This window comes from Orcinus orca, chromosome 2 (assembly GCF_937001465.1).
Source record: "Orcinus orca chromosome 2, mOrcOrc1.1, whole genome shotgun sequence".
Lineage (NCBI taxonomy): Eukaryota > Metazoa > Chordata > Mammalia > Artiodactyla > Delphinidae > Orcinus > Orcinus orca.
In genome coordinates this window covers 1,661,822-1,733,910 of record NC_064560.1, presented here as the reverse complement: position 1 = coordinate 1,733,910, position 72,089 = coordinate 1,661,822, and the positions used below count along the sequence as shown (strand labels likewise).

General features: G+C 44.4%; 1 protein-coding gene across 1 annotated transcript; it reads right to left on the bottom strand.

Annotated features, from left to right (window-relative positions):
* Positions 1-39,234: 39,234 nt before the first annotated feature.
* LOC101269824 (lysozyme-like protein 1) lies at positions 39,235-48,567 on the bottom strand. Its single transcript, XM_004278641.2, has 4 exons — positions 48,427-48,567; positions 47,774-47,932; positions 40,159-40,237; positions 39,235-39,371 (listed from the first exon to the last, which is right to left on the bottom strand). The coding sequence occupies exons 1-4, from the start codon at positions 48,563-48,565 to the stop codon at positions 39,302-39,304; spliced, it is 447 nt and encodes a 148-aa protein (XP_004278689.1). The 5' UTR covers positions 48,566-48,567; the 3' UTR covers positions 39,235-39,301.
* Between the last annotated feature and the right edge of the window lie 23,522 nt (positions 48,568-72,089).

Here is a 72,089-nt window from a genome sequence, read left to right as displayed (position 1 = left end):
CTGCAGATGGCATTATTTCTTTTTTTTTATGGATGAGTAATATTCCATTGTATATATGTACCACATCTTTATCCACTCATCTGCTGATGGACATCTAGGTTGTTTCCATGTCCTGGCTGTTGTGAAGAGTGCTGCTGTGAACATTGGGGTGTGTGTATCTTTTTGAATTATAGTTTTGTCCGGATATATGCCCAGGAGTGGGATTGCTGTATCATATGGTAGCTCTATTTTTAGTTTTTTAAGGAACCTCCATACCATTCTCCATAGTGGTTGCAACAACTTACATTCCCACCCACAGCGTAGGAGGGTCCCCTTTTCTCCACACGCTTTCCGGCATTTATTGTTTGTAGACTTTTTGATGCCCTGTTGTTTCCTGACCACTCCTCCCTTGTCCCTGCATCCCCTCCCTTCCCTGAGAAGCAGCTGTTTGGACCTGCACTTTGGAGCTCAGGGAAGGTCAAGGAGGCTGAATGAAGCCTAGTTCTCACAAACAAGAAACGGAGGCGGTGTGGAAAAGATTTGTACTCGGGCCCCCAGAGTCCCCCCTGTTTCACCCTGGCCCACACCAGCCTCAGCGCTGCCTGGCTCACTGCAGTGCTTCCACCTGGACTCCTGCTGCACTCTTGTTTCTCCCGAGGGTTTGTTTCCAAACTGCAGCCAGAATGATTCCTTAAAAACGCCTCAGGTTGTGCCCCCTCTCTGCTCCAGACACCGCAACTGCCACCTCTTCATCTGATGCAAGACAATCTCTTCCCCTGGGGCGTTAGTCTGTCCCCTGAGATGCAGGCACCAAGGTGGCATTAAATGAGGGAGGATTTTACTAGAAGACCTGCCCATAAGGAAAAATCGGGAAAGAGAGCACGCTGCAGGGAGAGCCGTCAGGCTGCAAGGTGCGTCAGCCCCCAGGTGAAGAGAGACGGAGGAAAGGTGGGTGGAAGGTGCCAGGCCGGGCGTGGGCTCCTGATGGCTGGGCACGCCTCTGGCATCCCCAGCAGAGGAGTCCGTATTTCCCAGACAAGCGTGTGATCAGAGCCCTGCTTTGCTCCGGCGTTGGTTGGGAGCAGCCTTGGGAAGCGTGGCCCCGGCGCAGACACGGCCTGGGCTTCCTATCCCCGCAGCTTGGTCGGTTTCGCTTCCTGTATTGGGGGGTGTGTAAGCCCCCACCCAAACCAAGGCCCCACGTGATCTCGTCCCTCCCCCGGGCTTTCTCTCTTTGACTTTCAGCTCTACGGTGGCGGTGGCGTCTTCCAGCCGCAGGTGAGGTGTGCTCTCGCCTTAGGGCCTGCACCTGACTCCGCCTCTGCCTGGGGACTGGCTTGGCCCGCGTCCCCCATCCCCTTCTCATCCCCGTCTCTGGGAGGCTGACGCGACCCCATATCTCATACTTCTATCTGCATCTCCCACGCCTACCCTCCCGATGCCACTCCACCTGTGCTCCCTTCCCTGCTTGTCACAGGCTGTGGAACCTACTGACTATTATGTCTGTTTTAATGGCCCGCGTTCCTCCCTGGGATGTCAGCTGCATGAGTGCAGTGATCTTGGCTTTGTGTATTAATATAATCCAAGTAACCAGAACAGTGTCTGGCGCATGGGAGGCTCTGTGAACACGGGCAGAATGCGTGAAAGTGGCTCTTACTTGCCTCTTTTTGTATACATGTTTTCCTTTATCACTTCCCTCTCTCTCCTGTTAGTTGAGGTCATCACTCATCCCCAGGGCCCCCTTCAGCGGGCGTGGCATCCCCACGGCCCTGCCCCCCGGGCTTTGTGCGTTTGTAGTCGCCCCACTCAGGGTGGGTCTGTGTGGCCAGCAGGACGCAGCAGAAGGGATGGCAGGCTATTCCCGAGGCTATGCCAGAGACACGGGGGCTTCTCCTCACCTCCTTTGGATCCCTAACTCTGGGGGACACTAGCTGCCATGTCGTGAAGACACTCACGTGGCCCGGAGAGGCCCATGAGGGGAGGAGCTGAGGCCTCAGGCGCACGGCCATGTGGGGAGCCTCATGCAGGGAGGTGGACCCCCAGCCCCAGACGAGGCTCCAGAGGACGGGGCTCCAACCGTCACCTGCCCCACGGGAGGCCCCTAACCTGTGCATCCCCGCTGAGCTGCTCTCACTGCCTGACCCTCAGAAAGTGTGTGACGTTGTACATGTCTGCCGTTCTCAGCTGCTGAGTTTTGGGTAATTTGTTGGGCAGCAGTAGGTAACAAATACAGTGGGTATTGTTATTATTGTTCTTATTCACTCGATCTTAGAGATAATGAACCGGACATTCCCAGAAGCTGACCTGCCTGAGTTCCCGCACCTACGAGGGAGCAGGCGGGACCTGGCTCAGCAGAGAGGCCAGAGTCCACTCGGCCACACACGCCCCTCTCAGTTCTGCGTTTTACACGTCCGAGGTGAAAGCTCATGGCAGAGGAGGACTGTGTATGCTTTGCTAATTTAATCGGGAAGATGCGGCACATCTACAAACAGCGGAGACTGAGCCGCTAGGTCACAGACCTCCAGGACAGCTGAAACAGAACCACACGCCCGGTCTGGTCGGCAGCCACACCCTCTGGCTCGGAGTGTCCAGCCCCGCGTCTCTGGAAAACGACATCAGGCCAGAGGAATGCAAAAGCTGTCTGCCCACGAGCCCACACCTCTCCCCGTTTGTACTAGAGCCAGTCTCGCGTCCATTTCAACTTGGACGGGCTTTCCGTCCAGGTTCGCGGCTGTGTTTGCTTGCAGTAACCAAGGATTTAACATCACGGTGATGCAGTCTTTCCCGTTGCACCTCTCATTTTCAAAAATGCGTGTATGTGGCAAAGCAATTAAGTCATTTTGTTTCAGCTCCCGACTTGACTTCTCTGCCCCCCAGCTCTTTTGCAACACTCGTTCCATCGACTTAAAGAGAAACCTCGTCGGAATCGCCTTTTTCATAAAACGGTCACCAGCTCCCCTTTGCTGTGCCTTAGCTGCACAGTGCGCGCCAGGGTTTCACGGCTGATCAGTGTGAGCTGACGTGCATCCCCCGGGCCCTCCCTCCCTCCCTCCCTCCCTCCCTCCCTCCCTCCCTCCCTCCCCTCCCCTGGGCAGCCTGGGCTCAGCTGGGGGCCACTGGGCTGGGTGACTCCCCAGTGACGCTCTCTAGTGAGTGACGGCCGAGGCTTTATGGGGTGTTTGTGGCCCAGCAGGGGCTGGGAGCGGGGCGCTTCCTATCTCCTCTGCCCAGCAGCTCCTGCTTCACCAGGGAGGATCGCAAGAGCATCTGATGGCAGTTCTTGGAGCAGCAACCAGTTAATTAAAACCGCTGAGTGTTTGAACACATGGAAGGTGAGGGGCACATCAATGCCAGCACGCTGGTGTCAGACAGACAGACAGACAGCGGCCCTCGGGGGAGCAGGGGGGTGCAGGACACAGACACACGGCAGCGTCTTCTCCTGGACAAACGGCCCTGCTCTCCTGCCAGCAAATCTCCCAACCTGAGAACCGATCCTGGAAACAAAGTGACCAGTTTGATTTCCTGTGTGTCCCCTCTCCATGGGGCTGCCTTGTGGTGGGAAAAGCAGGGGTCCTGAATGACCTCTGAACTCGGCCATTATCGCGGCTAATCAAGAAACTTTAATGTTGTCCCCAAAGGCACGCGTGTTAATCATGCTGGAGATGGAGAAACAGGGTCACCGAATTGTGTCTTTTTGAGAGACTCCTGTGTCTGGAGGCCGGGCTCCGTGTTGTGGGCTGACCCCTGTGTATTGTCAGGTCTGGAAGGAGTCAGGAAGGGCCAGCGCCCTGGCGAGTTGTTAGGTCACAGAAGGTAACGGAGTTTGTCCTCTGCTTGTTTGTGTCACTTAGTTCAAAGCTGTCTATTGAGTGGCCGTGGGACCTGCCATCAGCTAATCTAGATGCAGAGCATGCGGGCTCCTGGGAACGCCTAGAAAGACGTTCAGGATGTCTGTGCATCAAGGCAATGAAGTTACCGCTTCCCTTCCATGGCTGGGGCCCAAACCACGCCTGCCAAGGGCTTCATGGCCACGAGTTTTATGAAATTCATGAACAAGACAATTGTGGCTTTCTGTGGAGTGCTAGAGTATCTTGTGAGGATACTAGTCAAAACATTCCGTATTAAAATGGGCCTATTTGTTAAACATGGTCTGGGCCTTAATGGAAGTAATCTGAAATGTTTCCTGCAATTTGCAAGGTGTATATACAGACTGTTGAATTTTCTCTGTGCCTGCATATCCTCACGTGCATATGTACAAATTCTCTGTTGTGATTAACCAGGAAGTCGAATTACAAATGATTTATAAATCCAAGTGTTAACCCCATGTTTGCAACAGGGCTGTACCAGGATCACATCACCCAGTGTTCAAACATGGAAATGTAAACAGTCTCCGTCGGAAGACTCGACTGGGCCATGAGGGGTGAGTCCATGGGGCCCTAATTCAAGTGCGGAGAGACGCATGTCATCTACAAATCAGCCGCCCCAGCGAATGACTATTTTGAACGGGCTGCTTCGCGTTTGATCGAACGCATTCATTTGCTGATGTCAGATTGTAAGGTTGGTTTCCATTTCAAAGAAAGTTACCTGAACACACTTAACCTGTACAGTTCTTCCCTTTACGGTCCAGATGGCTAAAAGGCTGGAACTGGGGCACGGAGAAGCCTTATACACAGCTCTCCCTTTTACTCGGTATATTGTACTTTATAGGTGAGAAGTGTGAGGGTGAGTGGCAGCAGGAGGTCGTCCCGGGCACCCGGCTTTTCTGAGATGAAGGGGACGGGCAGGCCCACCTTCCCCACCTGGGCTGCAGTCAGCCTGTCCCTCCCCACCGGCTGCTTCCCTCCACCCATAAACACCATCAGATCTCTTTCTTCCAACTTAAAAAAAAAAAAACAAACAAAACCCCCCCAAAAATGAAAACCCCGAGCCCTCCTCCCACAGGTAACACTCAGGGCCCTGGTAGGACCTCCACCTCTCTCCGCTTCTTCTCACGCACACACCTTTGGAGGATGCCTGTGCCGGGCTGTCTCTACTTACCGTCTCCCATCCGTCCCGTCCCCAGGCAACTGGCCAGGGGCTTCGTCCTGTTCCAAATCCAGGAGGCGTCCTTCTGTCTTCCTGGTGACTTTCTTGCTTTGTCCATTCATGCTTCTGGCTTCTGGACACTCCCCTGTCCGGCTTCTGACCGTGGTCCCCTGGGCCATCCTTCTGACTCCGAGACCCTCTGCTCTTGCTGGACACCCACCCGGTCCCCCACTCACAGCTCTTCTCACTTGATGCCCCGTCCTGGGCCGTGCGCTCTCCGCTCGTGATCTACTACCACCCAGGGCGATGCCTCCCCAGTTACGATCTACGCTCTGGACGTCACTCCTGAGCTTCCAACTCCACCTGGAAGCACCGTAGGAACCTCAAATCAATGAGCTCAAGGTGGAGTTGATGATCAGGGCAGGGGCTGTGTCCCATTCATCTCTGCATCACCAGCACTGAGAATGCAGCAGGCACTCAGTAATTGTCGGCTGAGTGAGGATCCCACTCAGAAGACAGGGTCGAGCAAAAATGTTTGAGAACCTCAAGAGCAGGTGACACTTCCAAAGGGATTCAGGGAACGTGGCCTGGAGCGTCTATCAGAACTGCCCGTCCTGATGCTGTCTGCAGCCCAGGCCCCTGAAGAGGACCTCCTCGCCGTGAGGCAGTGTTTCCTAGCACCACCCAGTGGATATCCTGGGTTGGCCAGTGCCCTCGTCTTTTAATTAAAAATGACAACGCAGTTAAAGATTTGCACTGTCATAGCACCTGCCAAACATTTCTCATAAACGGACTCATTTAATCTCAGCAGCGAGGTAGCTACCATCGTCTCCGTTTTACAGGCTAGCAAACTAAACCTTAGAAAGTTTAAGGAACTTGCCTGCATTTGCAGCTGTGTCCGACACTAGCCTTCACCACGCATCTGCCGCCACTTGTACCTTTGTTCTATTTGTTTTACGTAGTTGTTGTTATTTTAGCTCATCTGGTAAAGAACATGAGCAGGCAATGTATGCGTCTCCTAGACTATGTCAGAGACATTCTAGCAGTAAAAATTAGTAATGCCAACAGGGCTAATAACAACAAACACAGACACATGCTAGGAACACGCGCTGTGTGGTATGTCCTGTGTATCATCTCACTTAATCCCTGAAGCCACCTCAAGAAGAAGAACTCTTGTCAGCCCTATTTCACGTTCCCAAGGACACCAGCTTGTAGTGATGGAGCCTAAATTCAACCAGGTGGTCTGGCTCCAGAGTCAAGCTGTTAACCCCGTCAGAACGAACAACATTGAGAAGACGCTCCAAAGGTCAAAGGTACTTCGATGTAAGTTCCATGATCAAGGAGCCTTACAGGTTTGGTCCACATCCAATCCATCCTGTCAGTGCCCAGCGTGGGACCTTCCCAACAGTAGACTTTCAGATACCATTTACTGAATGAATGACCTATATAAAGGTGATATTGGGTGATGATGCCTTAATGCATCCATTACCCACATAGTTTCTTCTCCCTTTATTAAGAACCTTCAGGAGACAGACTGCCTTAATCCAGAGAAATTGTTCCCAGTCGTGATGGGCTGGGAGAAGGTGCTTTTCAGTAGATGGAGCTGTTCTCACCCCTGCCCATGGTGACCCGCTTTTAATATTTATGTTGAATGTGGCCACAGGGCCACCTCCCCCCATAGTCTCAGCCACTGCGCTTAGTTTCGGGTAGCCCACGGACCCAGTCTTTCTGCTGAATTATTTGGTACATGACCGGATGGCCCTGATTGGACAGCCATGCCATTTATACCTAAGGTTTGGGTTTTGTGCAGACAGGTTGCTCTCCTCCGGAGAGCACACAGCTACAAGCTGGGTGATACTTCCCTAGCAACCTCTGTCATCCTTAGACTTGCTTTCATGTTATAGATATCAAGCAAAGCAGTTTCAGACAGCACGTCTGCTTTTTAAAAACTCTATAAGGAAGGAAAACCAGAAAAAAAGTATCTTTAGTGGAAATTGGCCTTTATAACAGGGTCAGTTGTGAAAGATCTTAAAGGAAGGAGACTCCCCGAGATATTTGGTCCACATGTGATGCAGTGAAACAAAACTTGGGGTGTAAATTTTAACTTTCGGACTGAAAACTTTAAAAAAGCACGTGCTTCCCAAATCAATGCTTCCATTCATATACTGGCGAACTTAGCATTTTTCAAGGTCTTTCCCCTCACCCCCTAGTAATCAAGGCTTCTACGATACATCTTTTGTATTTTTCCCATTAGTCATCCCCGGACCCTGACCCTGAAATGTAATTTCCAGGGACCCCATATTTATACATAATTTAAATTTGTCTACTCTGATTAATTGACATTTTTAAAATGGAATCATTTTACCTTCTTCCATCCATCTCACTTTCTGACAGCGGCAGGATTCCACAAGCTTCCAGTTCAGGCACCATACCTGAACTGCCCATGTACCTCTGGTTCCCTGAGGTACCTCTCAGGGACATGCGTCCCTGCTTAGCTTTTCACTGGAAAGAGCACCTGCGGAAACACAAAAATGGTTTTAGATTTGACTTGCCTAACTAGGTGAAGAGCTGCCTTTTTGGGGTAATTATCTTCAGGAGGCCAGGTCTGAATGGGGAAGACAGAAATACTTAGAGGGCGAGGAGCTTAAAAGGGGTGTGGGTTTTCAAGAGTAAATAGCTTTTCTCATAAGTGTTAGAAAAGAGAAGAGTATTGCCATGACCTGGATTGTTCCCCTCCTGCCACTAACTTCATATGTTGGAAACCTTAACCCCTGATGTGACTGTGCTTGGAGACGGGGCCTTTGGAAGGTAATTAGAAGGCTTTATAAGAAGAGGAAGAGGACGAGATTGCTCTCTCCCTGCTGTGTGAGGACCCAGCAAGGAGGCGACCCTCTGAAAGCCAGGAAGACGGTCCTCACCAGGAACCCCATCACCTGGCACTTTGATCTTGGACTTCCGGCTCCCAGACGTGTGAGAAACAAATGTCTGCTGTTGAAGCTGCCCAGTACATGGTATTTAAAATTGAAGTATAGTTGATTTACAGTGTTGTGCTAATTTCTGCTGTGCAGCAAAGTGATTGAGTTATATATATGCACATATGTTTTCAGGTTCTTTTCCATTATAGGTTACTACAAGATATTGAATATAGTTCCCTGTGCTATACAGTAGGACCTTGTTGTTTATCTATTCTATATATAATAGTTTGCATCAGTGAACTCCGAACTCCCAATCCATCCCTCCGCCACCATCCCTCTCCCTGGGCGACCACAAGTCTGTTCTCTGTATCTGAGTCTGTTTTGTAGATAAGTTCATTTGTGTCATATTTTAGGTTCCACATATCAGTGGTATCATAAGGTTATAATTACATTTTGAAGAGAATCTGTCTGCTGAGTGGATTTTAGAGTGAAGATCAGTTACTTTCTTCCTGATCCAAATGTAGGGAAGAAGAAAATGAAGTTGTACTCATTATTTTTTTCCAGTCAGTGGCTTTCAATACACTTGTGAAACTGCCTATTGTGAAAGCAGTATTTTCTTTTCCAGACAGGGGCGATTAACTGGAAGCATTGCAGTCTAGGCTCTGAATACTCTCACCAACCTGAGGTTTTCATTTTAGCTTTTAAGAGGAAGGTTATAAATATTAGAGTTAAGCTTTAGCTTCCCTAATGGAAAGTACCTTAGCATAAATTTTTATGTGCACGAATTACCAAGCCATTTGCTGTATCTAAGCCTGATTTTACTACAGGGTTTTAAAACCACTTTATGCCTTTTGTCCTGAATGGAAGGGAATGCGTCAAATTCAGGAAACTCGGCTACACGTGGACTCTTACTCCTGAATCATTATTGTCTGTTTACACATATTCAATGGGCATCTCTCCTCAGCTTCAAATCATAGTAACCTGCCCTGTTCACTCCTGTTTCTTACGTTAAGAGCATCTCACTCTTATAACCTTTTACGTCCTGTTACTGTTTTGGGCCTCAAGTTACCCACTCAGCTCAACATATGATGTAATCTGCTTTTCTCTCCTTCTTTCCTTCTGCCCCATCCCCTAACTGTCTTGAACAGTAGTCTTCTAGCTTTTTGTTCAATTCTCCCTAAAATGATTTAGAAAAATTATATATCTGCTGGCCCATTTTAGGTTGACACCTAAAATTTTTCATCATAAATTTAAATAATTATAAAAGTTATAAATCTCTAGTCTAGTACAAATATTGACATTGAGAAATAAACCTGTTATAGTTCTCTTTAAATATATCTAGTAGAATCTGAATATTAGTTATTTGATACCTATTACCGTTCATTAAAAATCATGAATAAGTTCTTTAAGAATTGGAAATTTCATTTGAAATCATATTTTTATCCCATTTTCTCTCCCAAATATCATGTTAGTATACTTTTATTAGAAAATTTCATATTGGTAACTCTCCTGCTTCTCTGAAGCAAACATAAGATTATAAAATCAAAGCTTAAAACTTCTTTTATTTCTTTTCTTCAATAGCTGTCAATACAGCTGTTATTAGCATGGTCTATGAAATTAACAAATACCTTACATACTTTTATAATTATTAAACTTACAAGTAAAAGTGTATTGGAACCACATCTCTTAATGCGATGGATGGGAAGGGAATGGATTTTGGGTCTTAACACGAGGCCTCACCTACCCCAATATTTTATTTTGTTTGATTTTAATTTTTTTTATTGAAGTGATTTTTTTTATTGAATTTTTTTTATTGAAGTGATTTTATTGAGTGATTTACAATGTTGTGTTAATTTCTGCTGCACAGCAAAGTGATTCCGTTATAAGCATTTATACAGTCTTTGTATGTTGTTTACCCCTATATTTTAAATGATCCTGTGTTTGGCGCACATTTTTCACCTTAGGGCAAAATGCACAGCTCCTAAGATGTGAAGTGGGAAAAAGCAAGCGCTACCTTAGTAAAATGAGAGAAAGTGACTGCGAAAGGGGAGGTGGAAGGGAGAACCAGAACGTGCAGGTGTGCGCTCGGGCAGTTGCAGGGAAGAATACATTGTGGAAATTGAGAATCTGGAAATGGAGCCCCTTTACCTGTCCTCCTGTGCCCCAAGGGCTGCACAGATACAGTTCTGGGATTGTCTTAAGTACTATCGTACTGCAGCCAGTAGGTGGCGTCTCTTCTGCTTTTATTCTTCCAAGGAAAACTTTTTTGAAAGATGGAGTTCCAAACATCTTGAATGTATTGAACATCCAGGTTTGATGGGCATGGGAAATTCTCTTTCCTGAAAATTTATTTACAAATACATTTTCTATTGAACTCTCATATTTACACAATGACTCTCTATCACTGTTTGTTGAATGAATATGTATTTTGCATCTGTTACCCCAGCTGAGCTCTGCATTCAGCACCAGTGCAGGTGCTGGTTTGGTCCATGACCCAGGGCTGAAGGCAGGTCCCTGGGGATTCCATTCCCTCACTCCGGTCTCTGTGCCACAAAAGTATTTGCTAGATGCATTGACCTGGACAGTTAGACAAGTTTAACCTGGTATATTTCAAATATGTGTTAATTTATGCCAATTTACCACCATTTCATTTCAGAGGAGAGGAAAAAAACAGGCAGAAAAATAAATGCAAAATTGTTAATAAAATATTGCCATAAGCTTTTATCTAAGATTACTGGCTCAGAGACAAATAATCATTTTGGATTATAAGTTATGATGAATCATGAAAATATTAGGTAGATGCTGTATACATTGGATATATGAGCAGCTTTTAAATGCTACCTTGTCGGTTCTTTTCCAATCTGTTACGATTTTTCAAACTGCCCTTCCCTCCCTTTGTAATTAGTATTTTTTTTTATCCTGAGAATCTCATTGGTCTTCAGAAGGATTAATATTGACTATTTGTTTGCCAAATAATGAGTAATAAGCCATTTGAATTTGCCACCAGAGCACTAAAAAGTTGGGATCTATTATCCAAAATGCATTTTTGTCTAGACTAAGAGTCATTATGATTTTACTTTAAATCTATGATCCATCTGGAATTCACTTTTTGTGTATAGTATGATGTCAAGATACATATTTTTCCTAAAGGAATATCCATTGATCCAGCACCATTTATTCAAAAGAGGAGCTTTTTCCAATGAAATGGTGTTTTCCCTTTGTCACAAATCAGGTCTTCATATTAGGAACCGTCGTATCTCTGGACTCCATATTTGGCAATTGGTCAGTTTGTCTGCCCTGGTGCCAACACCACATGGTCATAGTTACCGTCTCTTTAGAGCAATGTTTGTTGTCTGGTGGTGCAAATGCTTCAGGTATTTTCTCCTTCAAGATGTGGGTATTTTTTTTTTTTAACAAAGAGACAATGTTTGGCCTTCATGGGGTCTACTAAGTGCCCACTGTTACTGTGTAACAGCTAAACGGGTGGGGAGGGTCAGATTGAGTGTGGATGCAACTGGGTGTGGGGTGCGGTGGGCAGCTGGCGCACTCGACTTTGTTACCAACGCTTCCCCCGCGGCGCTCTTACACGTGGCCACTGCATTTACGCCTCATCAAAATCACCCAGCTCTCCTGCCCCAGACCTTAGGGACTGCTCGTGGGGAGTGTGTGTAGCCATCATGTCTGCAGGTGCGGGATTTGTACCTGGAAGAGAACCAGGCTGGTGGCGATGCCACCACCAGAGGTAATGAGGTGTCGACCTCATCATACCGCAGACCCTACAGCAAGCAGTGACTCTCGCCCTCTTCCGACTGGCTGTGGGCGGAGCCTGTAAACGCCCTGAAGAGGCAGAAAAGGAAGGTCAGCTTCTACCGGAGGCCATGCAGAACCACCAGTGTGGCCGGGGGCCGGTGGTGGAGGGCGAGAAGCCCGCTGGTAAAGACATCCAGGTACAGACCGAGCAGGCCTGGGCTTACTCTCCACTCTTCTCTGTGCAAGTTTCCATCTAGAAACCTCCTGTGGTGAGGGCAGCCTTGGTTTGGCATAAGTAGATGCCTCAAACATAAATAATTCCCTGGCTGGAAAGAAGTCACTTAGTGGGGCTGCGAGCAGGGCCCTGGATACGCCTCAGCGCAGAGCCGCTCTAAAGGAACAGTGATGACCTACTGATGAGACCATGTCTCCTTCCTTGTCTCTCAAGGAATCACACGCTGGCGCTGGACTCCCAGCCTGAACAGGGCCCTGCTTTTCCCTACACCTTATCCGCTTTGTGCTTAAGGGGATATATTTTTTCCTGGGGTCAATTAAATTACTTTCTCTTCATCTTGCAGTAAACCCCCAAAAGCTTCCTTGTAACTAGTTTTTGGTTTGTTGCCTGGTTACTGACTGAATGCAATTCCATGAGGTCAGGGAACTTATGTCACTATTACTCTGTCACTATTCCATAAAGACTGTTATGGAATGAATGAATGAACCCTATGCTAGACTAATGAGCAGATAAGGGGGAGCATTGCTGTGGGGAATAACCACGCAACAAAGAAATAAAGAAGGATACTGAAGCTATGATGGAAATTTTCCTGTAACTAAAGAATCCAAAGGGCTTATCTCAGCTGAGAAAAGCCTACAAAGAAATGATAAATGTAAGCAAAAGTTTCGTGAAAATGGGACCCAGGTGGTCAACTCCTTTAACTGTCACAGTAATCTCATACTCCAGGGGGTGTTGGATGCTAGGAGAACAGGCAAGACGTTTGGAGAGGTTGGATAGCATATTTTTTTCCTTAGTTTTAACCTGTCCATAATGCTTACCTCGACCATTCTCTCAGAAATCTCCCAGAAGTCTGTATCATAGCATTCCCAACCTAAGAAGCACAGTGTTAAATGAGGAACCAAACTTGATATTGTAAGATGACCAAAATTCAGGAAAAATATTTATTTTGAGCTCTTCTCCCAAAAATGAACCAAAAAAACCCCTTAGTATGTTAGTGACTAGATCAAAAGTTAATTATTAAAATGAAGATCTTTTGTTTTATGGTTCAGCTTCCCATTTAGAAAGAACACATCTTGGAAATTCAGTTTCCTGTGGAAAATTCTTTTTTAAAAAAGAAAAGCAAAATGGCTTTTCACAGGCCCAATCTTGAAGTTAAAAATACATATATGTATACACACATATAGATATATATGTATGTATATGTGTGTGTGTGTGTGTGTGTGTGTGTGTGTATTTAGTATATATACACAGTATATTTGTTTGGGATAGTTGTCCTGGCCAGTATTCCCAGTCCCAAGAGTAGAGATTTCAGGGAGAGTCCTGGCACACCAGCCTCAACTGTCCTGTTGAATTCCCTTTCAACTGGGTGAAAGAGGCGGCCAGCCAACATAACCCCAAGCTCTACTTCTTTGCGCATCCTAAGTGAAGATGGAGTTTGTATTTGAAAAGCTACTTGAGGAGTCTGCAGGAACAGTCTAGAATCCTACCTCCTTTGTCTGCCAGCCCTTTCCCCCAGAGATCCTGCCTTCACATTTATCCTAATTCGAATCACTTTCTGTGGACTTATGGGCGGGGGCGGGGGGATGCACATCTTTCTTTTAACCCTCTTCTAAGTTAAATCCACTCTGACTTCTTCCCTTTAGTATCTGTTTATTCAGGAGCACTTGCCACGTTCCCACTGTGTCCCAGGCATGAGTAAGATACTGGGGAACCCCAAATGCTGAGGATGTGGCCTCTGCCCCCAGCACCCTCGCCCTATGCAGTGTAAACACCATGTGGTTGGTTACAACAGAGCCCCTCACCAGGAGATCTGGAGGAGGGATTCCCCTCCCTTATCTTCTTTTGTTTTGCAAACAAAGTTGGTTTTCCTTTGTTTCACTCCCCATCTTCCCACATCCCTCGGTTTCAACTTTTTCTGTTTGATTTCACCCTTAGGAAGGGGAGGCATGCAATTTACCAGCAGGCTGCAGTGATGTGCTCCCTTCCTTCTGCAGTAAAGGAAGCGGGCCCCAGAGCATCCCTCCCTCCCTGGGCTGTCAGAGGAACAAACGAGATAAGCTGCAGGGGCCACTTTCTGGAGCGTGTGTAGACCCTTCGTGTTCAAAGTCAATCCCAGGTTTCCACCGTGAAACTCCATCTTGGCGAGTGTGTCACCTCCTGGCAGGAGGCTTTGGGAAATCCCACCAAAGACGCAGGCACCTGCCTTTTGGGAATGTGGGCGCGTGGGCCTGGGGAGGCCAAAGGCCTTGGGGAGATACCCTCTCAGATTCACTTCCTTATCTGGTTTTGGAAAGTTCTAAGTTTCAGAGACTCTCCACAGTGGCCCGGGGTGAAAACTGGCAGCTTGGCGTGTGGCTACTTTCTGTAACATCCGTATGGGTCACCACTGAACCCCTCTCGTTCAGCTCCGTGACCCGCTGTGTCCTTCTTGCCACCAGATTCCCAACCTGCGGCGCTCTGCTCTCAGTGTTGCCTCTAGGATGTGAGCTGGCACGGGGTGATACCACCGAGTCAGAGGGTGTGCGAGTCAGCCCGGCACAGGCCAGACAGAGTTCCCAAATGGGGACCCCCTGGCTCAGATTAATTAAATGTTCACCCCAGTTGAATTTTGCCTGAATCTGTCTTCTCCAAAAATGCTTATGACGTGTAATGGCTCCCATACTACCTTCCCAAGGCTTAGAGCTCATCTCTTTTCGATCAGATGCTAAGCATTTGAAGTATTCGTGTAGTTTTCACATCAACCAGCCTCAGTGGTGTTGGTTTGTTTGTTTTGTTTCCCAGGCACTTTGTTTTGCCCAATAGGCTCTCTGCACGCTGGGAACGGTTGCTGTGCAGCGGGGTCACTAGAGTTCCTCGCGCAGTGGTAGTTTAGGGTTTAGCGTTTCTTTTTCTCAGAAGGAGTTCAAACCCTGACTCTCAGATCCCGGGATCTTCTGAAGATTGAAGTTAATCCACAGCTTCACACAACAGGAGGTCATTTCAGTCTTTTATAGCCACACTCAGAAGCACTGCGCTACTTGCATTATTAATTCCCAGGAACATTTTGGTACCTGACAGATTAAAGTTTATTTCCCAGTACTGAAAGCAAATCTTGCCCCCAGTGATTAATGGCCTCTGTGTGGTGGGCATACAAGTCTCTTAATAATCAAATTAAGCTATTTTCACACTCTTCAGGTGAGAAGGAACATGAAATAAATCTGTGCCCATAGCTTGAGGTCTGCATTTCTGGAACTTGAAAGTATCCTCCTGCCTGATTTTTTTTTTTTTAACCAATTAAGGGATGTATTTCTGCTTGGGCACGGGGCTTGGGCACCCTGGACTGCGTGGGGTGTTAGGACCTGGTTCAGCTGTAAAAGTTGCTTAAGAGAACAGTGGATTTTTCTCATGATGACTTTTGACCAGAGATGCCAACTATTTTGAGCATATGGACCCTTCTAAAAGTAAAAATAAAAATGTGCACACAGGCCATATTATAAAGTTGTATTCTTAATAGCCTTTGATGGGAAAATTCACGTGTAAATTTATGACCTTGGTCATAAATCTCTTGCTCTCCGGGGATCTCGGAGTTTGCTTAGGAAATCTGGTCTGGGAGAGAAGGAAACCAAGTTCCTGCTGGTTTAATTCACTCCGGGGGGTCACTAGGAAGGATTTTAAAGGAGGTCTGATCTGACCCCTCCATGGCCTGAAGGATACACACCCTCCGAGCGGGTGAACTTGGACCTAAATTGGGCTCCTTTCCCTGCCTGCAACTTCCCTTGAAAGCCCCTGGGTCCCACAGCCTGTGGGTGGCATTGCTGGAAGATGAAAGTGATACACAGACCAGTGATTCATGTCCGTGTGGGTGGCCCCTGCAGGCCGTTTGCAGAGGACGTGCGATTGTTTTAAAACTTCATAAATGAGCAGCACAGGGCTCTCTGGGGGCCTAGCAGGAGTTCACTCGCTCAGAGCACTGCAAGCCAAGTCCAGTTACCCAAGGTGAAGGCAAGGTTAGGTTGCTCTGGCCGCTTCTCCGCGATGGGGAAATGATGGGTTTCTCAAATGTAGACCTCCCGGTGGCCTTTTGGAAGGTTCTTTGTAGTCGTTGGAGCCATAGTTACAAAAGGAAGCACTGGCCTCATCCAGGGTGGGTGACCGCAGAGGTGAAGGGAGATGGCGTGTACCATTCTCCCTCTTCTCATCCTGATTGGTCACATCTGGACCCTTTAGATGCTCCCTTCTTCCTTCGGTGGTTTCGGAGGTCACTGAGGCTTCCCTCTGTGGTTGGGCCCACCTACACAGGGCCCGGAGACAAGCTTACCCTAGAGGCCCAGAGGAGAGTGGAGAAGTGGGGAGCGTGTTTGGAAACTTCCCCACGGTTCTGTCAATTCTCAGAGCTCCGAGTAGATCCTGTGCCAGACATGGGGGCCGGCGCTTCTCCAGGGAAAGGAACTTGGACATCCAGGTCCGGGGTCGGGGTGGGGGGTCTGTCCAAGCTGAACAAAGCCCCCAGGGTGGGAAAGAGCAGACCCCGAAGGGCCCTGCTTTCCAAACTCCAGCCTGGAACAGGCAGGCCGGCGATGGCTGCCCCAAGCATCCCTCATTATGTAAAGTCAGCCCTCTGCCATCACTCACCCCAGCTTCCTGTTTTGAAGCGGCAACATAATGGACCCTCTGTAGTTCGTTTGTTTGACTAAGGGATATAATTCTGCTGTGTGGCTGGCTCCCAGAGTGGAAAGATAAAATTCACACTGTCAGGAACTGTCAGGTTTTTTTCAGGCCACAGGAAGTGGGAATGAAAAAACACACCTCTTTCAAGTTAGGTTTGAGCATAATTGTAAGTAAATGATCAGAAAGGCCTTACGAGCAAATGCGGGCCTGGGAAGGAAGGCCCCCCTCCCTGCTCTGTCAGGTGAGGGGCGTCGTCCCAGGAAAATGTGTCCCGGCTAACTCTGCACTTAAGGGCGGATTTCTCAGAGGCGTCAACTTCTGCAAGTCAGCGCGGAGCCAGCTTTTGCTAAGTGGGAAATGGAGCGTTTGGAGAGAAAAAAATAAATTAGCCTTGGCACTACACCTTGACGTTTTCTACCCGGGCTCTAGAAAAAGTCCCAGCGAATGGGCCAAAGATTACAGAGGAGAATGGAATTGAGGAAAATTAAAGCCTTGGAAATACAAAGATGACAGTTAGGCCTGAGGCACTCAACACCTACACAGTCCCGACACCCCTATCAATATAGTAGCAAAATCATTACCCCATTTATCTTGCGTGCTTGCTCCTAGTATTATTTGGGGTACGGACTGGCTGGAAAGGAGACTTGGGAAAGTTTAGCAACATCTGCGGTTGGTATTAGAAGCTGAGATACTTCAGGACAGGGCAATTCTAGCCCGAAGATGGAGGGACGAGAGAGGTGACCACCCGAATCTTTATCACGCTTCAATTCTTGTATGTTCAGAGTCAAGGAGCATTCTGGGCTGGCATCGTGAGAGATGCCAAGAATCTCTGCAGTCCCAGGTCTCTGGGAAATGGCATGAGCTGAGTCAAGAGGCACTGGAGAAGGTCTCACCAATTTCCTGTGTTCTCAGCAGGTCTTCGAGGAGAAGACCTGTCTTTGGGGCACGTGTGGGTGAAATGGCAGCTGGTGAAGGAAAACTCTTGTACCTGGACCACTTCTGTTCCTCTCCTTCCCTTTCCTCTCCTACCTTTTGTTATCAGGGCGTAGAGTCTAAGACCACAGAGAAGTTAGATCCGGTCTTCCTTCTCTTTCCAATCCCCCAATTCCTATATAGATGCTTAGGGTTTCCTCAAAGAATGACGCCACCCTACTTTAAGGGTTAACCCTCATCCCAGGGTCTCCAGCACTTTTGTGAGATGATGACCAATAGTTCATCATTCTCCATATTCTTCCGAGATCTCAGTGATGCCTTATATATCTCTTCCGGAGTTGAGAGCAGCAAGGAACCCAGCTGGTCCTCATTTTCCTACCCTAGACACTATAAACCTCAAGAAAAGCTGTGTAGGTGTGTCAGCGATGTGAGCCCTAAGAGCCCTCCCCTCACTCAGCTATATCGGCACATTGAGAAGCCTGTAGACCTGCCTCCTGCCCTGCAGCCCCCCTCTGCTGTGGTGGGCAGCAGGATACTGTGGGAAATGACCGTGTCTGGAGTCCCAAGCTCAGGTCCAGAACCTGGCCTTGACAATGACTACTTGTGTGATTTGGGGCAAGCCACTTATAACACTTACAAACTGTCCGAGTCTTGGTTTCCTCATCTGTAGCAGGGTGATATCTATCTCACTGAGTTTACCGAGGATGGAATGCTTTATAAATATCTGTACGGATGTAAGTTGGTATCTGTGCTCATAAGTTTAATGATGAAGATCCTTAATGCCTTGACCTTCTAGTATATACCATCATCTTCATCAACATTCACAGAATGCCCACAACACACTGGTCTCTGTACTGGGTTATAAGAAAAAATCATTTAATATGTCTAACACCGACCCTTATCACCCTTCCCATCCTTCCATTCTCAAACCTCTTCTGGACCTTGATTAATTGCATCGCCATCCACCTGTTAGTTCAATCAGAAACCTTAATGACATGTGACTCCTTTCCTTCACTTGCCATGTCCAGTTGGTTCCAAAGCTGTTCAAGCAATTTTTCCAAAACACATTCCTATATGGAAACCTAGATGGCTTCTTGTTTTGACAAATTGATGTTTGGTCCCTCACCACCTGATTCTAACATAAATTTACTGCTTCCTCTCCTGAACTTCACTCAGCTCCTCTTTGCTGATAACATGTGACCTGTCCAAGAAGGATGGGCCCTTTCCAGCCTCCACATCCTTCCAGCTGCAGCCTCTACCTGGGAGTCTCACATGCCAGCCTCCCTTCTTTGCCACTCTTCATTTATCCTTCAAAGCCACAGATTAAAACTCGTGCCCTCTGAGAAGCCTCTCCTTCCATTAGAGCTCGTCGCTCTCTCCTCTGTCCTCCTGCATCGTGTATCGTGTATTACAACAGGGGTAGAAGTGGGACGGCATTACAGCAACAGTGTCTGCACCAGCCCCTCCTAGCTCAGAAGCTCTTGAGGGCAAAGGACCCAGATGCCCTCAGCTCCAAGCCTAGCAGTTGAATTCCATTGAAGTCCTTGCACTCAAAAAGCTTACAGACTATCTGGGAGTCAGGTATTAACCACGGAAACATAAATGACAATACGATGTGAATAAGCTCCACCAGCTTCCAGAATGAGTGCTGTCCTGCCTGGACCTTGGTGTCTGAGAGCAGGGGTGCAAACCCAGGGCTCCCTAGACCCACATGTGTAACGAACTCTGCTGTGCTGTGGCTTTCTTATCCGTAGGGTGCAGACCCAGGAAGGCCAGCTTCTAGACGCCAGCGCTAGCTTTATACTCAACCTTTCACTTGTTCATGGGACTTGGTGGAGAGTCTGCTACATTCGAAGGCTCTAGAGACTAAAACAAACCCAGTCCCTACCTTCAAGGAGCTTCCAGTCTCCAAGGAAGGTTGGTGATGACATCACCAAGGCAACCAGTGACTGGAAAGGTCTGAGGATGACAGTGAAACTGACCATTCAGAGCAGACAGGCCCGGATTGAGGGGGTACTTTCTGCTTCTGCCTTGCTGATCAAAACCCTCAGGGAACAACCAAGAGACAGAAAGAGGCAGAATAACATTAAGCAACACAGTGGGAACATCACTTTTGAGGAGATTGTCAACATTGCCTGACAGATGCAGGACTGATCTTTATCTAGAGAACTCCCTGGAACCATTGAAGAGATCCTGGGACAGCCCGGCCCTTGGGCTGCCGTGTTGATGGTGGCATGGCAGTGGTGCCGTGGGTGCAAATGTAAGAACAATGGAGGAAAATACTTCAATGCAAGACCATTTGACAACCCCCCCCAAATTTTTTTTAATGTTAAAAATCTCAGAGGACAATAAAGGAAAATCTCAAAAAATCTTTTTTTTTCCTAAGTAGAGAGCTGACTTTGCTTTTTGATTTTCTCATAAGGACCTGAGGGCCATCTTAATTTAGAGGATTTGGTACAAATAAAATATTTTTATTAAAAGAAAGCACAAAATTGTAAAACCATAGAGATGAGTTAATCAAATTCAGTAGTTTTATAGAAATTTGGGTCCCGAGAAAATGTACCTTGTCCAGAGTCACATGACTCGTTAGCGGTAAAACCAGGGCTAGAATACAGGCCTCTGTACTCTCAGTCCAGTGAGCATACTTTTTCTTAGAAGATATGATTACTTCGTAATTTTAATTCGCAGTATATATAAAGAAAATATTCTAATAACAGTAAAACTGAAATTTCAGTTTTGGAAAGGCCAGATATGATTGTGCTTCTGGTGTCCATACTCTGTTGCTGTAACTCCTCTTTTAATTCCTGCTTTCTTTTTTTAGGGGAGTTAGGCAGAATGTGTGTGTGTGTGTGTGTGTGTGTGTGTGTGTGAGAGAGAGAGAGAGAGAGAGAGAGAGAGAGAGAGAGAGAGAAAGATGCTTCTATTAAAAACACTCTAGGAGGGCAAGAATCGCCCTGAACCTTTCCTTCATCATCCCCAAGCTTCAGTTATTAATCCCAGTGCAGTTTAAATACTTGCTCTGTGGAGGACCGCGGGCTGAGCATTGCAGGGGCTATAGGGGTAAGCACGATGCTGCTTTCAAGGAATTTACAACCTGTTGGAAAGCTGACTCATTTGAAGATAACTTCTCCAAAGCAGGCTGTGATTTGTGTCATCGTAGAGGTAGAAACTAAATGCTGTGAGAGGCTCAAAGAGACAAAAGGATCATATTTGTGAAGATGGGGCTGGAGATGGAATCAAAAGAGGCTTCACAAAGGAGTCTGCCTTTGACCTGACCTTGAAGGATGGGTAGGATTTCAGTAGTTGGTGGTGAGGGGAAAGGGTTGCAGTGAAAGGAAACCTGGGCCGGATAACACCTGTCATTCCAGACTTCCAAGGCTTAGGTCCGTCTCAACCTCTCCACATGCAGCAGGGAGTCAACAGCACGTGTCGACTGCTACTCTGTACCAGGGTCCCCGTCATTCATCTCTGCCGTTGGCAGCGGAGGGTCACAAGTGCTGCGAATGCGCTATAGACCAGGTCACTGGGCATGAGTGTGATGTTCACGAAGGTCCTTGCTGCTGTGCGTGGCCTCTGCAATGTAGCTAAATGCCTGACTCAGGTATTTGTCTTTTTCCTGCTCTCAGAACACAGCTGATTTCCGGTCCACATCAGTTGTCAGTTTAAATGATGGTGGTGTCCCAGTTGTCTGGGCAAAATCTAAACCCAAGTCCTAGAGGTTTTAGCTCCGTCCTCTCCGAGGCTGGAGCTTCCTACTGCCAGGCTCCTGCACGTGGCCGCAGACCCCTCGGGTTTAATCAAAGCATTCATCGGAGTGGGCTGAGATTTTGCCTGTTTCCTTTGCAGTAGCACAGCCGGGTCGGTTTTGTTAACCTGGATGTGCTGTGCCTGATGGATTTTCCTCTCCTGGCCTTTGCCCAGGAATCTGCCCCCAGGAACCCATGAATGAGGCCAGAGTCTCCGCAGCGGAGTGTCCAACGCTTTCTATAACTGACAGCTGATTTTCTTTTGTTAAAATGGCTGGGCATCCCAATCTCAGAGCTGAGAGCAAAGCCATTGTCTAGACCAGAGGTTTACAACACCAGTATGGAAATGCGTCGGTCAGTCCTGCCAGTTGGAACTGTGCTGCAAAAATAAATAAATAAATAAAAATTGAAAAAAGAGCTGTAAGCAAAAGAGCCCTTAACCACAAAAATCACTTAGTGAAAAAAGGAGAAAGGATCCAGTATTTTTCCCACAATGATGTCACACTCATCCCATGGCCTGGGGTGGACGTGAGTGGACTTACAGGGTAGCAGGCTGGGGTAACCACACCACCTCCACCCTGGCCCACGCGGGCCTGATGGGTCAAGTGCACGTTTGGGGGCCATCTGTGTGGCTAGTCAGTGACTCAGCTGGTGACCTTCCAGAGAAAACTCTCCAAACATGGTCAGCTGCATCCTGGCATGCCAGGTTTAGGCAGGGTGGCCTCACCCACTTACTCAACCACTATTCTTTAAACCCTGTGCTACGTGCCAGGGATATGGCGGGGAAAGAGATTCAGTTCCTGCCTTTCGTAGCTCATAGTGGAATAAGGTCCCCTATGCTAGCATCAGGGGTCAAAGCTTGGGCTGTGTGGGAATACAGGGTGTGGGAGGTGGCATTTCAAGTCACAGATGACTTAAAACCTGCTTGGAGACAATAGGAGTAGATCCTTGAAAATTTTGCTCGCTGGGATTTTGTAGCCGACTCTGTCTTTCCCACAGTAGCTCTATGGCCTTAAATGCTTTCAGGTTCTCTCCCTCTACAAGAGGCTGCATTCCACCTTCTGGGGTGGGATGGGGAGACCTGCCCTCGTCACTGACTTACCAGCACAACAGAGATCACATCTATTTGTCTCACTTTCTCTATCTGTAAGGACAGATCGTGACATTTTGTCCCTTGCCTCAGCTTTGAGTCTCTGTGCTAAGTGAGTCAATATATGGTTTCTTGTGAAGGCAAGTAAGTGTATTAGTTTCCTGGAGCTGCTGTAACAAATGACCATGAACTTGGCAGCTGAAAACAACAGAAATTCATTCTTTCACAGTCCTGGGAGGAAACAGTCTAAAGTCAAGATGTTGGCAAGATTGGTTTCCCCTGGAGTTTCTGAGAGATAATCCGTTCCAGGTTCCTCTCTAGTCTCTCAGAGCTGCTGGCCGCCTTTGGTGACCCCTTGGCTTGAGGCTATAACTCTGGTCTCTGCCTCTGTTTTCACATGACCTTCCTCTCTATGCCTCTGTGCCCGCTCCTCTTCTGTCTTTTATAAAGACAGTTGTCATTAGACTTGGAGTTCACCCTAATCCAGCATGATCTCATCTCCAGGTCCTTACCTTAATTACATCTGCAAAGACCCTTATTCAAAATAAGGTCAAATTCTGCAGTTCTGGGCAGACATATCTTTGGGGGCCGGAATTCAACTCAACACAATAATTTATAGTTCTTGGGTGATCTTCAAGCATTTACATGGCAGTAGTCCCATCTGGAACACTAATGAGTATTTTGAAAATGCAAAACTAGTTGCTATGATCTGAGGTCAAATCTTAGGTTTAAAGGAGTCAGGACCCACACCCCCTTCATTATTTTGTTAGCACCTTGAGGACTTGGCCAAAAGTAATGCTCTTTTTTCCTTTCCTCCCTCTTAAAGTCTCCTGCCCAGTGACCAAGAAGAGGAATACATTTGGTTCACATCCATCTTGGCACTCGACTTTCTCTCCCTGCAGAAGAGATTGGTGGCTCTTAGCCAGCAACTTTAGATTTCTTCTTGCCTCTCCCTGCGCATATATATATATATAATGACAACATTTCTAAGGCACACTGGCATACAGGAAGGGGACTGCCCTCTGCCAGAGACGCCAAGGTCAGGAGCAGCCTCTCAGCACACGTGAGGCTCACTTGCTGTGGCCCCTGGTGGATGCTCCGTCATGGGCAGCCACGCAGATTGGACCAGAATGATTGTGGATTTGCCATCAGCTTAGCTGGACCAGAGTTGCAGTGTTTTACCTAGTGGTGTGACCTCAAGAAACAGAAATTGCCTCAGTATTTACTGATAAAACTGCATCCCCAACAGGTAGGTCCTTTCAAGATTTTTTTAGTTCTCAAATGCTGGAGAGGGTGTGGAGAAAAGAGAACCCTCCTGCACTCTTGGTGGGAATGTAAACTGGTGCAGCCATTATGGAGAACAGTATGGAGGTTCCTCAAAAAACTAAATGATCCGGTAATCCCACTCTTGGGCATATATTTGGACAAAACTATAATTGGAAAAATTGCACGAATCCTGATGTTCATAACAGCACTGTTCACAATAGCCAAGACATGGAAACAACCTAAATGTCCATTGACAGATGAACAGATAAACATGTGGTATACACACACACACACACACACACACACACACACACACACAGTGGAATATTACTTAGCCATAGAAAAGAATGTAATAATGCCATTTGCAGGTACGTGGTTAGACCTAGAGATTATCATACTAAGTGAAGTAATTCAGAAAAAGAAGGACAAATGCCATATGATAACACCTATATGTGGAATCTAAAATATGACACAAATGAACTTATCTGTGAAACAGAAACAGACTCACAGACATAGGGAACAGACTTGTGGCTGCCAAGGTAGAGGGGGTGGGGGAGGGTTGCACTGGGAGTTTGGGATTAGCAGATACAAACTATTATATATAGGATAGATAAACAGCAAGGTCCTACTGTACAGCACAGGAAATTATATTCAATAGCCTGTGATAAGCCATAATGGAAAGGAAGATGAAAAAGAATGTATATATGTATATGTATAACTGAATCAGTTTGCTCTACAGCAGAAACTAACACAGCATTGTAAATCAACTATACTTCAATAAAAAGAGATTTTTCTTCATCATTTTAATAATAGGTCAGAAGACAGTCAAGTAGGCTGGACTAGTCCAGATGAGCACAAGTCATTCAGTTGGTAGGGTAAGGAGGAGCTGACACTAGCTGAGGGGTGGGGAGGGTCAGATTTTGAGTTCAGGTCAGCTATGAACTTTGTTCAGGCAACTTATACTTCCTGAGACTCAGTTTCTCTGTTTATCAGATCTGAGCCTTAATATCGAACCTGACTATCCAACATGGTTTCTTTCTTAAGACTTAAAAAACTGTGAAAGTTCATTACATAAAAGTTAGAATTATATTGTTACTAGTGCACAAAGTTTAAGGAGATATTCTCAGGCCCATGCAGGTTGAACCCTGGGTGCCTCTCTTGCTTCACCCTGGTTACTAGCGGTTATTTCGTGCACTCAGTGATGAACAGTTGATGACGACATGCTCTTGAGGTTCCATCAATGTTCTGGGCATCGTAGGGAGTCGATGATTCTGCTTAGTGTGGAGATAGCAGATGTGTGGTCAAGCACGTGGTTCTAGAGCTATGAAGTCTTCTTCCCAGTGTTCTATGCAAGTGTTGCATTTCTTCCTTTATCTGAATTCTAGGGTTTACTGACGGGCCGGCTGAGGTTTGGGGATGTTATCGTTTCTGCCAAAGGCAGGAAGTATATGCTGAGTATTTACTGTCAGGCACTGTGTGCCAGATAGTCTACATACATTGGTTCATTTAGTCCTAAGAATAGCACCCTACGTCGGGTCTTACTATCTTCCTTTACGGATGAGTCAACTGTAGAGATTAAACACACTTCCAACACACAACCAGTAAATGAATGAATCCAGGACTTGAAGCTAAGTCTCTGATGCTGAAGTTCAGTGTTCATCCTGTTCACATGTGTAGTAATGAGGAGAAAGTGGGAGACTCCTCCATGTGTAGTTGGATGATTTTATAAAAATGTGCAGGCACCTAGCATTGGAGTGCCTGTCACCCGACAAAACCTGGATGGTATATTAATAAGTCAGAAAGGAAGAGCGAGAACAAGAAAGAAGATTAAGGTGGAAAAACGCTGAGAAACAAAGGTACATGTGTGTAGTCCACGTTCCTTTGACCTCAGCCAGCCAGCGGAAGGACTGGGTAGAAATGGGTCTCTTAAAAGACACTGACTTTAGAAAGGTTATCAGCAAATTCTCCCAACAACACTGTGCTGAAATTGTGTCTGGAGGCAAAAAATGCAAGTGTGAATTGTGTCTGAGAGTTATGATGGCCAAAAAAGAAAGAAAGAGAGAGAGAGAAAGGAAGGAAGGAAGGAAGAGAGGGAGGGAGGGAGGGAGGGGGGGGAGAGAGAGAGAGAGAGAGAGAGAGAGAGAGAAAGAAAGAAAGAAAGAAAGAAAGGGAAAGAAAGAAAGAAAGAAAGAGAAAGAAAGAAAGGAAGAAAGAAAGAAAGAAAGGAAGAAAGAGAAAGAAAGAGAAAAAAGAATGAAAGGAAGGGAGGAAGGAAGGAAGAAAGAAAGGGAAAGAAAGAGAAAGAAAGAAAAAAGAAAGAAACAAAGAAACAAAGAAAGAAAGAAAGAGAAAAGAAGGAAGGAAGAAAGGAAAGAAGGAAGGAAGGAAGAAAAACAGAACCTGGAACACACAGTACCATTCTTTTCTAACCAGAAAGGATTCTCCGTTGCAACTGTATTCTCCCTTTTTGGTCATGAAGCGTAACGAACACTGATTAAAGAAATGATTGAATTCTTTGTGCTACTCCTCTTGCTGCCTGCCATCAGTGCTGAATCCTTTTTCTTTTTCACACACACACACACACACACACACACACACACATCGACTCACGAATCAATAAACCACATTAAGCACTTACTCAATGCCAAGCACTGTGAAAGGCACAGCACGAGGGACTCGGTCCCTATCACTGAGAATCACATACGTGCTTATCGACTCGAACTAAAAGGAGACGCCATGCCTTTTCGGGCAGGAATTGTGTAAACGCTCTGTTCTCAGGGGTTCTCCAAGGGTTCTCTTTGATTTGGGGAGAGTTTACAAAGCAGAGAGCCCTTAACATCTATTTCAATTAGATGTGAATGCATCGAGTATAAAATTAAATCCCTCTCCAGTGGTGGTTATGCAGCTAGGAAAGATTGGTTCAGAATAAGTGTGACCCAAGGGGCTTGACAAAAACCAGAGAGGTTGGGAGACCAAAATGTGGGTCACATTTGCTCTAGTGGGTAGAAGGTGCGGGAGAGTTTCCGCAGAGCCCATCTGGGCATAATCAGCAGATCCTCCACATGGCAGCAAACTCGGGAATGTTGAAGCCCTTCCCTGGCATTTCCTCTGCTCCTGGCATCACTCTTCATATTTGGAAATCATACCAAGTGGAATGGTAGTTTCCGACGTTTTAGGTCCTGACTGCTTTCCTGAGAAACATTATGATAATCTCGGTTCCAAACCATCCTTCCATCCTGGTGCTAAAAATCCAACAAACCAACCATCTCACCAAGTATGTTACGTAAGTTCCACACCTGCTAAAAGCAACTTTTAAGAAAATTTTCAGGGATGGTCCTTCTAGACATCACATCAGATCTAGGAGATAAAAGAATAAGAAAAGGAAGACAATGAGAGGGAAGATGAAGATAGAAGATGGGCATCTTATCCCAAACCTGCCAGGGGTGGAAGAGCCTTGTCTGAAGAGGCAGCAAAGCACACAGGGATGGACTCAGGCTTCAAAGTCCAATGGATGCACGTTCTGGTTCTGCCCCGCCTATTTGTGAGACCTTCTCAGGCCCCCCAGTTTCTGCAGTGGGCGTGTTCCTCATTCCTCATTTAATAAAAGATAGCTACTATTATTATTTTAATAAAGTTTCCAAATAATGATTTGTTGGTTGCTGCAGAAATCTCTCACTGCCCTACAACTCCCAGAAGTTCATGCAGCTGAGACATTCCGGACTCCGGTTACAGAAATGGTGCCCTGAAACATGCCAATGGATAGATACCTCGATTTCCCCACTGGCCTTTCTGTAAGGAGAGGTCCGAGTATATTTATGGCCAATAAACTACATCATCTATTACTAACCCAAAGAAGAAAACTATTTACATGGCAGTACTGGGCTTGAGGTTACAAAACTGAAATTTGAGGAAGTGAAAGGAAATTTCCAATGTCCTCAGATCGAGCCTGGAGTGTCTCAGCCACCGTTCCACGGATGGCTCTGCCAGCATCTCAGGAGAGAAAATGAAGACGCCTTCGTCGGTGAGGCATCTCAGGGATGACTGGGCTAAATCAACAGTCAGAGAAATATTGATGGTAAATCAGAGAGAAACCGTTTATCTGCGAGCCTCGTGTTTGGTTTAGGAGGCTTTGGAGTTTGAAATGAGAAAGCTGACACTGTCTGGGGCACTCCCTGCAAGCGTGGGAAACCACAGGCTTCGGAGAACCCAGGACCTGCAACTGTGTGGGTTTATTTTTTCCACACGCTGATAAGTTCTAGCTTTAATTCCTTTGCGTACTTACTCCACTGCCTTTGTATTACTGCCTCTGCTCTGGGTGCCCATTAAACATAATACACAGGCTCACCCAACATCAGTAAAAACAGCACAAACAATTGCTTGTACAGTTAATGGAAACCAAATGTCCCAGTAGCTTGCAACTCTGCATATCATATGTTTTTCTTTCTCCCACTGATTTAGGAATCTCTCTCCCTGAGCTAATTTTCTTCCCTGTTCATTCCATCCCAGGTCCCATACGTCTAGAGTCCAAAGGTCTTTTGTCAGCCTCGCTTAGAGACGTACATCTCCTCCAGGGTGAACTTGTCTGCCTTGTTTCATTACTCACATGGCATTCCTCACCGATGGGGACCTTGACCTTCTGGAATTCCTGCTGGAGATGAAATACCGAACCCAACAGACAACTTCATCGCACGCAGCCAGACCTCTCAGAGGGGTCAAATTATGAACTCACGGGAAAATTTGGAGCAGATGGCTAAATGCAGGATGTAACGCACATTCTCATTGGCTTTTGGCCCTGGGTGGGAGGGTGGGTCATGGATCCTAGGTAGGAGGTAGCCCTTGGTGAGCAGGAGTTTGAAACTTTGAGCTTTTTTCTGCAAAGCACACGAATGCTATTGATTCCTTCTTAATGGAACTTTTTAGATGCTCTGTTCGCACTTTAATGAGCCTTGTACCTGGCCCTCGTTTTGGTGGTCTTGACAGTGACTGAGTCACTACCGCCATCTTTTCTTTCCTTCTGTTCTCTTTTGCCCAGTTTCAGGCTTTTCCAGTAGTTAAAAATATTACATGGCTGATCAGTGAACAGAAGTTAGTAAGAAGCTTCCTGGGGCATGAGGTATATGTCCCATTGTTACCAAAAGCAGGGTCCAGCTGCTCGCCGCTCAAAAGCCAATAAAGAGGCAAGGTTGGTGGAAAGGAAAGTTTGCTTTATTTTAGATGCCAGCAACTGGAGGAGAGGGTGGACCCCTGTCCAAAGGCCGACTCCTCCCCCCAACCCCCGGGACAACCAGTGGGCAAGAGCTTTTTTAGACGGAGAGAGGGGGCTCTGTGCAGAAACAGCACGGTCAGCTCTGACGGTCATCTTGACATTGGTCGTGCGGTGGTCTGACCAGAGTCATCTTGATCGTTTAAGTACAGTTAGTCTTTAGTTCCAGGGTTGCTTTGTTCCCATTTCTTGGAGGCCAGCTCTTGGAATTGTGGCAGCTTCTGTCATGGCTACAGTCAGGTCATCATGTGGTTAACTTCTCCCACCTGGTGGGGTTTCAGTACCTACAGGACAGCTCAAAGAACACAGCTCAGGATATTACCTACAGCCCTTGAGGAGGAACTGAAGGTCCTTGACTCTGCTTAAAGACTAAACTATTATTATTTCGTTTTTTTGGACAACTTTCCTTTGTTTCTGCATTTTCTCCCTTCTCTGATTAAACTTATTCTTTGGCTAAAGTTTTTCTACAGACAAAAGGCAGGCTGAGGACATGGGGGGAAGGGCCAAAGGGTCCTGCTCTGCTTGGGTCTTGAAGTTACCAGGTCAAGTTACTGGTGAGGGAGCCAGGAATACAGTTGAGAAATTTATGTCCTTCATTCATTGAGAAAATTTGCTCACATATTTATTGTTTTGTAATTGAATGGAGATTTTAAAGTTTCTAAACGTTTTGAAAAATCTGTGAATTTCATTGACGGTGTTTGTCCAGTGGGCTCGTGATCGATTCAGATTTCTTCCCTGGTCCCTTCTTTCTGTTGCCTGGCCTTTGGTTGTCTTTGTTACTTACTCTCTGATACAAAGGAGGGAAGGGTCCCAGAGAGAAGGAGAGAGAAAAATATGACTCTATATTCTTTCTATTTTGGAATCTGTTAACATTTTCTTGAGGATAGGAGACCGAATTTCTGGGTAAAATGTGTTTGGGGTGTGTATTCACGTAGTATAGTGTAATGGTTAAGAGCAGTCTAGAAAAACCTAGTCTTGAATTATTTTAATTAACTAACGTTGTATGACCTTGGGCAAATTCACTAGGCTCAGTTTTACCTTTCTTAGTTGTAAAATGGGAATAATATTAATTTCATACGATTATTAAGCGAATTTAGGTAGCTAATGTATGAAAAATCCTTAGCTACGTTCCCAACATATAGGAACATTTATTGAGTATTATTATTATTAATATTATTATTGTTATTATTGTAATAGGGTAGAACAAATCTGACTCCATATTGGGTCTGTTTCTTTTACTTTAATCTTGGTATTCTATTGCTTTTGCTACAAGTTAAGAATGCTTCCTTTAGCCTGAAATATACAGCATAGCTCATTCTCAAGGCTCTGACCTTTAAAGGTATAACATTTTCCACTTGTATAGAGATAAAAAGTTGCAGAACAGAGAATAACATGTGTCTTGTTGGAGGTTTACAGGAACATCGTGACCTGACCTACGTGGACAGCTGCAGGAACAAAGGATTCCGGCACCAGGAAGTTTGCAACAAGCAGCCACACCCTGTCCCCTTTTAGTATAAGAGAAGCCTGAATTCTAACTCGGGTAAGATGGGTCTTTGGGACGCTAGTCCCCCATCTTCTCAGTCTGCTGGCTTTCCGAAGAAAGTTGCTATTCATTCCCCCAACACTTGTCTCTTGATTTATTGCCTGTCGAGTGGAAGAGTATGAGCTTGGATTCGGTAACATTGTTATTATTATTCTTCTCAGCAATACCCCATGAATCTACTACATATGAAACACTGATGGTTCAGCTAGCAAACCATGACCCCATGCACCAAACACTTTATGTTCAGTGTGGCAGGACATTTTGAGAATTTAGTTGATGGTTTTCTCCCTTCCTCTTTCCTTTTCTTTGTTCAAACATGTAGCAGGTTACTCCTCGCATGCCTGAGTTAGTGGGTACAAACCATATGCTATGCCGTTAGCTACAGCAAAACTTCTCTAACTGGATGAAAACAATGTCAGATCAAATGGACAGATGGCCTTTGTAAATAATCCTGGTGCTCCATGCCCTGGAGTATTCTATTCACCCATGCCCAGAAAGTTAGGGAACTCAGTAGCTTTTTCAGGGTACATCTGGCAGCTCTCATAGTAAAAAGCACAAAAAAGAAAGTTTGGAAATTTTCCACAGTTTCTGAGCTATGCTGCCTAAGCATTTCAAATCTCTCTAAACTCTTCTAAGACCTACTGTAGGAGCATTTAAACTAGCCATTGAAAATCCACTATACTTCAATAAGTAAATGAGTGAATATCCAGGATGAAGCAGTGCTCACCTGATTGTTCTCCCCTAATTTGACCACTTGGGTCCAATCATTGTGGCTGCTTTGTCTGCAGGCTTCGCCCAGGCCCCAAGAGCTTGGTGTTCACTCAGCCTCACGTGAGAAAGTAACTAGAAACCATTACGAGACTGCTTGGTCAACCTGACTGTGGTCACCATTGGACTAGAATGGGGCTGTTCCAGACCTCTCTAAATTTTAGACTCAAAAGATCCTTCTGGAAGTACTGAGGAGTGAGAGTAAGAGACCCCACATTCTGCTCCCAGGAACTCTGGAATCCACCCAACTTGCGTCTTGGCCTCAGCCTAATGAAAGCCAGGAGGTCAGTGGCAGTAACGCCCGCTGATGGTGCTTTGCAGCCCCTCGAAGGCTGCGCAGACATTTCTGCATCCATCCTCACGATGGTTCTGGGAGGGCTGCTGGCTAACTCGTAATAATAATGGTAAACACTCATTGGGCACTTGCTGTGTGCTGGAATCCCAGTGAGGCACTCCAGTGCCCATCACAGCCCATGGGTAACACTACGGTAGGACTGAAGCTCAGACAGAGGCTGGGAGGACCTAAGTTACTCACTCCGCTGCAGAGATGGGTCTGGGGCTGAGGTCTGCCCAGCCCGCTAGGCTGTGCCCGTCACCTCCACGCAGCAGGTGGGCTCCAGGGAACGGGAGCCTCGGCGTAAGCAGGACCTAACCCCAGCCCTCTCCGTCCCCAGCTGGCCTCCTTCCTGTTACACAGTGCTAAAGGCACTCTGTATTTTGGATTATTAAACTTTAAGCCGCTTATAAACCCACTCCCTGCAGCTGGGAGTGAGGAGCTTAGTACGTGCCCCCAGTGGGCACATGGAGTGCAGTGGAACCAGCTTTGCTCTCTCCCCCTCTGTCCCCTCCTGTAGCATCCCAGCCAGGCTGCCCATCAGACGTACAGGTTTGTAAGTAAATTCCGATGCCCTTTGCAGATGAAGTAAATAAGTGTCCGGGGCGGGGGGACGGGGGGCAGCAGGCACAAGTACTTTCTAAAAGCTCCGGGTGAGTCCCACGGCAGTCAGGGCTGGGAACCATGGACTTAGGCATCCAGGTGTGAGTTCAGAAGGCAGCTGGACGGGAATTCAGGAGACGGGGGGCTGCACACCATCTCAGCAGCCTTGCAGAGGGCGAGACGGGTCCATATCAGCTGTTTCATGTGGCACTTAGCTCAGGGCCAGGCACAAGGAATACCTGTATTTTGGATGCTACTTACAATAGATGAGGAATTTTCTTTTTAATTGGAGTATAGTTGATTGACAAGGTTGGGTTAGTTTCAGGTGTACAGCCCAGTGATTCAGTTACACATATATATCTATTCTTTTTCAGATTCTTTTCCATTATAGGTTATTACAAGATATTGAATACAGTTCCCTGTGCTATACAGTGGGTCCTTGTTGGTTATCTATTTTATATATAGGAGTGTGTATCTGTTAGTCCCGCGCTTCTAATTTATCCCTCCCCCCCCTTTCCTCTTTGGTAACCATAAGTTATGTATGATTTCTATCCCTTTTCCCCTTGTGTTTTTTTTTTAATTATTTTTTAAAAGAGGTAAGCTTGGTTTATAACATTATATAACTTTCACGGGTACAGCATTGTATTTCTACTTCTGTATACACTACCGCGCGCTCATCACCAAAACTTCAGTTTCCGTCTCCCCCGTCTGCTTGGATGGCGGGGCTCAGCTCAGACCCAGAGACTGCCTCTACGCCTTCCGAGGGGAAGGCCTCCTGAGGACCCAAGATGCAGCTGGGAAGGTGGGGGGCACGTGATGCTCTTCCCCCAGTGAGGAGACTCGGGTGCAAGAGCCCAAGGAAGGCCTGCCCCCAGCAGGGTCCCTTTAAGTCTCTCCCTGGGGGTTCATGGCCTTGACCTCACATCAGAATTAACGGGGAATTAAAAAAACACCCACCTTCAGGGAGCCTGATTTAACACAAGTGAGTCGGGCATCGGCATTAGAAACACCCTCCCAGTGACGCTCCTGTTCAGCGAGGGTTGAGGACCAGGCCTGAGCCGCCTCCGGGACCGCGGGCTGTCCTTCCCCCTCGGGACCCCCCTCCTCTTCCTCAAGTGGGTCATTGGAGCTGGATTCAAAGGGCCTCCCCGGGGCTGCTTTTTCTGCAAAGCATCCTGTGTTAGTTCTCCTGGTAGGGCCAGATGGAGTTCCAAAGTCCACGGAAAAATTCCAACTCCTGAAAGAGTCTCATCTTATCAGCCATCTCCCTACTGCCTGCACAGAACATTATTGTGTGAGGTTTCTCTTTCCTTCTTCTTCTTTTTCTTTTTTTAATTCCAAGTTCCTGGCAGCCACTAAATGTCTCAGAGGCAGACGCCGGCCTTGAAAGACTGTCAGCAGAGTTGAAAATTGCAACTTTCAACAATTTTCAAAAACCTCCCTTTCCTGGTCTTTCGCTTTGGACGCCTTTGGCCGATTTAGACCGCTCGCTCCGCGGGCCTCCGTCTCAGCCTCCCTTCCTTCTCCGGCCCCTAGGAGTTAAGGCCACGCTGCCGAGCCCGCGGGATTCTCCCAGGGCGCCTCTCTCTGGCCTCTCTGCCATCACAGCCTGGCAAGTGCAGGACTCTCCCCATCCTGTGTCCGTCCCCCGCACCGGAGCCCTTTGGCCTGCCTCCACTGCCAGGGTCAAAAGTGCAGCCTCAGCGTCCAAGGCGGGAGCCCGCAGCGCCCAAAGGCTGCAGCGGCGCAGCTCCTTCTCCCCTCTCCACTTGGCCACCTCCTCCTCCCGAGGCAGCCCCTGCTCCGCGGAGATAAGGCTCTCTTCTCAGTTCTTGCATCCCTTTCCCCCGATTCGCATTTCCTTTTCTCCCCGACGAAGGCGGCCCTTTGTGAAGGGGTGTGCGGCGCTCTGCACAAATATTTAATCTTTTCCAGTCTGCCCTCTGCACCGCCTGTCAGTTCCCGGGGCTGAAAGGGCTCTGTTTGCTCTAGCTGGTAACAGGACACTGTTTTGAAAACTGATGCAGAAGTCCGATTACTGATGAATCCTGCCTGTATTTTGCATGAATGCTTTTCAAGGCGACTCTAGATTTATTTTTTCTTCCTCGCCCTAAGAATTATGCTGCCAGTGGGAGCGTGGTAGCGGGCAGAGAAGCCTAGAGATGACCTTAACTTTTTACCCTGTAGCTTGGAAATCTCAGCAGCTCAGCACGGACCTAGTGAAACACACTCGGCCTCGGTGTCACCCGCGGTTTCTTCCAGGCAAGATCTCCCCCTTTCCCTCCAGGAAATGCCATTATTTCACACCAAATGTAGCTCGATCTGCTGTAGGCAGTCCCTGTTAGAAATCTCCTGTCCAACGTACTGGAGAAAGAATAATGTAGAAATAGAGTAATAGTAACCGATTTTTATTAAAAGGCTGGTCTGTGCCACTAGTGCTTCTGACGTTGTTGCTAAATCGTTACCACAGCTGTGCGTGGCAAATATTATTCCCATTCTACAGGAGGTGGAACGGCATGGTAACCATGGGGGTTGGGTTTTTCAGAACAGTACCCGCTCTGAGTCTTTTCTCTCAATGTCGGACCAAATGGCAGATCTTAATTGTTTGGAAAATGTGACCGATATCACCTTTTTGTCTCTGTTGAAGTCATCCCCAAAGCAGCGAAGGAGTCTGTGGAAACATGGACCCCATAGAATTACGGATTGAGGGCTTTTGGTGAAGTTTGGAGGAGAATAAAAGCACTGGGAAAAGAAAGACCCCTTTTTGCAAAAACTGGCCTAGAGTCCAGACCTAAAAACACTTGTGGTTATTAACCCAAATATGCAATAATAGGGGAAAGAGAAAATGAATTATGGGACAGCACAGTGACTATGGTGCTGTTCTCATGGATCACATATATTTTACAAAATATTAATTGGGGGAAATCTTGGTGTATATTAAGTGAAAACAGCAGGCTACAAAATTAAAACTCCGTAATTCCAACTTTATAAAAAATAGAAAAAAAAAAATGGAAGGAAGACCAAAAGTATTAGCAGCATTTATCAGTGAACGGGGAGAATATTTTTATGGTTTTGAAGAATAGTGTCTATATGTTCCACAATGAATATGTACTGTTAAAATCAGAGCCCACCCAATAAAAGTACCAAAACCAAGGAAAGGGGAACACCAGGCATTTGTGTTGTCAAGTAAGCGCAACCCATTGTCGTGCTTCAAGTTGCAGCCCAGTGTAAGAAAATATATTCTTCGTCGTTCTCCGCCTTTCCCCTCTCCAGTGAGATTGTTCATTACTACCTGATCTTCCATTCCCCCCTCTTTCCGCTGTTAGAGGAGGACCAACTTAAACAGATGGGCTTGTGTCTCTGTGATTTAGACAGTTTGCGTGTGCCTCCTTTTCCTACTCTTCTGAACTGTAGAACTAAGCAGATATGAGACGGAAAGAAAATGAGGGAAAGAGAGGGTCACAGTGCCATGTAGGTGCCTTGAGGGCCCTAAAGGAAGCCCACTGTGGTCCAAATGCTCTGCTACAGTTGGGGTTCCCCCTGGATCCCCAGCTCTCCTAGGCATCGGCTCCTTTGGAAGCTGGTTGTGTGAATCTCCGTCCAGGACATCATAGCCTATCAAGAACTGCTAGCGGCTTGACAGTCTGTGGAGCAGCTGCCCTGGATGACAGTAGCGTCTGTAGTGCTTTCTTAGGCCACTGCTGAGGAAATGCAAGGCCAGAAGACCCTGGCAGAACAACCCAAAGAGCGTGGGCTGTAGTGGCCACTTGGCTTATGCTGGAAGAAATGATTTTCTTGTTTTAGATTTTTTTGATTAAAAAATGTGATTATTCTTCTAGTTGGCAGAAGTAATACATGTTTATTTCTTCACATTTTAGAAATCCAGAGCATTTTCCTTCCATTTTGGGAGGACACAGGAAATCTTTCTAAGCCTCCTAATGAAGTCTTTACTTTAAAAATTCACCTTGAAGACATTAAATTTGGTGGGAGAGCATTTCCTACCCTTTTCTCATAGATCTTTCAGGGGCTGGCTAGAGTTTGTACTATATTTGGGGTTCTGAAAACAGAAACCTCATTTAAAATGGAGATGGGAGGCCAGAAGGGGGCGCTCTAGTGCCCTCCCACTCCACGTCAATTACTTCTCCAGCAGGAAAGTTACTACTTTATCACCCAGCACAAGGAAGGAAGAATTTCTCTTCGCCCAGCAACAGCCCAGCCAATGAGAGACTGTCACAACTCAGCCAATGAAAAGCCACCACACTTCACACATTGGCGTTTCCTCCAGTGGACTCTTTGTTCATAACCACCTTTCCCAACTCCCCCTTCTCCTCTATAAAAGAATGTTCCTTTCTTTTCTTCTCTGGACCTGCCTTTGGTTCACCATAGACTGCATGTTCTAGAGAGCAATTCTTTGCTGTTCCCAAATAAACCCACTTTGTTGGTAAAATAACTATCTGTTTTATTGTTTTAGGTCAGCAGGGTACTCAAGGAAGTAGCTGTATTGAACACAGATGAGAGGCTCAGGACATCTTGTCCCTAAAGGGACTAGGACACTGTTCTTGCCCTGAGTTCTGAAGATTCTTCTAGGGTGGCATGGCCCCTGGCTTCCTCACTGTGGCACTGTGAGCCTTGGGAAAACAGTCACCCTTCCCATATCTCAATGGCTTCTGCATAAAATGAAGATTATGTTACACTCTATGTCCCAAGATGTTTGTGAGAGCATTTGGAATAATGGATGTGAGCCTGACTTGAAAATTAAAATATTGTAAAGGCAAGGTCTTATTCCTAGTTTTTCTATGATTCTACATGTGTCCAGGAGTACCAAAAATCAATAGCAAACATTTTCAATTCTCAAATATTATGTGCTTAGTGCTGCAAAAAGGATTGTGGAGGATATAGAAGTAAAACACATGATCCAGGCCGCAAGGAGCTTACGTACCAGGGGAGATCACCAATGCTTGATGATCTCATTGTATAGCTCATACCTTCATTAAATAGTCCACACTGAGCCATTAGGGAAGACCATAGAGGAGACCATTAGGAGGTTGGAGGAGCAGAGAGGCCTCATGCAGTCTGGGCGGGGCTTGAATAGGTGACAGGGAAATGGTACAATCTCCCTGTTTTTTGGGGGAAAACCAGGACCAAAGCCACCCAAGGGCAAATGAGATATTGGGTTCAGGGTGCATCAAGAAAAAGTGATGGACCAGACAGACAGGGCTGAGTAATAACAGGGAACCAGCTGGGAAGCAAAGGGACAGATCCTAGTGGAGGGGAGTCCCAAGACTCAGGCAGAGCTGAGTCCCCAAAGAAAGAATGTATCCACATAAGCAGCTCTACACCCCAATATCTACACCGCTGTGTGCTCAGTGCATCTGCTAAGGAGCTGATAATGTTGTTGTGAGGAGAAATTGAAAATCTGTTTCCAAATGTCTTGGAAACTGTATAAGCGAATGTAAATCTTAGTTTATTTTAATAAATAAAGATAACTCAGGAATAGGAGTAATATTTTCCCCTTGAATTTCAGAGGGCATTGATTGTGGAAAATTATCCAGGATCATTCATTTTTTTATCCTAAATTATTATGTATGGAAATACTAAATGAAGCACTTGGGGAGAGAAATAGTAAGATTGTGTGCTTAGAACATTTATGAGTTTTGCAAAAAGATCCATCAAATTGTAGAGCCAGCTAGCTTCCCTTCACCTTGAATTTCAAAGCACTTTTTGGATTTGGATTTTTGTTTTGTTAAAAAATTTTCCCCTAATCTTTGAATAGCTGGCGCCGGGACCCATGCCCACCTATGTCATTAACATGGTACCACTGGTTTTAACGATGCAGCTTTGACTAAGAATGGAGACTGTAAGATGGATGAATGACAAGACAATAATAATGAAAAATACATATTTATGGACCTCTACAAGCACTGATTGTTGATTTAGTGCAGTGTAATGGACACTAAAATTCTCAGAGTTTCTTCAGCCATCTTAAGTAATTATTTTTTGATTCTTACATCAGAAGTTTTGAAAGTTTTTTTTTTTCCCATGCTTTGTAATGCCTGTTAAATTGTCACAGGATTACGTTTGTTTAGGCACATATAAAACGTTTATATTCTTTTGGAAAGTAGAGTTCTGCTTTTAAAGCCTATGTCTGCAAGTAAAGCCAGCGGATGTGGAATGAGCCAACAGTAAACCGAGGCAGCTGGCCACTAGAGAGTGCTTATGGGTTATTTAGGTGCTGTGACGAGACCATCAGTCTGACTCGTGGGGACTTTCTTCTAAGTGGGCAACTTATTTGCAGGCATAACCGTTTTTCCAACAAACCTCAGTTTGGTGCATTCTCACAGCCAGATTGCGTTCAACCTGACTCTAAGGTTCCGACAACACAGGCCCAACCACTTCTAACCCTAGCAGGACAGAGAATGGACAAGGCAAAGCTCAGCAGAGTGGAGCTGCGCTGTAGAGGAGCCACCCCTGCATGGAGCAGAGGGCATCCTGGGAATATCTCTGGGGATCTGAACTCCTCAGCCCACTGTTCCAGCTAATGAAATATCTTTAGTCAGGCCAGTTTCCGAGCAAACTAATGAAATCTGTAGGTCTAAGTCTGGAAACAATTTTGTCATGAGGATGTAAGTGTGGTTTTTGATAGGTTTAATTTAAATGGATGTTGGAATAACATGGGGAACCCTGGGGCTAAGAGCTGCAACTTCATCTATTTGGTCCCATTAGAATACCCATCATAACTGCCTGGAGGAATCAGGAACATTCTCTCTGGCAGAGATGAGCTGAGGAAGGGCTATTCATCCGATGACCAGGAGAAGAAGGGCTTACTGCTCCAGGACAGAGGTCAGCAAACATTCCTCCAGCGTTCTCCTTGACTTGGGAAGCGTATTTTTAAAATAAGCAGCCATTTCAGGGCCACAGGAATCAGGACTTATTACAGCAAAGAAGAGAAGCTTGTTCCTTCCAGGGCTAGAACATTTTGTAGGTGACTTTTCAAGTCTTAACCATGTGCTATTACGACATCATTGAAATTTAGTCAGGGTAAAGTCAAGACATTTAAATGGAACTATTTATTTCCTTAAAAATATAGCTTCACTTTCCCTCTCCAACTCTAGAAGGACTATTAGGAGGAAGGGAGACAAGATGACACGACTGTTCTTACAAATCCTAGGGGGCTGTTGTGAAGCATCCCTGGTGTCAGTCCAGTTCATGAAACCTCACATCCCTTTTTCCACCCAGACAGGTCTTTGCCCTCACAATGCTTCTTCCAGCCTTGCCTAAGGAGGAGAGGGAAGCAGGAACAACAGAGAAAAGCATGACAATCCAAATATTCTGAGGTTCAAACACCATAGACAATTAACCCATGTAACCCGTGGTGCCCAGGTTTCAGTGTCATTTGCTACTGAGATCCAAGGACTCCATCTTTTCGCCTTGTTAAGACTTTCCTCTCCCTGGTTTTTTCCTAGAGCCCATATTAGCCTCGGCAACAAGTAAGCAACTTTTATAAGGATGGGTCATTTTGTTAAACATCCACATCTCTGAAAATTTGGGATCCCCAAGTGAGTGACCTGATTAACAACGTTCACAAGAAACACAGCCGCAGAGATGACGGTGGGCGCCAGCTTAGCCATGTCTCATGCACAACCTGGGGAAGTTTCCTGTCCATTTCTCATGTAACTGACATGGCCATTTTCCTCTCCCTGCCATAGACTTCCAAAACCTTATCCAAATCTAGAGCAAACTCGAGCTTTTTCCTCTGGTGTGTTGTCTTCACGGATGCTCTCCAATTTACATGAGAAAGCACCTCTCTCTTCATTGTTTGGAACACGAAGGCAATTGCAAATTATTCTGACTCCTTACCACCTCTCCTCCCCATATACTAATCCCTTCTACCAGGTTCACTGCACATCCACACCCTAATAGAGGAGGATATAGACTAGGTCACATGAAAATCGCTGGACCACTCTGCATAGGTGAACTTGTCTCCATGCCCTGCAGCGGTGACGGATGGACACACTGTAGGTTCCACCCACATCAGTTTGTCTCCCAAGGAAAGACTCTTACCAGTAGTTCATCCCATCTGTCTCTTTAACAATTTTCTTGGCACAGATAATTGCATCTGTGAGGTCGTCAGTGATTAAGTCTGTAAGAGAGAGTAGAGGGTTAGCTGAGATTTTATTGTTGGAGCTGGGGAGGCCCGAATCAGATTTTCTTCACTGCTTTTGGAGCAGGCGGGTTGGAAGAACCATGAGCCGTATCCTTATTTTTGTTACACTTCTTCACAAATCAAAGAACTGTTTTTGTTTCTAGACCATCCACATCTTAAAGTTTCAGACTACTTGATGTTTCAGAGGAATGGACCAGCCCTGAAAGGTTTTTGGAAATGTGTTTAGGGAAAACACAACAGGAAAATGTTTTTTATGTCCTAAAGAAACACACAAGTGAGAGAGGACAGTACAGTGTTTTCTTTACTTGTGTTAATTTGACATGGAACATCTCTTTATAGATAATTATTAAACTTTTGTCTATTTTAACTTTCTGGTTTGTGCAATAATTTTCTTTTTACCCAAGGTGTTTTTCACATGGAGAAATTTTTAAGTTTTATGTCAAATACATCAACCTTTGCCTTTGTTACTTTTTCTATGGCTTTCAGATGTAACAAATCTTTCAACTGAAAATGTGTTCATGGACATTGCTTCACCAGAAGTGGTCTCAAAATCCTTCTCAACACAAACATGACAGAAAAAGGCAGATAAACAAAAAAAAGTCCAACATCATTTCTGTTGCAGGTTGGTTTCTCCAGAAGCAGTTGCTGAGATGGGTTTGGAGTGCAAGGTGTTTATTAGGGATCCACACCTGTAGAAGAAATGGGCAGAAGCAGGGCTGGGCAGGCGGAGACCATAGCTGTGATCTAGGCCCATCAAACCTCACCCCCTAGCCTTGAGCCTGTGGTGAATGTTGCCCATCAGAGTTGCCCAGGTTGGACCCCTCTGAGGCCCAGTTTTTATACCCCAGCTGCACTCACTCCCCGGGATTGGCTGCCCACAGGACCTTAGGGAATGCAGCTCTTGACACCCGAGCAGGTGCCGGTAGACAGTGCGCAAATCACACAAATGCAGCTGGGACCAAATGTCCTTCCTTTGAGGGGAACCTGGGAAATCCACATCCACGCCCACCACAACCACCAATCCAAGACACAAAAACCCAAACCATTTGACAGAATTTCTATTTAACAACTGAGCAGAGATTTTGTAGGAATTGGGTAACGCTCGATATTGACAAGGGTGCAATGACATATGCACTCCTGAGTTCTTGCTGATGGAAGTGTAATGGATTCAACTTTTCTGGAAAGCAAATAAAGCTTTATTAGCTTATAAAAGTCTCTTGCCTTGTTTCTGGGAAGAGAATTATTTATAACAATAGCTATTGCTATTAGTTGACCTTTATGGAAAATGTACCCTATGTCCAGCACATATGAAGCCTCTTCATGCATTATCTCCCTCATACTACAGGACTACCATAGCTACAGCCATTATCATCCCTGTAAACTGAGGTCACACACCCAGTAAGCGAGTCTGCCTTCAAACCTAAGGCTACTTCCTTCCAACAGAGCTACTGCAACAAGATTCCCGCCTATGCAACACCGTCTGCTAACAAAGTCGATAATAAAAGTATAAATACTTCATTAATTTTTCAAGTAATTATTATCCAAACTTAAGGGCTTGGTATCTAATACAAGTTCAGATTACTTAGAAACACTTTATTTCGTGTGCATACATTCCTGATGAGTGCTTGAGACACTGCGGTTTGTGATTGAACGTGGTTGGGGCCTGTTTCCTAGGAGAAGTGGGTTCTCTGGGGTCTCCAGGGATGGCAGGACACAGATTACACAGAGTAGGGAAGAAGCAGAGGGTACGCTGTTAGACCTGCCTCGGCGCAGCCCTGGGGCCAGTACGCAGAGAACAAAGCTCGCGTTTGCGGTGCGGCAGGTTGCCCGTCTGCAGATGCTGTGCACGGTTTGGTGGGAGGCGTAGGTACTGCAGGCCCGGGTCATACAGATCGTGGAAGGTGTTTGTCAATGTCTCACTTTGTTGCACAACTGAGAGGTTTTGCAAGTGCAAGTTGGACGTGAGTTTGAATTTCCTTAGGATAATGTGTTAAGCTAGGTCGGGGCCGGGGAATAAAGGACCTGGCACGGGGCTGAGATGTGAGAAACCCAGTGAAATTGCCACAGAGGGGCAGCAGAGGGGCAGAAATGAGCCCAGAGAGCAGGTATGTACCGGCACGCGAGCCAAGAATGGCTTCTGCTCCATTTACTTCAAATAGACAATTCTGTCCAGTCAGACACAGATAAGGAAAGGGTTAGGTTGAACATCAAAGCATCGTTCCATGGAATCATTTATTCTCCCCCATCCAACAAAAGAAAACACCAACAATCTACACAAAAAGAACTCGTTCTTTTCAGGTAAAAGACTTTGAGTTCTACTGCAAAGTCTGTCTCTCACCAGCATAGTCCTGGCCCCCCAATGGAAATACCGCTATCTTAACCCAGAATTTACATCTCCTCGTACTCTCTGAAGTGACAATGGCCAACTCAGATACCAGGCTGATATGAGAAATAGAGATTAATGTAAGTGGGCTAGCCTAGATACAGGGGGCAATGATGGTTTTCTTAAACATCTCTTATTTTAATGAGGACTAAGTTATTGGAGGGAAATAAAGATTGCTATTATATTATTATAGGTATGTGAGTTTGTGTATACATAGATATGTTTATATTTCTATATATGTATATATAACAAATATTATGTCCAAATAGTTTGGGAAGGCCAGCAGCAACCTGAGGAATATGGTTTGGTCTGGTACTAACGAGCACGTAGCTTCAGCAGGTGGGCGTGAGGTGCATGTAATCTGTACATGCATGAGGTGTCACCTACCTTGCACACACACTCTAATGCTAGCTTGTTTCTAGGTTCTCATGACGAATGTCCCTACTTCTGTAATCCATGGGACAGAATGACATTGTCCCTAAGTACAGCCTCTCTGGCCTGAGGCTGGGGGCGGCCGGTCATAGAGGGTGATTAGGGTATAAAACCAACATCCTGTTTTCTATTTTAAAGCTGTCCCTAAAAATCCCAGGCTTTTGATGATGAGAAAGCAGATATGAGTGATCCTTCACCTCTAACCACGAACCATCTAACATTTTAATTTCTGAGAATCCATGGTTGTCTTGCAGATATACATTTACCCCAGACTTCCTTAACTGGCACAACATTGGACAATCCTCAATCAGTAAACTGCATGTAAAGTCAAGCACGGCCGTGAGCGGCAGATTTTCTCTCCTACTGTAAACAACTAGACAACTAGACAAAACATGTGATCATGATTTTCAGGCATTAGACAACAGGGAATGCAGAATCCTTGAGAGATAGAAACCAGACGAGGCTCACCTTGTGACTGCTGTGACCGTCTGCCCAGTGCCACTTTCCAGACCTTGAAGGTAAAACCCAGACAGGAGATGGCAGTCTATGTGGAGGAGACAGAGATGAGAGGCTGAGACAGTTGGCATTTGTCGAGAGGGTCCCTGAGAGGAAGGAGTCACCAAAAGGAGCATGCCTGAGCTCTGCAGAGAGATGCCACTGAGTCTTTGGCTGAAGACCAAACCGGGCATGTCAAGGGTAAAACTCCATGAGACTAGTCAGAGAACTGTTGCGAGGGACCTCAACAATTGCAGGGATCAGCCAGGGCTGGGAGACATGATTTCTGACTGGTCAGAGGAGAGAGACTTTGCTGAACCTTAGGATATTCAAGAGAGGCTAAAAGGGAAATACTTTGAGAGTAAGGCTGAACTAGCCCTCCCATAATGACTGCTCTAGAACATCCCTGACCAGAACTAACTGCTTGCCAAGATGAACTTCAATAATCCTTAAAGGAAGACAACACAATCCAGACACTCAACAATGTAATACACACGCTGTCTAGTATCCAATAAAAAGCGATCACATGTACAAAGAGGTATGGAAATGTAACCCATAACCAGGAGAAAGATCAGTCAAAGGGAAGACCCAGAAGTGACAGAGTTGATTGAACTAGCAGACAAGAAACTTAAAACAATGCTTATAAATATGTTTATTGCTATCAAGGACTTACAGGAAAACATGAATCAAATGAGAGAAATGAAAGATATAAAATAATTACCTAGCACTGAAAAAATGCATTACCTGAAATGAAACATTCAATTGGTGAATTTAATAGATTAGGCGCTTCAGAAGAAAGATCAGAGAACTTGAACATAGAGTGGTGGAAACAATTGAAAAAGAAAAAACAAAGAAAGTGAAAAAGGCTGAAAAAAAAAATGAAGAGCCTCAGTGACCTATAGGAAAACATTAAATGATCTAACACATGTGTTATTAGACTCCTAGAAGGAGAAATTAAAAAATTATCCACTCAGGGATCCAAAATGTTAGCGAATATCAAGCAAGATAAACACACACAAAAACCAGACATTTGTGATCAAATTGCTGAAAATTGGTGACAAAGAGGAAATTGTAAAAAGGGGCTAGAGGAAAAAGGACACATTACCTACAGGGAGCCCGAGAAAATCAAGAGTCAACTCTATTATATGTGAAGTGGTATAATGTTTTTTGAAGGTAGAATGTGATGCATATTGTAAACCCTAGAGGAACCACTAAAAATAAAACAGAAGTACAGCTAATAAGCCAGTGGTGGAAATAAGAGAGAATACTGGAAAGATTCAATTAATCCAAAAGAAGGCAGGAAAAATAAATCAAGAATAGATGGATAGATCCCACAAATAGATGGTAGATTTTAAAGTAATCATATCAGCAATTACATTAAATATAAATGATCGAAATCAAGGTTCAGCAAACTATGTAGGATCCACAGGCCCACCCTCTGTTTTTGTAAATAAAGTTTTATTAGAACACAATCATGTCCATTTATTTATGTATTGTCTGTGACTGCTTTTGTGCTACGTGAAATGTTGAATAGTTACAAAAGAGACTATAAGGCTCACAACACCTAAACTGTTTATTATCTGTCCCTTTCAGAAAAAGTTCCCTGGTCTAAACATTACTGTTGAAAAGCAGAAGTTGTTGGACTGGCTATAAAAGCAACACCCAATTATATGCTGTCTATGAGAAATTCACTATAAATGTAAACATATCAAAGATATGAATGATAGTTTCTTTTTGAAGTTTTCATTTCCCAGCATAATCTCTGCTTTCAATAAGTTACTTTTATCTGGTTTTTGTTGTTGTTGTTGGTGGTGGTGGTGGTCTCATTCTTTCATGTCAGTGACACTCCTATGAAGTCTAATGCCCCTTAGTTATCTGCACTTATTTAGGAGAGGGACACTAAAAAGCTGATTAGGAGTTCTGTACAGAGAGGTGGGGATTTTCAACTGTGCATCTCACTGTAGGGAGATCTAGCTAGTTTGTTCACTGGGAAGTCCCACTTCAGTTACTTCCTTTCCATCTGGCTGGATTCCCCAGAACAAGGTCTTCTCTTCTGGAGAGGCTAGGCTGGTTGCCAACATTCCAGGATCGGAGTGAAGGAAGGTGACTGGGACTACAGAAACTTAACTCCATGTTTCGTATGGAGCTCTCACACTCAAATGTTGGCGAGGTCTCTCAGTTGAGAGATGTTCTACTTATCCTGTCCAGGAGAGAGAGCCCCAGTATCCTGCCAGGGTTGAGGAGGAGCAGTCAATACATGAATGGAATCAGGAGGGGAATCAGCTGCTCCTTAACTGGATTTCCAACTGATCATCCTGTTGTCAACCTGCCTTCCCTCCAGTTTCCAGAAGTAGCTGGTGCTGCTAATTTCTGAGCCCTTTTGGGATCCTGTGGTTGCTTCTTGGCTTTCCCATGGTCAGTTTAAGATTCAGGATTTAGCAATTCTCTAATTGCTAAATTAGTCACCATTTGTCCTCTCACTTTCCAGCTTCTAACAATATACACAGCCAACCACCATGTTTAACTAGAAGACTCTATTGGCAAGCTCATAGGAGATGCTAATGAGAGTGACCAAGAAGGGAAGGAGTTTAAAAGTCAAACCTGTAACAAGTGAAGGTACTGAATGTTTGAGCCTTGGAGATAAGAATTGAAGATGAGAAATACTTACTAATTATTTTCAAACATTTAATAAGTTGCTGTGTATAAAATAGAGAAAATCTGTTTTGAATAAATCCAGAAGGAAAAACTAGCATTAATGGAAGAAAGCTATAAGGACATGGATTTTGGCTCAACAAAAGAATGCTCTAAATTAAGGGTTGACCAACAATTGGTCAGGAGGTAGCGAGCATTCCATAGTATTGTAGGAGTAGGGACAACTTATTAGGTAAATTAACATAGTGTTCCGTCATTCATACATTCACACTTATGTACTGATTATCTTGTATGTGTCCAAGAGAAATAAAAGTTTATTTCCTGCTCCTAAGGAATTTTATCACTCTTTGTCTTCACCCTTGCTCTTTTCCCTACATTCATTTAGTTAATGAATATTTCTTGAGCTCCAACAATGGCCAGGGACCATTCTAGGCACTGAGGATACACCAGTGATCAAAACAGATAAAACTCCTGCCCTCACAGAGCTTACCTTCTAGAGGGGGAGCAAACAAGACAACCACTTACTTCACTCCATCCTTCTACCGTTGAGTGTCCCTTGCATATTCTTCTCCATACCACCAGCCATGACCATCATTCAGGTCTTTTTATCTCTCACTAAATCGTCTCTTCTTTCATCTGTCTCACACCCAGATTGCATATTAATTTTTCTGAAGCAATGTTGAATCAACTGACCTATTCTGATTTCCTAGTGCAGGCAGAATCAGTGTATGCTCCTTAGCCTGGGTCCCAAGGTCCTCTGTGGTCAGGTAGTCATCAACCTCTACAACCACATGTCCTGTTATTTTTCATGCACCTTTTTGCTTTTTTATTCTCCTTACCTGGAATGACATTTCTCTATCTTTGAATATCCAAATCTTACCTATCTTCCAAATCTTAGATAAAATATCATTATGTCTACAAAGCTTCCCATGACTTTATTAATAATATCTCTTTCCTTGGAAGCCCACACCTGTTTACAGTCATTTATCGAACTTCGTATAAGCACATATTCTCTTCCCTAACGCCAGAATTCGTGTTGGATGCGTCCTGCTATGCTCAGTTCTGTGCACACATATATTTCTCAAGTGATTGAAGTGAAAGACTTGGAAGTGAATTCTAGCGTCATTTCTGCTGTTTACAAAGTGCTATGTGAAGTGAATTTATTTGTCTCATTCTGTACAAAGAAACATAAACTGCATGTATTGAGTGAATTGCTCTGGAAAGCAGCTGGTGAACAGCTTTTTCCTTCTTAATGAATATATTTAACTTTTCTATGCATGAAAGGGTAGTAAGGTCATTTATCCAGGCCTCTGTTTTTGTGGTGGGCTTCATTAAAAACCACCCTAGAAGGGAAAAGTCATCTTTGGACAAGTAGGCCACAGGATCATGAGTGTCACCTTGGGGAACTGTTGAATAAGTTACTAGCCTGGCGCAGACCTACTGGCACATCTGGACTCCGAATTTTGGTTAAAGCAGAAGGTGTGTGGATATTCCATGATCAACTTCCCCGTCTATCCCTATGGATAATATCTGTAGAGTCAAAAGCATACCTGAGCAGGCCACATGACAGTGGTTTTTCTCTTGCAGCTTCGCACGTCTGCACCACGTGTAACTGTTTATCTTAAAAATGCCATAGTCGGTGCTCCCGTCCTGCAGGTCAGTCTGAGCAGTGGTGTTGTAGTGGCTCTCGTAGTAGGCCATGCAGATCCCTAGAGGGAGAAAAAGCCAGAAATGTGAGGGGAAAAAAAAGCATTTTTTTCTCCAACCCTGCTCTGAGGGGGAGAGTTCCCTTATACATGTTAAGGGAACATGCTCTGCTCCCAACAAAGTTTGGGGAGGGTCAGGGCTGGTAGTGCACCCGAGTGGCACAGGATGGACAGGGTGGCACACATAGTCAGTGGCTGAGTTTGGACTAGACTAAACGTCAGGTCTGCCCCCTACACTGTCAGCAAGAATGGTGGTGTTTTCCCCTTCCCTTGCTGGTGTCTTTGTACAGGACTCCAGGAGTGAGGACAAGAGGGGCAGGGAGGAGGAGAGAAGCCCCCGAGAGCAGCAGTTGAGGACATGTGAACAGCCAGCAGCCGTCCCTGTTGGGCAGAGCATGGACAGGCTGGGAGCAAACAGAAATGAGTGTGGATGGGGCCTTTGACATCTCAAGGGAGAGTCCAAGGGAAGAAAGAGAACAGGAAGGGAGAAATCTCACAGTTTCCAAGACTAAAGCCCCGGTAATTGTCCAGGCCAGCCCTCGAAAATATTTTTGCCAGTTTACAGCGAGTGTAGATTTTGGGTTCAACGACTGTGATCAGGCAGCCCATCAGGGCCAAAGTACCAGCAGCCTTCATCCCCAGGCCTGTTGAAGGCAGAACCTGTCAAAAATGAGAGACCACATCAGACAGCCCTGCTTTGTCCTGATTCCTGAGACTAAGTCTATCGCCAATGAGAACTTCGAAATCTGCCAGCCTAGATGTTTCCTGTCACTTGTGAACATTCAGAGCCAGCATCAGGGAAAAACCAGGGGCAGTGAGTACACAGTACAGGGAAAGGGTGAGTGCAGGCTCTCTAACCCTTTCTACACGGTTACTTTCAAGTAAATGCTATGTTCCTGGGACCAGGCGTGCAAAGAAATTAACCCTCAATTGACGTCCAGATGGAAACCACAGAGTGTGAAGCATTTCTAGGATTCCCATTTTAACTCTATGAAACAAAACAAAACAAAACAAAAAATAGAATGCAAAGAGGTAACCATTCCCTATGCGCGTGGAAACAGACACCTGTTTCAGCCAGAGATGAAATATACATGGCTTTACATGGACCACTTTAAGATTTATTGTTGGAGGTTTATTAAAGGGAGAAGATTTAGCACCTTATCCTTCTTCCTTTCTCTTTCCTTGGTACTTTTCCAAATGTGGGAATGTTGCTTCAAAAATATCAGTGTTACATTGCAAATGCAATGTTTTTTGGGTTTCTTCCATCACTGTTTCACGGGCCTTCCTAAAAGTCTGGTGTCAGCTGAGGAGCAAGACGGGGTGGGTGACTGTGGGTCAAAAAGAGGAGGAAAGTGCTGGCGGTGGGAGTGGAGAGGGCATAAAGAGACCCCACAGAATTATTTAAAATGAGAGTAGGATCAAGAGGTCCATGCCCCATTGGCTACTGGTTTTCCAGAAGTGATTCCTCTCTTGAAGGAATCTGTCTTCCCCAAATAGAACAACCTTGCTGGGATGAGGGTGGAGTGAAATTTCTGAATACTGTTCCTCACACTGAACCTGATATTCATACATATTTTCATCCAGTATCATTTTCTTTATCTGCCTAGAAGTTTCTAGAGTTGTTAATTTCTCCTCGTGGAGCTAAGTTTTCCAACTGAGAGGTGAGGCTAAAAACAGGGCTGAGTATTCAGCAAGGCCAGAGGGAGAATCATTATGGGGGCTTTAAAGTAATTAAGCAATAAGGTGACTACATCTCAGATGGGGTATCTAGAATACATACCGGTGGGTAGCAAGGGTCATTAACTAGGTCTGCTTTTGTAAGTAAAGTTTTATTGGCACATAGCCACGCCCATTCAGTAATATATTGCATATGGCTGCTTTTTCCAGTTGAGTGTTGTGTTAGAGACCGTATTGACCACGGAGTCTAAAATATTTATTATCTGGCCCTTTATAGCAAAAGTCCCTGGGGTATAGCAGTGAGCTATAACCTAGCATTGTGCCAGGCACTGAGAAGGAGACCAACGAGGTTTATGACACAGAGCTTACAAATTCAGATGGTTTCCACCCCTTGTCTTAGAATCTCACTGGTCTCAAACAAATCAAAATAAAACAAAACCCCACAGCAGTGCTGGCCCCAAGTACAAAGTTCCACATCCTTCAAGCCAGGGGTTGCCATTGCTGATTCTTTGGGACAGTGGCTTCGTTAGAGTAATTTAGGTCTTACTAAAAAGGTACCTGCCTCACAGACACCCCTCAGGTGATTCTGGCGGAGAAACACTTCTACTTACTCAATCAGTGATGGGCAGCTCACAGGAGCTTCCTGTAGCCCATGAAGCCATTCCTGATTCTTACAAGGCACAAGTGATCTTGGCCTCAACCAAGGACCTTTCTTTAGAGCTTTAGAGAAAGAAGAATTCTTAGCTCTTCTGTCTCCAACTGTCTAGAGATTCTAGAATTCTATTTCTTGGGACTTAGGTGGTAACTACATTTTGGAACTGTCTACTTCTCCTTTCTACTTCTTCCTGGGGCCTCCCATTCCAGTGAGAGCTTGTTTCTAAAGCAGCAGTCTCTAAACTTTATCACAAATCCCATTGGTAAAGGAAATTAAGCGTGTATTCCCAGTAGGTGTACACTGAATTATAAATCACACTCATGCTCTTCTGTATTAATACGTGATGTAAATTATAAACATAACAAAACTAAAATTTGGAAGAGGGTGAGACAGAGTTTAAATTAACATTCAACACTTGTATTAACAGCACAAAATATCTTTCTCTCATTGAATTGTTATTATTAATAAAATATTTTTAGTGAGAGCAGAAAGATTGAATGGGATTCATTAGATTTGAAAACTTTGGTTTAATGCTCAGTGGATCAATAACTAAAGGGCTAGTTTCGAGATCCATTTATTTCCATGCTCAGATTTAATGATATTTGAAATTAATTCTCGTTGTGGTATGCAGATCTAAGGAAAAGAAATTCTTGTTGGCTGCACGTAATAATCATTATATTCTTTTCTTAAATTCTATATGCCAATTAATCAAAGATTTTATTGAAATTTACCTAATACAATTTTACTTTTCCAGTTATCAATCTTTGCTTTTGTAACTTAATTAGAAATAATCAGAGTTTTCTACTTTTAATAAATGGCCTTGAAACCTATCCTTTTCTATTGGAAGATTTTAGAAGAGGTTGGGAAGTATTTCTAAGATTTTAGAAGTGTGCAGATATAAGACAATTTTTAGTACCAAATCTCAAAATTCCAAAAACATAAACAGGATAGTAAAAAATTCTCTTTCCCACCCTCTCAATCAAGTGCTAGTTCTCTTTCCTACAGGCAACAAATGATACGACTATGTCTTCCAGAGATGTGATACACACACACACATATGTGAATATAGTCTTTGAGTTTTCTTCTTCAACTAGTCCTGTACCTTACTTTTAAAACTTGATAATATATTTTAAGGATCTATTTTTATGACTGTGCTGTATTGCAGTGTGATGTAACATATTTAGTCGACTGGGTATCGATGCACATTTAAATTGTTTCATTCTTGTATTATAAACATATTAAACTCAATAATCTCACACATATGTTATCTGCATACTTGTAAAAATATCTGTAGGATAAATTCCTAGAAGTGGAATTGCTGAGTTTTAGAGTGCTTTTGTAATTTTGCTAGACATTGCCAAATTGCCTTTCACGTGGGCCTGTACCAGGAAGATAAGGCTCTTTCCCCTCTGCCTGGCCAGCAATGGTGTTATTAGACTTTTTAATCTTTGCCCATCTGAGAGGTGAGAAATGGTTTCTTAATACAGTTTCAATTTATATTTCCTTTCATACCTTCAGGAGCCATCTGTGGATCTTTTTCTGTGAACTGTCTCTAATATAAAAAATATTATAGGTTTGGTCTTCAAACATCTTTTTCAACTTCCTTTGAATTAAGGATTTTACTAATCAGTGAGAAAATCAAGGTAGATTGTGCCTTTTTCTTTCTTCAAAAATACGTGTTTAGCAAGTTTGTGAGATATAAAGTAAATATACAAAAGTCAGTCATAGTCTTATATACCACCAATACAAAATAGAATTTGACATTATAAAATACTTTTAAAAATAGCACAAGAACGAAGTCCTTAAGTTTAACTCTAACGAAATATATGCAGGACCTGTATGCTGACAACTATAACAAATGAAAATACCAAGAGGATCTAAGTAAATGGAAAGATACTCCATGTTCATGGATTTGAAGGCTCAGTATTATTAAGATTTGATCGATAGATTCAATGGAATCACAATCAAAAACTGAGAAAGTTGTTTTGAAATGTTAATAAGATGATTCTAAAATTTTTATGGAAAGGTAAAGGGACTGAATACCCAAAACTATTCTGAAAAAGAACAAAGTTGAAGGACCTTGGAACCTGGTTTTAAGACTTCATATAACACTGCAGTAATCAATACAGTAGGGTATTGGTGGAAAGATAGACACATAGAACAATAAAACAGAATAGAGAGCCCAGAAATAGACTCACAAAAATATAGTCAACTGAATTTTTACGAAGATGTAAATGCAATTAAAAGGAAAAATGAGTTTTTTCAACAAATGCTACTGGAATGATTGGGTGTATATTTGCAAAACAAACAAACAAACAAAAGTGCACCACCAATAAAACAATAAAAATAAAACAGGTACGTTGAAGGACACATACAGAAGAATTCTAAATAATCTTTGTAGATAATCCCTTGTCCAGGAAATGGAGCTTAATTCTCTTCCTTTTGAGTAGGGGCTGGATTTAGTGACTTGCTTCCAACAGAGAGAGTATGGAAAGGGGAAAAAAAGTGACTTTATATTAGAGAAACCTGGAAGACCCCACCTTAGCCAGTGATGAAGGTTGATCTCATCAGTCAAGAGTCATGTTCTGTAGCCCCTGACGTGATGTGATGAGAAGGGCACTTACCTCTGTGGTTTTCTCCCCTGGCATCCACAATCCCAGTCCAATCATAAGATAAGTCAAAACACCAACGAAGGACATTCTACAAAATACCTGACCAGAACTCTTTAAATGTATCAAAGTCATGAAAAACTAGATGAGAAATTGTTACAGACCAGAAGAGGTGAAGAAGATACAATGATTCAATCTAATGTGCTGTCCTGCATTGGCTCCTGGAACAGAGAAAGGACAATATTCATAAAACTGATGAAATCTGAACAGCGCCTGTAGTTAATGCATTGATTTCTCAGTTTTGACAAATGTGCTGTGGATAGGTCCCATGTTAGTGTTAAGGACCTGGGTAAAGGGAAGATAGAGATAAATATAAATTTAGTCTAAAATTGTTCTAAATAAATAAATCTAAAAATATCTGCTCGTTTGCATAACTCTCATAGCCGCTTATAAAGTTGAGCAAACGTGAAACACTTGTGTCATATGGTGCTTTACAATAAGGAGTATCTATTTGGTCTTCACCCCAGTTTCTTGGAAACATCCTAAGTAATAAGAGTGAGAAAGGTGTCTGATATTCATAACAAACCCCTTTCAACCACACCTGAGTTTGTGTTAATGACATGACTGTCAGAGCATCTAAGGATAGGGGCTGGTCACCAGGGGAAACAACCATGTGATCAGAGGGTTGGAACTTTCAGTCCCATCCTCTCGCCTCACCCCTGGCCTCCAGGGAGGGGAGAGGGGCTGGAGGTTGAGTCCAGTCCCCAGTGGCCGGTGATTTAATCAATCGTGTCTATGTAATGAAACCACAATAAAAACCCAAAAGGAGGGGCTCAGAGAGCTTCCAGGTTGGTGAACCAGAACATATCCACACGCTGGGGGGCTGGTACCTCCTAAACTCAACCCAGACAGAAACTCCTGTGTTCAGGACGCTTCCAGGCCTGACCCTGTGGATGTCTTCATCTGACTGTTCCTTCGTAACCTTTAATGGCCTTTGTAATAAACTGATGATCTAGTAAGTAAACTGTTTACCTGAGTTCTGGGAGCCCCTCTGGCCAATGAATCAAACCAGAAGAGGGGAGTGTGGAAGCCTCCAAATCGTAGCCTGCTGGTCGGAAGCACAAGGATCAACCTGGATTTGTGATCGGCCGTCTTGGGGGACCGAGCCCTTACCCTGTGGGACCTGATGGCTGCGTCTCCATGGAGATAGTGTCAGGACTGAGTTAAATTACAGGACACTCAGTGAGTGTCCATTGAGAATTGAAGAACTGCTTGGTGGTGCTGGGAAAACACACAGACTCAATGGACTTGCTTATGGTAAAATAAAAATGATTAATAGCTAAATCTGACAACACTCTTAGCTACTTTGCCCATGACAAACCCAGCAACCATGGCACAAAAGATTTTTGAGACCACTCTTCTCATTACAAAGTATTGTGAAGAATCTATTATTGAAAGGCCCCATGTCTGTAAAATTAACCATAGTAACTACTAACGCAGTTCACCCTACTAATATAGTCTGATCTTACTTTTTTATAAAATGGAACCACGTTGGTGATAATCTGGGCCGTCTAACTTGCCATATGTTGCAATAAGCTGAAAGAAATGGGTGTCTATATTATTGTCACTCCGCTTCTCCGGGGCATGTAAAATAGGATGAAAGACTCAAGAACGATGCAGCTCAGGTATGTGACGGCTGGCGACTGGCCCCTGGAATTGGAGAGGAACCCGTCTTTACAAGGGATGGACTTCGGTCAGGATTCTAGGCTACCTTCCTCTGAAATAACAAGGAAAAGGGATAAAATAATGAAAAAAATGCTTTGGTTCATCTTTCTTTTTCTTTTTTTTTTTTTTACCATGCGTGTTTGTTTATGTTTACAGTTTTCTCTGCCATTTTTCTGAGTAGAAGAACCTGGAAAGTTAAGAATGCAAGGTCTGGAATGAGACTGCCAGGGTCTGAATGTTTGCCCTGGCCAACTACGAATGGTTACTTTAACTTCTCTGTGCTTCAGCGGCGCCTTCTGTAAAACGGGATCATAACAGTACTTTCTTCAACAGAGTAGCTGCTTGGTAGCCCAAGTGAAGGTGATACGTGTAAGCTGTTAGAATAGTGCCTGATACGTAACAAGAGCCTCCACACACGCTGGTTACTACCGTCATCCATGGAGATGACCGCTGTGGCTCTTTTCATGACCACGGTGAAGAAAATGAAGTCTTAGGTCAAAGCAGCAGGCAGGTTGGGTAGCGATTTTGATGAAGAAACATGAGACCACTCTCAATAAAGATTCATTCATCGGAAGGGTCTGGAGGATTTTCAAGTTAGAGTTCTCAGTGCAGCACGTTGGGAGATCTGAAAACGTTTTGTAAGTGATTGTGCAGGGAGGGTATTCACGTGCATTCTCTCTTTACAGGGTTTCTAAATGTGACCAGATCCCCAAAGGAACCTGGGACTTCCAACATATTAGGAACTGCTGCTTTTGAGCCTGCTCCGCGGAGGTTAGACGGCTCACCCCCTGGAGCCCTCTGCCCTGCCTTGAGGGACCTGCTCGGATAGGACACGAAGCTTCTGTGGTCTTTCATGCCACATGAATCTTGCCCTGGCTTAATGTTTTGCCTTCTTAATGTTTTTATTCCTTGACATTTTTGACATTTGCAGAATACATAATGAAAGATCTCCAGTGTTCCAAACACTCCCAGGTCCTTCAGGCATGGTTCAGGACCATAGGATAACATTGATTACTCCATGAAACACACACTAACTAAACTTTGTGGCAGTCATTCGTGCTCTGATCCTGGGAGAATCTGTGTGTGTGTGTGTGTGTGTGTGTGTGTGTGTGTGTGTGTGTTTAGTCCTTCCCATCAAATTCCTGCTACCTTTTCCCCCCACAAATGCCCACCTATTGGTAGACCTTTTTCTTTGCCATCATCTTTGCAAATCTTCCCCATTTTCACTTTCAGATGTCAGCGTGTCGTGTTATCTCCATTTCTAATTTTTTTGAAGTCCAAGATAAATGCAGAAAAAACTTGCACTGTGGCTGAACTCTCCTTCACTTCTTGAGAGGAAAATGTCTGTGTGGCATGACTTTTTCCATCATTTAATCCAACTGTTGCACTCTCAGAATACGAAAACTCAGAACCCTCGCAGGTCCCTGCCAAAGGCAAAATAGATGCTCCTGGGCCAGATGACTGAGGAATGAGGTCCCCACCAAACTACCTCTAGCCTTGAATGTGTCCCCCCAAAAGGAGGGCCCCAACTCTGCTGGAGTCCCGACTGCGTTGCCACTTTTAAGTGGGAAGGAAGTTCTATGGGAATAAAATCCTGATTCCCTTGCTGTCATTTGTTTATTGTATCCGAGGTTTGCAGTAATTTGTAAGCATGTGTTTAAAATTCCACCTAACGTGTATCTCCGTTCTCGACGCTGGCAGACTCCAACGGTGAGAACTGAATCGTCTGGTGACCTTTCCGATTTCTGAATTTAGATTCAGAAAAAATCCCAATAACGAATCTGGATTCTTGAAGTTTACAATGAAAGACAAACTATTTATAAACAAATAATAAAAGCAATCAAAATGAGATTTTTTTTTCAACCAGAAAGGCACTCTAGAAACGTTATAGTCTAGTACTGTCTTTGGTTAGAAAGATGCGGCTTGAAGCGTTACCTTGCTGCATTTTAACGTGTAGCACAGTTTCTCTCCAAGTGAGCGTTCAGTAAGTGCCTGTTGAATGAATCTTTGTGATTAAGTGACTTTGCTATAAGAAAAAGTTTCCTGGTGCCTGGCCCTACCTAGTCAGAGCTTAAGAAATATTGAGTTAATAGGACATACCTATGGAAACTCACTGTAAAAGCCAATCATAACGAACAACCATTTAACCCAGAGATGCAGCTTTCCACAAACCAGCTAATATCGCCAACAACAATTGGAGTCATCACTCTCCCTTCTGAGCACAGCAATCATCTAGCAGAATTCTAAGCAAGAATTATTTGCATAATCATGGCTGTTGCCCCATATCCTTTATTCAGTTAATCGGGGAGTATACTTGTGTTCACAGTGGCTGACCTGGATTAAGGGCCTGCTGCACCCTTTAGAAATTGTCATTTCTTTTACCATCTCCTAGAACCCTTGGCCCGCCCCCCACCCCAAGCCCTGAGTGCTCAGAAGGCCGGCCCCTGTCTCTGCTCACCTCCGTTCATTAAGCAGTGGATCCTCAGCCTGTTTCCATAAGGTACTGCCACCGGGCCAGCGCCTTACGTTATAGCTGCTCCCGTGTACCCACGGCCCAGGATTTTACACTTTGCCTTCCACAGTTTAATGTTTTTTGATGAAAAGATAACACTGCTTGCGAATCTGGATGGGTTTTCACGGCAGAGTTTGCACCACTAATGAGTTTGCTTAAGAAAAGTCGAGGATCCAAGATTTCATGGCAATTCCATTTGCTGACCCAGATGTGGTAATAATATTTGATATGAACGCAAGCAAGCGTTCCACAGATGTTAAAAATCATGGGCACTTCCAGCGGTTATTATTTCTAATTTCATTTGGGGGTTTGGGGAAACCCTTGATCCTTTATATTTTTCCTTTGACTGGTAACCTGGTTTGTGGAGTATCTGAACCTCCTGTCTCTGGTTTCTGCACACAATCCATGCACTTTCCTGGTGATTAACATCTCCATTAGCTACTGGGAAAAGGTAGGCACAGGCCCATTTTGTTTTGAAGGCAGCTCTTGCAAAAGATTTCAAAGGAGGAGATGCTAAAATGATTGGTAAAAATGAGGTTGAGGTTTCTGTGGATTTAAACTAGTTATGCCTTTCCTGTGTCCTGCTAGAAAGAATAATCATATTTAATTTGGTTTCTGGAGCTGAGAGAGCAGCGACTGGCTTTGGGATGATTATGGGTTCTTTAGGGAGATTAATTAAAGATACTTACTTGGGCCAAGCGAGAATCTGGTCCTGTGTTATGTGTTAAAGACACTCCTGTAACTAATTGCACATAAAAGATGAGTATGCACTTTTATCTATTAAAAATTCTCACAACTTAAATTTTTTCCCTTTTCAAGAAATAGTGTAACCGTTTTGCAAAACAATACTTCTCACTTTCGATGATGCAGGTTTCTTTATTCCCCCAAAGAATTGCTTGGAGATAATACGATTTCTGTGATTATGCATATCCACTTTCAGTATAAAGCAGAGGCTGGAGGTATTTGGATGTCAAGAATTTTGCAGTATTTGGAAAGCCTGCACCTTTTAAAATGTAAGAATGTTTGGAAACGCAGACTCTACTTGGCTTAGAAAATCCAAGGACTAAATTTGTACATCACCCCCTCCGCTTTCTGCAGCTGGGCACATCAGACATGTGATTCTGCCAGAGAGCAGAGCTGGCACCAGGCTCGGTTTCCATAACCTCAGGGCAAGGTGAGGAAGCACGGCCCCTGAACCCGCCCCAGAATGTGAAATGGAAAATCTAATCACCCCTGCCCCTGAAGAAAATAGGCAGAGCACAGAGAATCATTGCCTGGAGGGAACAGTCCTCCCTTGGAGACAAAGTCCAAGGGTGACTTTATTTTTGTGTCTAAAATAAGTTCACAAAATCATAGGCAAGGAAGATGATGTGAATGTAGATCTTCTGTTCATCTTTGCACACATCATAGGCCCAAGCATGGAACTTCGTACATTGTTGGTGTGCAATATATCTTTTTTTGACTTGCATTATTAAAGATCTGGAACATTGGGCTTCCCTGGTGGCGCAGTGGTTGAGAGTCCGCCTGCCGATGCAGGGGACACGGGTTCGTGCCCCGGTCCGGGAAGATCCCACATGCCGCGGAGCGGCTGGGCCCGTGAGCCATGGCCGCTGAGCCTGCGCGTCCGGAGCCTGTGCTCCGCAACGGGAGAGGCCACAACAGTGAGAGGCCCGCGTACCACAAAAACAAAAACAAAACAAAACAAAAACAAAAACAAAACAAAACAAAAAAAAGATCAGATGCTACTAATAATCACAAAAAGATATGAGTTTGAAGTGATTGTCTAGCATTCAAATTTCTATTTGAGGGGGAATGTATACAATATTAATGTGGCTTGGTTTCCTTTGAGGTCCGAGCAGCATTACATATACATATATATATAATATATATATTATATAACGTATATATTATACAGATGGCAGTATTGGATATATTCCTTAATCCCCCCTTGGAGACAGACTGCTTGGTGTCAGAAACTCTCCTGAGAAACAATGTAGATATATTTTGCTTTAGTTTGTGCCAGCCCTAGTCTTTGTAGGGAAAAACATTCTGTTAACTTTCCTTGATGACCGCGGGCGGGGTTTCTTGGAGAGAAGGCGATCTTGAGAGTTCTTGAGGGCTGAGAATCCAGGAGTCTAAGTAACGGCCGGGAGCTTTGTCAGACCCCGCTGCTTCCTTTGCCTCATAAAACAGCTATCTACATCCATCTCTGTTTATTTTTTCTCCTGCTTTTTCATTTGCTTAATGGACTTCAGCTGAAGACTTTCCTCAATGTCTGAGGAAAGTCAAGTCTAATAAAGCCCTGAAGACTTAGCCGGCTGAGTTCAGCACTTTTGGATGATTTTGTCTGACTTTCATCTTTGCTGCTGCAGAAATGATGGCCGAAGAGCTCCCTGGGAGGAACCCGGAGGATTTGGAGCCTGGGAAGCAACAGCCCGGATGAGTCACCCTTCACTGCTGCGCCCTGCTCGCTCTTTCCTCCTAAGCGCTCTGGCTGGCTTGTCTTGGCAGTCTCTGCCTCTTGCAGCCCTCTTCCCCACCCCCTCACCCCCTCCCTCCTCCCCTTTCTTCCTTCCCTCTCCTCCCCCTCCCCCTTCCTCTCTCTCTCTCCCTCTCCTTCTCTTTCTCCTTCTTCTTGAGCTGTTTACCTCCACTCTCATCCCATTTACTCTCCCCACAGGCTCTCTGACTTATTCATGAGCCAGAAAACGATGGAACCCAGCCTTTCAGTCGACCACACCAAGGGCTGTAAGGGTTCAACACGATCGATGAGGCGTCTCCCATGTCCCCAGGAAGCTCCCACTCTGGTGGGTATGAGCAATGGCCGCGTGGGAGATGGTGAAAGGAAAAGTATTCTTGTTGGGGGTCCGGGAAGGCCAAGTTGAGAGAAGCAAGATGATCTGATGATGGAAGGTTTTGACGGCAAAGCCGAAGGCTGAAGACTCTGACGTTCTAGGGTTTGAGCCCCAGATCACCTTCATCGGAAAGAGCTGGCTGACTGGTTAAACATACAGATTGCTGGGTTTACAAACCAGGCCCACGGAATCCACACTTCTGGGTCAGGGCCCAGAAATCTACATTTTCAGCAAATACCTCAGGTGATTCATTAGAAGTTGGAGAACCACTGACTAAAGCAATAGACAGCCTTGAAATTCAGAAATTAAATGCTTTTATTTTTAAGCTGTCTTCAGAGGTTGTAAATCTTTTTAAAAGCAGCATATTTTAATAAGTGAGTGTAATCATTTCACATTGATTTTGTCTATGGACCCATCTGGTTTTCTTTCTACCCCTTTCTTGAACCATGCTTTCTACCTCCTTTCTTGAACCGTGCCTTTTCTTCGGCCATTTTTTCCTACTTCTTTGGCATCTGTTCATATGATGAAGCTTTGTTGTTGTTGTTAGTTGTTGGATCTGCTTTTCTTCCCCCTCATGCTGGTTTGAATATTATAGCTTTTAATTCTTCACTTTTTAGTAACATTTGGTTTTTTTTATTTGCTTTTCTTTTAAATTGGAGTAGAGTTGCTTTACAATATTGTGTTAGTTTATACTGTACAGCAAAGTGAATCAGCTGTACGTATACATATATCCCTTCTTTTTTGGATGTCCTTCTCATTTAGGTCACCATAGGGCACTGAATAGAGTTCCCTGTGCTATACAGTACTTTCTCATTAGTTACCTGTTTTGTACCTATGTGCTGTGGAATATGTATACAATGGAGTATTCCATCTATACAATGGAATATTACTCAGCCATAAAAAGGAACATTTGGTTTTAATGTGTATGTTTTATTTTACCTTTTCCTAATGACATGCAAAGTCGTACTTCTTCCATAACACAAAGATACTGTTAATAGACCAATATGCTTTCATACTTTGCATTTTATCTCCCTATCTTCCTGTTATTCCTATCTAAAATTTCAGTTCTATCTCCTGCAACACAAAATACAATGAGCTATTATTTTTTTTACTATGCGTAGTTAGCTATATCCACATAGTTCACCAGTATCTTTCTTGCTAAAGACTATATTCCTTAAAAATTCAAGAAAGGTCTGAGGGTAGTCAACTTTCTACGTTTGTCTGTGTTTGACAATGACTTTATCTGGCCCTCCTGATTGAATGATCTTTTGTCCTGGTCCAGACTGATGACGGTTCCTTTCTGCGTCACTTTGAGGATGTCACCCTGCTGTCCTCTGGTATATGTTACTGGTGAGATGTTGGGCCGACAAGCTTTCAGGTGGTTGTTGTAGCCTTGCGTCCTGGTGTTCATGCTCTCATATCACCTCCTCTTTTGAGTTTGGGTGACTTGCTTCTAACCAATAAACATGGCCATGGAGATGGGATGTCACTGCTGGGGTTACACTGTGCTGTACAGGCAGACCTCAGAGATATTGTGGGTTTGGCCCCAAACCACTCCAATAAAGTGCGTATGGCACTAAAACAAGACACATAAATTTTTTGGCTTCCCAGTGCATGTAAAAGTTGTGTTTACACTATACTGTATTCTATTAAGTGTGCAATAATATTATGCCTAAAAAGCTATGTACATATCTTCATTTAAAATTTTTATATTGCTAAAAAATGTTAACCACCACCTGAGCCTTCAGTGGGTCATAATCATTTTTAGTGGTGGAGGGATTGAAATATTGCGATAATTACCAAAATGTAAAATTTTGTAAAATTTTTTTTTCAACCTGTAAAAAATACATTATCTGTGAAGTGTGACAAAGTGAACAACAAAATGAGGTCTGCCTTGCTAGCGGACTGGCTCTAAGTTGTGTGATCTTGGAAGGGGATCCTTCCCCAGCTGAGCCTCCAGATAAGAGCCTAGCCCTGGCTGCCACCTTGATTGTACCCTCACAGAGAGCCCAGCTAAGCCGTGTCCAAACTCCTGACCCAGAGAAACTGTAAAACAAAAAAATGTGTGTTCTTTTAAGCAGTCAATGTTGTGCTAATGTTTTACATAACATAGAAAACAAATACATGACCCAGCCGTTACTCATTTGAAAGTAATCTGTCATTTCTCCCTTGTAACTTCTGAAGATTGTCCCTTTTTTCTTGATGCTCCACAGTTTCACTGCAGTGTCTAGGTGTAGTTTTATTTTTCTTTATCCTTTCCACATGTGCACAATATATGTAAATATACATCTGTACTCTTTTTTTCCTTCAATTCAGGAAACTCCTCAGCCGTTATATTTTCAAACATGGCCGCTCCACCATTCCGTACATCCCCCACTTCTGGAGCTCCTAGTAGACCCACATTCACAACATGTATGTTTTCTTTCTGCAGTGGTAGCTTCAAAGACCACTGATCACAGACCGCCATAACACATGAATAATAATGAAGAAGTCTGAAGCGTTGTGAGAATTACCAAATGTGGCCCAGAGACAGGAAGCGAGCAAATGCTTTTGGAAAAATGGCGCCCATAGACTTGCTCACAAGGGTGGCCACAGACCTTCAGTTTGTCAAAACCACAGTATCTCTGAAGTGCAGTAAAGTGAGGTGTGCCTGAATGTTTGGAATCCAGGAAGGAGATTAGCCTGTGCCGTCAGAACACTCTCTCTGTTGGAGAGTCCAGGAATCAATATTGTTCAATATTCTTATCGTCATATTTGGTTAGGATAGAATATTTCCAATTCAATTACATGCATTTTTTGACCAAACCCTCTTTCGCCGTTGTTTTTAGAGGGAGTATATGAAAAGCACTTGAGCATCCACCCTGTTAGGTCATAATTCATGTTATCAAAGTTTATCATCTGCTGTAATAGGCAGATGTGATATTGAATTACACTGGCTTGAAAAGTATGTATGATATTTACACACGCCTTCAAGGGGAGTCAATTTGAAAATGGAACATGTAGGCACTGACTATGTTTCTGCAGAAGTTGCAGAAGCATGTTGCCGTGGGGAAGCCTTATAGGACGGGAGTAAATGCAGGGGATGGGATGCGAGGCAGCTGGGAGCACAGCTCTGGGACCAAGATCAAGACTGGCTGGGTGGGAATCCCAGCTCCTCCGCTTCCTCTTTGCTCAGTCTTGGACTCTGTGCCTGGGTTTTGTCATCTGTAAGATGGAGAGAATAATAGAACCCCCTTTACAGAGTGGTGGTGTGGTCCAGAGACTCAGTCTCAATCCAGTGTGTGCCTGGACATTTCTGGCATCAGTATGTACTCAGGGAAGACCAGCCATTGTCATCCCAGCTGTAAAGTCTGCCACACCAGCAGCTTTGAAGAGGATAGTAGGCTTCAGATGTGTAGGATCTAGTGTGTTTGTTCAAAAGAATCAGGCTCGTCATGATGGTTAACTTTCTATGTCAACATGACTGGGCCCTGGGCTGCCCAGATATTTAGTCAAACATTCTAGGTGTGTCTGTGAGGGTGTTTCCAGATGTGATCAACATTTGAATCAGTTACTAAGCAAAGCAGGTTGCCCTCCCCAGTGTGGGTGGGCCTCGTCCAATCAGTTGCAGACTTGAATAGAACAAAAGACCAGGTAAGAGACAACTCCTCCTGCCTGACGGCCTTGAATTGAAACATCAGTTCTTGGGGCTCAAGGCTGGCAGCCTTTGGACTAGAACTTACACCATGGGTTCTGACAAGTTTGTGGACTTGTCGGGATCCTTAACTGCACAGGCCAGTTCCTCATAGGATGAAAACCATGGCCCAAAACAATGTATATGCACATGTACACAGGCAAACACACACGGAGAGTTCATACCACGTTTGACACAGACCTGTCCCAAGATCCCCACATTAGCTGGATGTCAAAACACTTTCCTTGACAAATCCACATTCATTTGTGTATTTCCAAGGAAGCTGAAATCATTCTACTGCCATGTACTCCCCTGTCCCAATGGGTTATAAATAAGATGCTGAGATGTCTATTTTAATCTGCGGAAAATATTTCATTACCAACTAAATACCAACTGAAGGAAGCCAGAAGGAGATTTTACGAAACTGAAAGTATATTTGTTCTCTCGCTTCTCAAGGAACTGTCTCACCAGCTGAGAGATCAATATGCTGAACTTAACACATCTCCATCACTGGATTCTATCATTTTAAAGAGAAACTCAGACTCACTACAGCGCACCCACCAGAAACACATGAAAGGCTTACTTCTGTGTCATTTCCTTATTTTCCTTCAGAAGGCAAATTTTAAAAAATATTTGATGTTCTTATGTCAATATTTTCTTCTATAGATTTTGACCCATTGCCAGGAATATCATTTTTCCTAGAAGCATACAGTCATTTTATCTCAGATGTTTTCATCCAAATGTTTTATAGCAATACACATTTCTGGAGGAACTCATTGTTTTGAAATACAGCTTGAGCAAGGAGTTGATGGATGGTACATCCTTAATTTCATTTCTGTTGCTCTTTCATGCTATCTAGAGAGGAGACTCAGAAAACTGACACCATACTTGTGATAAATGCTGGTATAAAAAGTGGTGGGATACTGTTCATCCTCTTGAATCATATGTCCCGGGTCTGGAGATAGATAATCCTAATTTATAAGAATCTCCGGACAATGTCCTTATCTGGACCATATTGACATGGTCCCAGGTAGAATTATCTAGCAGGCAGCTTTCTTGCCACCTCACAACACACACATCTTTCTCTAGAGGAATTCTTATTCCATCCCCCAAACCCAGAGGTATCCAGCATCCTAATAACCTAAGCATGAGACTACCTCTGCTATAGCATCCCGTCCAAGCCCACAAGCCTTAGCAGAGCTGCATCCTTTAAATCTTTGCCTTTGTCTACTCAGTATTGACATTGTCTACTCTGTCCTTTCCTGAAGGCCTGTTCTCTGTTCTTTGTGCTCAGGGTTAATCATAGTTCACTTGTCTCAAATAAAGTATCTGCATTTTAAAGCGAGACTTCCATGGCTGAACCTGGAAGGGGAGACCAGTATGGAGAATCATGGGCCCCCAGCAGGAGCATCTTGGAAGAACCCATGTTACTCCACATACAGAAAGAAGGAGACTTGTAGAGCTCTTGGTGACATTTCTTCTTAAAGACCCGCCTTGCTGACCAAAGTTTTCTTACTCATAATTGGAAAGCAGCCCAAATATTCTTTTTAGCTGAAAAGTGAGCTGGGTGTGTGAAACATTTGGAAACAGTGATTAAAGCACATACAGGGTCCCGTGTATAAAGATGAAGGTTCTCTTGGACGTGAAGGACCTGTCCTGGAGTGATGTACAATTGGCATCAACCCCCAGTGCCATAGTGGAGCATCTCATGTTTCCAGAATAAAAATAGAATTGTTGTGCTCAATTTTGTCTAAGCTGAAAATGTTCCAACCAGAGATTCCTGGGGAGTGGGGAGAAAGACGGTCCGTGCTGGGAAGTTTCCATCTGTTCCTAATGCCTGTCCGCTCCTGATGTAACTCTTGTAACAGCTTTTTATGAAGACTATTTAAGAAGGAAGCTCTGTTAAAAATGGTCCCCATGACGTTTTGTGGATGAAAGGACACAACCGTGGAATCATTAGTTTCTGTGTAACCAAAGGTGCCACGACTCTGTGTATCTTATAGAAAGTTCTAGAAAAGTCTGTAGCGTCCTGTTACAATTCACGAGGCTTTATATGGCATTAAAAAAAAAGTAGAGACCGTTAAGCCTTGCTTCTCCTATTCTTTCAGGTGAATCTCAAGAGTCTTCTATTTCACTCTGCAAAAAAAAAAAAAAAAACCCAAAACAAAAAACTTTATTTTCTGGGAACCTGCTAATAAGGATCATTGCATCCGATAGGAGTGGACAGCCACTTTGGTGGGAAATCTGTGAGTTTTCTGTTTCCTCAGTGTTTGTGAGGAAGGACTTTGTGGTGTTCCCAGGCAGAAAGTCACAATTTGCATTTTGGAAATAGAAACAAAACAAGGATAGGATTGGAGATGGGTCCAGGACTAGAGAACAAAACAAGACACACACACACACACACACACACACACAAAATGAGGGTAATTCAGGCCAAATACTGGGCTTGGCTCATGCAGCGATTTATGACTGTTGCTTGCTGCTTTGAAAATTTATGACTAGTAGGCGAGGATGCCCCGCCGCCATCTCATGAATCCACTGGCACGGGCTCCGCACTGCTGGTTGCTCTGAAGAGAGTGGAACAAGTAAGTAGTCTCCTCCTTGCTGCTTTGGAGACACTTTGCACATGTTTTTCCAATAAAACTTCACTATGTAACGTGCTGGGTCAATAGCAGAGCAGAAAAAACATTTCACTTGGCAAACCGAATGGCCGAGACTCCAGATTGCCTCAGAGGCGAAGTGAAGTGAGGGTTCGTTCTAATTAGACCACTTGTGCTCTGTAAACACTTTACTTGTTCTCCTGAACTTGCTGAAGTTTTCCCCCTCGTCCCCTTGTGTTTCTCTGTGTATTCTTCCATTCACGACTGGAATGTATTTCCAATGAAAATAAATTGCACGTTTGCAGGTGTGAAGATAAGGAGAGAAGCTTCAGTGTGGTACGTTGGAGGATAGCCATTCCTGACTCAGGTGGAGAAGTTACAGACGCTTCTCATAAACAGGGTGCAGAACACATGCCCATACACTTCCTGGTATTTCAGCCTATGATGTGGTCACAGCCGCATCCCCTCTCTCTGAGGCTGTGCAAGGAGATCAAGGTGACCCCTGGCCTAGGTGGCTCGTCCCGGCCGTGCAGAGCCCTAGGTGTCCCCTTGAGAGGACATTGCTCAGTGCACAATGTTGACCTCTCTCTCTGTCTTTACCTGTGTTGTAGATACAGATAGACACACACATTAAATATTTTACACTTCCATACATATATTTAAATGTAAAATGTATGTATATATCGGGTTTAATCCTTCACACTCTTGTGCAAGCTGTGTGACTGTGTGGATGAGTCCCGAAGGGGCTCGTGTCCACACACGTGTCCACTCAGAGTAGACACGACGCTCTTCACTGCTCTGCACTTCACGTACGAGAGCGGGATAACGCTGCAAACTTTCAGAATACTCTAAGACCCCATAGAACTTTTTTTGAAAACAGCACTCTCAACCTTATTTCCTTTGCTTTCTAGAGCAGCAAAGAAATAAAAAACAAACAAAAAGTCACTCTGACTCGACTCGATCAGCCCCAGCAAGAACTTGGCCTTCACAGCTGTGCAGATGAGCAAGGGGCACGATGCCACAAGGGGCGGGGCGGTGCAGGAACAAAGGTGCGGGTCCAGGTGCAGGAAGAGATGGGGGTGTTCACGTGGGTTTCCAGGTAGGTATTTTTTCAAATATGTAGGAGGAGATTAAGAGCAGGGTTAGGACTTCCTGGTGGTACTTCCCACGCCTTCCACCGATATTACCAATGCTGAGCTGTCACGAGGAGGGGGCCTGGGGACCAAGAGTGAAGGAGCAGCTTCGTGTGGCCCTGTGTCTTGGTGTCTTCCTGCATGAGAAAGGCCAGAATCACCAGGGACCGTGACAAGGTGAGCCGGCGCCCTCTAGCCCCCCGGCTTCCCGGGGGCCAGCGTTGTGCCTTATCCATCTTTGTGCCCCGACGTCATGTCCCTGAACCTTGGATGCTCACGGGAATGACCACTGAGCACCGGAGTGTGCCTCTACTTCTCGGAGGACCCCACCTTTCATGAGATGGGAGGTCAGCACAGGGGGGCACTGTCTGCACACCGTCTGTAGAGCAGCACGGTCCTGTAGGTCTCAGGGCTCCCTCAGAGAGGCAAGTGAGATTGCTTTCCACCAGCACATCCCAAAGAGTCTCCTTAGAAGGAGCCATGGTGGAAACAGGGCAAGGGGTGCGAGTCTGTCACGACCTGCTGCATTCCTCCCCCTTCCATTATGATCGCCTTTGACCTTCGGGAGCTGCCCTGGCCCCCTTTCATCCTTGAGACCAATCCAGGGTCTGAACCTGAAACCCGACTAGAGCCATCACAGGAAAGCTTCATTCTCAGATTTTTGCCATTTTAGCTCAATTTGGGATACACCAGGACTGTTTCCTGTTGCAAATATTACCTCAGGAGGGAAGATAAGAGAACCTGTTCATGATTGCTTGTCTCACTTTGTCCAGCACAAAATAGATCGAGGGAACATAGGTGATGGGGTGCGGGGCAAATCCATCGGGGTTCTTGGTGGAAGGGAGGGAAGAGAGAGACGAGGATGGAGAAGAGGAAGGTTGGGACTCTGGGGCTTGGATGGGAAGCCAGCGGCAGTGGGGGCAGCAGGCGGACCCCGGGGAGGGCAAGGGCCGGGTGGGCCAAGGAGGCTCTGAACTTGGCCCCTCCAGTGTGGCCTGGAGGGGATGGCACAGACCAAGTCCGGCTCAGTTCCACGCCCTTGAAGACCACACGCCGAGTAGGGTCCACAGGAAGAAAGGTGTGCAGGCCCGCTGTCAGTACAAGAAGAGCACTCCTGGAGAACAGAAGGGTTTATTTCATTAGCTGCCTTTTAACTTTTCCCTAATTCTAGAAGTCATAATTTAATGTAAAATAAATGAAAAGTGGAAAAAAGAAAAGGGATATGTACCTGTTCAAAGAAAAAAACCCCGCCCGTGACAGTTGGCTACAGTTCTTTCACACATTAAGTCATTTAACAAAATTTTCACAGAGCACTCACATGTGGAAGGCTCTGTACTAGGACCTGGGGATTCAATAATAAACACCACTGTGGTCTCAGCCTTCAGTAACAACAGTGACCACGTGCTGGGCATTCTGCCTTGGTAGTGCGTTTTTTTTTTTTTTTTTTTTGCGGTACACGGGCCTCTCACTGTCGTGGCCTCTCCCGTTGCAGAGCACAGGCTCCGAACGCGCAGGCTCAGCGGCCATGGCTCACGGGCCCAGCCGCTCCGCGGCATGTGGGATTCTCCCGGATTGGGGCACGAACCTGCGTCCCCTGCATCGGCAGGCGGACTCTCAACCACTGCGCCACCAGGGAAGCCCTGGTAGTGCGTTTTACATTTAGTTATACAGCATCAATTTTCTTACATCAATACATTTTCTTCTAGAATGTGTTTGATAACGGCCCCGTTATTATTTCATTTAATAGACTTAAAATTATTCATTAACCAGACTTATAGCTAGAGAGCTAGGGTTTTTTATTCATTTTTTTTTTACTCCTCCCTTTTTATTTTGACAATATAATGTTAAAATAAACATTCTTGAATGTACATTTTATGTTTCTATTATTTTTGTTGTTGTTGGTTTGATACTAGAATTGGTCATTCTTTTGTTTTTAATTGACGTATACTTGACTTACAATATTATATTAACTTCAGGTGTAAAACACAGCAATTTTTAATAGATCATGTGCTACACAAAGTTATTACACAAAATTGGTCATTCTAAGGGCTTCTTAGATATGTAATAAAAGATTATTTATCCAAACTGTTCAGACACGACTGTTTGTGAATTAGTGATATTTCTAGAATTTAAGCATCTTATTCCAAATAGCACACTTACTGAAAAATAAAATAAAAATGTTATTCTGACAAACATCTGAATGCCTACTCTTTCTTTCCCTTTTACTTGTGTATTAAGGGACTGGATGTATATTATATGTTTGTGTCATGTTTTCTAACAGTTGTTATCCTCTTAAGGCATTCAGTTAGGAATGCATTTCCTATCAAGTAGTAGAGAACCAGGTTTATGTTACCTTAGACATATGAGGCTTAGTTTTTCTTATACAACCAGGAGACTGGGGCTGCTGAGGGCTCTCTGTCCAGGCTAAAGTCACTGTAATCTTCCTTACCTTCTCTCACAGTCACAAAGTGGCTGCCTAGCTCCAGGCTTCACATCCTCACTCCAGATGGAAGAAGCAAAGAAGTTGGCAACCTCTTTTTCTTTTTTTTTTAACATCCTATGCCTAAACTTTATGTATTTTTAAACAGATTTATTAAAGTATAATGGATATACAAAGAATTGCATGTATTTAATGTGTGCAGTTTGATGGGTTTGGACATATTGAAATACCCATGATACCATCACCACAGTCAAGGTAATAGACATCTCCAACACCTCCCAGAGTTTCCTTGGGTCCTTTTGTTTTTGTTTTGTTTTGTGCTAAGAGCACTGAACATGAGCTCTACTATCTTAACAAATTTTTTGAAGCACGCAATGTGGTATTGTTAACTGCAGGAACCATGTTGTGCCACAGATGTCTGAACTCATTCATCCAGCACACCCGCAAAGAGTAAACCTCCAGTAACTGACCCTAAAGAAGTGGAAACCTTTGAACTACCTGAAAGGACCGATATACAAACCTCTTCTTACAGCTCCTTGTACCGATTTCACATCACATGAGCACCCGTATCCATAGGGGGTGAAAGTGAGTATTGAGCTTTTCAGTTTTAGGGGTAAAATGAATAAGAGAGAAGAGGGTCACAAAGAAGGGGTGGGGCAGCCAGCCCACAGCACCCACTGTACACACACCCTGGCTGCTGTGTATATGTCTTCTTTTATGGACTTCTTATGCATTTCCTTTACCCTTTATTCTCTCTCTCTCTCTCTCTCTCTCTCTCTCTGTGCATGTGTGTGATGTATGGACATTTTGTTTTATATCCATTGGTCTTTTCTCCTTATGGTTTCTACTTCTTTTTTTTTTTTAATTGAAGTATAGTTGATTTACAAGGTAGTGTTAATTACTGCTGTATGGCAAAGTGATTCAGTTATACACACACATATATATAGATATATATACATTCTTTTCATTATTCTTTTCCACTATGGTTTATCACAGGATATTGACTATAGTTCCCTGTGCTCTACAGTAGGACCTTGTTGTCTATCCATTCTCTATATAATAGTTTGCATCTGCTCATCCCAAACTCCCAATCCTTCTCTCCCCAAGCCCCCCTTGGCAACCACAAGTCTGCTCTATGTCTGTGAGTCTGTTTCTGCTTTGTAGATAAGTTCATTTGTGTCATATTTTAGATTCCACATATAAGTGATATCATATGGTATTTGTCTTTCTTTTTCTGACTTACTTCATTTAGTATGATCATCTCTAGTTGCATCCATGCTGTTGCAAATGGCAGTATTTCGTTCTTTTTATGGCTGAGTAGTATTCCATGGTATATCTGTGCCACATCTTCTTTATCCATTCATCTGTCGATGGACATTTAGGTTGTTTCCATGACCTGGCTATTGTGAATAGAGCTGCTGTGAACATTGGGGTTCATGTATGTTTTTTGAATTATAATTTTGTCTGGATATTTTCCCTGGAGTAGGATTGCTGGGTCGTAGGGAAGTTCTATTTGTAGTTTTCTGAGGAACCTCCATACTGTTCTCCATAGTGGCTGCACCAACTTACATTGCCGCCAACAGTGCAGGAGGGTTCCCTTTTCTCCACTCCCCCGCCCCAGCATTTGTTATTTGTAGACTTTTTGTGTTTCTACTTCTTGTGGTCATGCTTAGAAAATCCTTCCCTTCTCAAAAAACAACTATATAAACAGTCAGTTATAATTTTATGTTAAATACTTATCTTTTTAATCCATTTGGAATTTCTTTTGGCATGAGCCTTGAGGACGATCTCTTAACTTGTATATTTATCCATGTACAACCTAGTGATAATCTATGTGTCCCTTACTAAGTGGACATATTACTCTTATCATATACTATTGAATTTTGGGGTCTGTTTCTAGACATTCTATTCTCGGTCCACTGATTTCTTTATCCACCCTGGCGCTGATGCACGTTTGTTTAGTTACTATAGCTTTATAATCTAGTATATTGCCTGGCACTGCAAGTCGGCTCATTTGTCTTCTGAAATTCTTCATTGGATTTTCTCATCTGTTTAGTGTTTCTCAAGTTTGAATTATGGTCAGTTTAGTTAAGTCCCCCCTGAGGAGCCTGGGAACCTTGGAAAGTGGTCTGCTCTCATGGCTTTGGACGCTGTAGGCTAAGGAACCATTCCTGGACGCTCCTCTAACGGAGCGTTTTTACAAAGTTGATCTTTGAGATGAAATTGGTGGACTGTTTCCAGAGAAGGTTGACCTGGAGACTTATGAAAACATCTAGAAGGT

Coding starts and splice junctions, on each gene's coding strand:
- LOC101269824 (XM_004278641.2), bottom strand. CDS start 48,565: ATGAAGGCTGCTGGTACTTTGGCCCTGATGGGCTGCCTGATCACAGTC. Junction 47,933..48,426: donor GGGCTTTAGTCTTGGAAACT/GTGAGATTTCTC, acceptor TTCTCCCTCTAG/GGATCTGCATGGCCTACTAC. Junction 39,372..40,158: donor ACAGATGGGATGAACTACTG/GTAAGAGTCTTT, acceptor TCTCCTCCTTAG/GCAAGGCTGGAAGAAGCATT.